Genomic DNA, 72089 nt, shown 5'->3' with positions numbered 1-72089 from the left:
CAGCAGAGTCCCAACACCTTACCACTGCTACACCTGGCTATCAGAGGAGACTTGTCTGGCAGTGAAACAGTTCATTCAGCCTCATTTAGTGCCTTTAAAAAAAACATAGCTGATATGGCTGACTTGCTTAAAAAATGTGGTTTCCACTGACAATTGAGATGTACAAACTATGCCATAAGGGGACGATGAGCAGATAAGAGGCAATTCGTAATTTCGATTAAGACATTAATGAGCGAGCTAGGACGGACGTAGTCAATATAACGATTTGTTCAGCACTTTTGAAATGTACAGGAAAAGAATTCCGAACATGGGCCGTTGTTACAGTATTCTCCCTGTACACCAAGTCAGAACCGTAGAATAAATAAAGGGGGCATATAAGCAGACAATGAAATCTCATATAATATTTGATGATGACATTTTTCTTAAACGGACTATAGGCTACATGTGCACCACCAAGTCAGAACAGTAGTCAAAATTAAGATGGGTAAATAGTTAACTAAGTTATGAGGGGGAAAGGGACCGAGTTGGATGACCGTTCAAAACGTATTATCCCAGTCGGAGCTCGTTTTTTCCCCTGAGTTCCCAGTTGTCTTGAACTCATTAAAGTCTGAGATTCCCAGTTCCGAGTTTCCAGTTGTTTTGAACGCAGCAGAAGTCATGCTGGTTTGACAGCATGGCCAATGTTGAATGTTTATCCTTTTAAGCTTGGAAAGGAAACCCTTAAACCCAGACTTTGATCACACACTCTCTCCACTGAATAGCACGCTAGTGATTGCTTTGCAATGCTGCAGTTAGCCCCTGATTCCTTCCAAACCACTTGTTGTTGAATTTGCGATTTCCAACTTGTTGTCTAATGTTTGTGTCCAATGGACGATGAGCACCGATGTTTAATCTATAATTTCTCTTCATAATTTCACTTCATATGACAAGGGTTGAAAAAGATTTGCCAGTAGATTGTCAACTTGATTCACGATGATGACTGCTAGCTAAGATTTTGAAGGTATGATGTTGACATGATTAGTCCAATCAAAGCTACGGATAGATATAACGTGATTTGACATCATTTGATCTGTGGCCAATGACCTTGAGTCTTCTTGGATGGGCACTTCTAATGGGATGACAACTAGAGGAGTTAATTAATCGAATTAATTCTAAGGGGCTTGAATTTTTGAGCTCTCCTCTGTAGATTTTGCGATGACATGGTGTCCCCATGAGTGACAGAACTCTGAGCCAATCACGGCGCAACTAGAGAAGATTACCAACCCCTACGCTCTGTATATTCCCCTGTCTGCCCCTCCACCACAGAAAGCACTGAGCTGAAACACCTGCATTTTGGAGCTGCCTTACTCAAGAAAACAACAAAGAGACCATGTTTGTATGCGGCTTTATTAACTCAATACCGTTTTAAAGTTTTTTTTATTTTTTACATTGTTTGCAAACTGACATGTGACATGTGTTAATGCCAAAATAATATGCAAAACAGGCAACAACAAAAAAGGTGGGGCTCATAACAGGCCCTGAATAACGGGTCGCCACTGACTGACGCTAATGCAGTCCGTTAACAGTGCTAGTTTGAATGTAAACATTCCCCCGAGGAGGTGAAACATTGCTCACCGGCCCCTAAAAGGAGAAAAGGGTTGAGCCCTTGGCTGTAGCTCAAACATCTGGGCCTGTATTCTTAAAGCGTCTCAGACTACTGCTGGTCTAGGATCAGGTCCCCCTGTCGTTGTAATCTCTTTCATTATGATTGTAAGGATTAGAACTGATCCTAGATCATAACACTGATTCAGAGACGCTTTATGATACGAGGAGGCAGAAAGTAGGGACATTTGTGGCATGTAACACAGCCCAGGCCAAGACTGGATAACTTTCAGTTTCATTTCCTGAGATCTTCATGGTGAGTCCTGCCCTCAGAGTAATTTATGACACACACACACACACACACACACACACACACACACACACACACACACACACACACACACACACACACACACACACACACACACACACACACACACACACACACACACACACACACACACACACACACACACACACACACACACACACAGACAGCAAAGCTTGCAGGTCATCCAATCATCTTCTCACACGGCCTCATACAGATCTACACGGACACCGAGCACCAGAAAATAGAGATTACATTTATTTTAAAACAACAGGTACAGTAAAAACATTTCATGATGTGCTTTTTTGTGATCTAGTCTGTCTTTACTAAACAAGTTAGGTCTAGTCTGTCCTTACTAAACAAGTTAGATCTAGTCTGTCTTTACTAAACCTGTTAGATCTAGTCTGTCTTTACTAAACCTGTTAGATCTAGTCTGTCCTTACTAAACAAGTTAGATCTAGTCTGTCCTTACTAAACAAGTTAGGTCTAGTCTGTCCTTACTAAACAAGTTTGGTCTAGTCTGTCCTTACTAAACAAGTTAGATCTAGTCTGTCCTTACTAAACAAGTTAGATCTAGTCTGTGATGTGTATTTTTTGTAGGTGTGCTCTCTAGGAAGGAATATGCACGAATCTAGCTCACAATGAACAACTTGATACTTTATTTGAGCAAACTGAAGAGGGAAGATCAGATAAAGGGTTGTTTGTCTAGAAATGAAAATGGGGAGAGACAACTAAAGGAGTTAACCCTCCACATCTACCAAGACAACTAAAGGAGTTAACCCTCCACATCTACCAAGACAACTAAAGGAGTTAACCCTCCACATCTACCAAGACAACTAAAGGAGTTAACCCTCCACATCTATCAAGACAACTAAAGGAGTTAACCCTCCACATCTACCAAGACAACTAGAGGAGATAACCCTCCACATCTACCAAGACAACTAAAGGAGTTAACCCTCCACATCTACCAAGACAACTAAAGGAGTTAACCCTCCACATCTACCAAGACAACTAAAGGAGTTAACCCTCCACATCTACCAAGACAACTAGAGGAGATAACCCTCCACATCTACCAAGACAACTAAAGGAGTTAACCCTCCACATCTACCAAGACAACTAGAGGAGATAACCCTCCACATCTACCAAGACAACTAAAGGAGTTAACCCTCCACATCTACATAGACAACTAAAGGAGTTAACCCTCCACATCTACCAAGACAACTAAAGGAGTTAACCCTCCACATCTACCAAGACAACTAAAGGAGTTAACCCTCCACATCTACCAAGACAACTAAAGGAGTTAACCCTCCACATCTACCAAGACAACTAAAGGAGTTAACCCTCCACATCTACCAAGACAACTAAAGGAGTTAACCCTCCACATCTACCAAGACAACTAGAGGAGATAACCCTCCACATCTACCAAGACAACTAAAGGAGTTAACCCTCCACATCTACCAAGACAACTAGAGGAGTTAACCCTCCACATCTACCAAGACAACTAGAGGAGATAACCCTCCACATCTACCAAGACAACTAAAGGAGTTAACCCTCCACATCTACATAGACAACTAAAGGAGTTAACCCTCCACATCTACCAAGACAACTAAAGGAGTTAACCCTCCACATCTACCAAGACAACTAAAGGAGTTAACCCTCCACATCTACCAAGACAACTAAAGGAGTTAACCCTCCACATCTACCAAGACAACTAGAGGAGATAACCCTCCACATCTACCAAGACAACTAAAGGAGTTAACCCTCCACATCTACCAAGACAACTAGAGGAGATAACCCTCCACATCTACCAAGACAACTAAAGGAGTTAACCCTCCACATCTACCAAGACAACTAAAGGAGTTAACCCTCCACATCTACCAAGACAACTAGAGGAGATAACCCTCCACATCTACCAAGACAACCAAAGGAGTTAACCCTCCACATCTACCAAGACATCTAAAGGAGTTAACCCTCCACATCTACCAAGACAACCAAAGGAGTTAACCCTCCACATCTACCAAGACAACTGCAGGTGTTAACCCTCCACATCTCTCAAGACAACTAAAGGTGTTAACCCTCCACATCTATCAAGACAACTAAAGGAGTTAACCCTCCACATCTACCAAGACAACTAAAGGAGTTAACCCTTCACATCTACATAGACAACTAAAGGAGTTAACCCTCCACATCTACCAAGACAACTAGAGGAGTTAACCCTCCACATCTACCAAGACAACTAAAGGAGTTAACCCTCCACATCTACCAAGACAACTAAAGGATTTAACCCTCCACATCTACCAAGACAACTAAAGGAGTTAACCCTCCACATCTACCAAGACAACTAGAGGAGATAACCCTCCACATCTACCAAGACAACTAAAGGAGTTAACCCTCCACATCTACCAAGACAACTAAAGGAGTTAACCCTCCACATCTACCAAGACAACTAGAGGAGATAACCCTCCACATCTACCAAGACAACCAAAGGAGTTAACCCTCCACATCTACCAAGACATCTAAAGGAGTTAACCCTCCACATCTACCAAGACAACCAAAGGAGTTAACCCTCCACATCTACCAAGACAACTGCAGGTGTTAACCCTCCACATCTCTCAAGACAACTAAAGGTGTTAACCCTCCACATCTATCAAGACAACTAAAGGAGTTAACCCTCCACATCTACCAAGACAACTAAAGGAGTTAACCCTTCACATCTACATAGACAACTAAAGGAGTTAACCCTCCACATCTACCAAGACAACTAGAGGAGTTAACCCTCCACATCTACCAAGACAACTAAAGGAGTTAACCCTCCACATCTACCAAGACAACTAAAGGATTTAACCCTCCACATCTACCAAGACAACTAAAGGAGTTAACCCTCCACATCTACCAAGACAACTAGAGGAGTTAACCCTTCACATCTACATAGACAACTAAAGGAGTTAACCCTCCACATCTATCAAGACAACTAAAGGAGTTAACCCTCCACATCTACCAAGACAACTAGAGGAGTTAACCCTCCACATCTACATAGACAACTAAAGGAGTTAACCCTCCACATCCACCAAGACAACTGAAGGTGTTAACCCTCCACATCTACTAAGACAACTAAAGGAGTTAACCCTCCACATCCACCAAGACAACTGAAGGTGTTAACCCTCCACATCTAGTAAGACAACTGGAGCGCTGGGCCAGCCACTCTTAAATATCACCTTCCAATTAATGAGACGAACAAGCCAGCACAGGTGTAACACATACTGACTAATGAAGTGACACCAATTGGAGTGCCCTACATGCTAACATCCAACCTTGAAATATAAATATATTTAAAAAACAGCCTGTAACACTTTTGCCGGTGTAGTGATGTAGGGAACAGCCACATTAGTGCACTCCAACGCCATAAAGGTCCAGACCTCTTAGCAGAGGCGTATACTGTATATGGAAGGTAACTTAACTGTATCATCGTGAACTGTATTGTTTAATGCTGTCTGTTTCCTTGTACTCTCTCCCCCTCTTTCTATATCCCTCTCTCTCTCTCTCTCTCTCTCTCTCTCCCTCCCCCAGGGGTACCATGGTTCGAACATTGAACACTATGGCGGAGCTGAGAGGTTCTAGGTTTGGTCGTCCCTGGCCGAGGCACGGACTCAAGCTCCTTTTCTGGTTCGCCAACGATTACATCGTCTTCGACGATGACAACCAGATGTTTGCAAATTACGACCTCAACAACGGACACTTTGGTTTCCATCACTTCCGGAACAGACTTGAGTGTGACAACAACGTCTGCAAGAGGCTGCTTCCTGATGAGGGCTACCCATTCTATGAGGTGGGCAACCTCCACCTTATAGCATCTGATTCCATGCCTGAGTATGTCAGGAAGTACAACACTGGTGACATAGATACCAGCAACATGGACCGCCTCATCATCAGTATGCGTCCAGACATGACAGTGGATAAGGTCTATGTGACCCAGCACGAGGACCTGAGGAGCTTCGACCCGGTCAACACCTATCGCATCAGCAGGGGGTTGCTCATGATCATATGCGGCCATCCATTCGCAGACATGTCACTGAGTAACTTCCTGGAACAGGCGGGCTATTCCACCCACGAGCCAACGAGATTTATCTATCAGAGTTCTAGTTCCGCCCAAATCGAATTCCCAAGCCCCGCCCCCAGGGAGTCTAGGGACACCAGAATGAATATGGAAGTTGGACCCAGAGCTCCGCCCAGAGCTGCACCAGGCTTCTGGGAAAACTGCTGTACCATACTGTTTATTTTAATTGTTTTTATTGTTTTATTTCACCTTTATTTAACCAGGTAGGCCAGTTGAGAACAAGTTCTCATTTACAACTGCGACCTGGCCAAGATATGCAAAGCAGTGCGACACAAACAACAACACAGAGTTACACATGGAATTTAACAAATGTACACAATAGAAAAAATATATATACAGTGTGTGCAAATGGCATAAGGAGGTAAGGCAATAAATAGGCCATAGTAGCAAAGTAATTACAAGTTAGCAAATTAACACTGGAGTGATAGATGTGCAGATGATGATGTGCAAGTAGAAATACTGGTGTGCAAAGAGCAAAAAGTAAATAAAAACAATATTGGGATGAGGTAGTTGGATGGGCTATTTACAGATGGGTTGTGTACAGCTGCAGCGATCGGTAAGCTGCTCAGATAGCTGATGTTTAAAGTTAGTGAGGGAGATTTAAGTCTCCAACTTCAGCAATTTTTGCAATTCGTTCCAGTCATTAGCAGCAGAGAACTGGAAGGAAAGGCGGCCAAATGAGATGTTGGCTTTGGGGATGACCAGTGAAATATACCTGCTGGAGCGCGTGCTATGGGTGGGTGTTGTTATGGTGACCAGTGAGCTGAGATAAGGCGGAGCTTTACCTAGCAAAGACTTATAGATGACCTGGAGCCAGTGGGTCTGGCGACGAATGTGTAGCGAGGGCCAGCCGACGAGAGCATACAGGTCGCAGTGGTGGGTAGTATATGGAGCTTAGGTGACAAAACGGATGGCACTGTGATAGACTACATCCAGTTTGCTGAGTAGAGTGTTGGAGGCAATTTGGTAAATGAAATCTCCGAAGTCAAGGATCGGTAGGGTGGCAGCTGTAGATGAGTGTCCTTTAGTCCTGGTCCTTGGGATCCTGAAGGGGTGCACTTTTTAGTTAATTATATTTTTATAATATTTTTGCATATTTGAGTTTTTTACCCTTTGCAGTTCATTTTGGTTTGTTCATTTTCACTAATACATTTAGTCATTTATCAGACACTCTTATCCAGAGTGACTTCAGTGCATTAAACTAAGGTAGTTAAACAACAACATACTGTATCACAGTCAGAGCAGGTCAACTGTTTCTGTCACCATTACTGAGAGGGTTGTTGCTGGCTACAATACAGATAAGAGAAATAGGCCAAAGGTCAAATGGGGTGGAGGATATGAGGGGTTAAATGATACTGCTTATAACCGCACCACCTATAGGCCAATTGGTTAAAAAATATTAGTAAAAAATATAATATTAATATTAGTATTTTTTTTTTTTTTTTTTTTGCATTTTCCAATTAAGAACATTCGAGACAAAAGTGAAAAGATATTAGACAACAATAGGACAAAGTGACAGTAACAGACGAGCGTAACAAAGAAAGAAAAAATACATCTAATTATATATACAAACATACAATAAAAAAATTAAAAATGAGACATTGGATCATATGGTCACCTGCCGTAGGCTACATATTATACATTACGTGTGAAACATTATATAAGGATAATATAGAGATTCAATCAATGTGATGTGGGGGGAGATTCTCCATATAGTCAATAAAAGGTTGCCAAATTCTGTAAAATGTCTTTAACTTATTCCTCAAGCAGTAAGTTATTTTCTCCAGTGAGATACAACTATTAACTTCCAATAGCCACATTGCAACTGGCAGGGAGGAATCCAATTTCCATTTCAAGGCAATACATTTCTTGGTAATCGCTAGCAATATTTCTGTTAGCTTTATAGTATGGCTTTGCCTAAGATTGGAGTTAGTAAAGTTGCCCAGTAGACAGACCTCCGGGTCTAAAGGGAATGCAACCCCGTGAATTGAGGATATGGTATCGCATACCCCCTGCCAGAAACCGTGTAGTTTTGAACACTGCCAAGTGGAATGGAGGAATGTTCCTTCATCTGAGCCACATTTAAAACATAGGGAGGAGAAATCAGGGTTGAACTTGTGCAGTCTAGATGGGGTGATATAGAGCTGATGGAGGAAATTAAACTGGATCAGTCTGTATCTGGAGTTCAATGTGGATGTAACACCATCCCTGCATAGGTCACTCCATAGACCCTCATCAAGATCAATACCCAGATCTGGTGTGGGGTGGCATTTCTTTGTGGGGCCGCACAGCCCTCCATGTGCTCGCCAGAGGTAGCCTGACTGCCATTAGGTACCGAGATGAGATCCTCAGACCCCTTGTGAGACCATATGCTGACACATGCACATTTGTGGCCTGCTGGAGGTCATTTTGCAGGGCTCTGGCAGTGCTCCTCCTTGCACAAAGGCGGAGGTAGCGGTCCTGCTGCTGGGTTGTTGCCCTCCTACGGCCTCCTCCACGTCTCCTGATGTACTGGCCTGTCTCCTGGTAGCACCTCCATGCTCTGGACACTACGCTGACAGACACAGCAAACCTTCTTGCCACAGCTCGCATTGATGTGCCATCCTGGATGAGCTGCACTACCTGAGCCACTTTTAGGTTGTAGACTCCGTCTCATGCTACCACTAGAGTGAGAGCACCGCCAGCATTCAAAAGTGACCAAAACATCAGCCAGGAAGCATAGGAACTGAGAAGTGGTCTGTGGTCACCACCTGCAGAACCACTCCTTTATTGGGGGTGTCTTGCTTATTGCCTATAATTTCCACCTTTTGTCTATTCCATTTGCACAACAGCATGTGAAATGTATTGTCAATCAGTGTTGCTTCCTAAGTGGACAGTTTGATTTCACAAAAGTGTGATTGACTTGGAGTTACATTGTGTTGTTTAAGTGTTCCCTTTATTTTTTTGAGCAGTGTATTATTAATTTCAGTAGGGTCGAAAGATATCTCATTAGTAAGAGTTTCTATAGCATTAATTGTCCTCTTACTTTCCTCTGCTTTCAGTTGCCATGCCAATACTTTGTGAGCTTTCTCTCCAAGCTCGTAGTAACGCTGTTTTGATTTAGTGATGGCCCTCTCAGCTTGATATGTGTTCAGAATATTATATTTCAGTTTTTTATTTACCAAAAGCCTGTATAGATCTTTAGTCGGGCCTCTTTGGTAGGTTTTCTCTAGCTCGGAGATTTCAGATTCAAGGGCACTCAGGGCCTAAACCCACTTATTTGCTTCGCCCAGTGGATATGGACTAAACCAAAATATACTCTCCTGTAAATGTAATAGAACTCACCCCGGAAAGATACGGTTAGTTGAAAATGTACAAATCAATTATAGCGACCGGAGGATATCAGCGGTTCAGTCCGGATAAGAGAAAACAAACAAACTGCATCCCAAGAGGTTTCAATTGTGTACCTGTGTCCTGTGTAAGGAGGGCTTCTTCTCAGGCAGGTTCTACCTAGAGGTGTTGGTGAAGGGGAAGACTTCTTGCAAGTTAGGAGTGGTCAGAGAGTCTGTGGGGAGGAAGGTACTGCTGATACTGAAGAGGTCGGAGTATGACTTTGGACTGTGGAGATGCAGCTTCATGCTAACGACTACCAGACCAAAATCACCTCAGCCTCTACCTGGCTCACCCCCAGGTGGAGCTGGTATTTGTAGATTATGAAGAAGGGCAGGTCTCCTTCTACGATGTGGAGTACAGGTCTGATATCTGTTCTTTTACTGGCTGCACCTTCACTGAGAAACCCCACCTTCAACACCGCTAGCCATCTTTTAAATCCAAGCCCAGAGCCATTGGTCACCTCTCCTGTCAGTCACCTGGCCTAGATTAGAGAGACGACAACTGAGAATGGACATCTTTATTTAACTAGGCAAGCCAGTTAAGAACAAAATCTTATGTACAATGACTGCCTACCCCGGCCAAACCTGGACGACGCTGCGCCAATTGTGCGCCGCCCTATGGGACTCCCAATCACAGCCGGATGTGATACTGCCTGGACTATATAGCCTGGAGTACATGTCTGTCAAATCCAAAATGGCACCCTATTCCCTATATAGTGCACTACTTTTGACCAGAACCCATACAAAGTAGTGTACTATATAGGGGATAGGGTGCCATTGGGACCTCCTCTTGTTCTGTGTTCTGATGCCTCATTTCAGTAGTAGCAGGTTGGAGCATGGCGCTGGCCACTGGCTTCACTAGAGGATATGAATCCCACATGGGCCACATCCACTGACTAGTCAACGTTTTTGTAAGACAAGCCTGACTCCATGTTGTGTAATGATAGAACCCCATGGAGGTGGGGGAAGTGCATGTTACGGTTGATCTGTCTTTTGTCATGTGAATATACTGATCAATGATGTTGCAAAGCTAATTAGACTTTACTGTTTATTTTCTGTGTATTTTAACTTTTGAAACTATGAGGAGAATCACAGAATAAACTTTTAATTTAAACTGAAAGATGTGTGTTGTTTAATGGCGCTGGTTGGTGTTCTATGTGTTTCTACATGATCTTCTCACTCCACCTTGTGGCCACAGATGGAACAGCACTCCAGACTGACGGAAGAGGAGAAAGAGATGGAGAGTGACGGAGAAAAAAACAAAGAGAGGAATGAAGACGCTGACACACATCAGTTCACGTTGATACAGCGTTGATACAGATACTCCCTGTGCTATGTGGTGTAATCCAGGCAGTATTATGTGGTGTAATCCAGGCAGTACTATGTGGTGTAATCCAGGCAGTATTATGTGGTGTAATCCAGGCAGTACTATGTGGTGTAATCCAGGCAGTATTATGTGGTGTAATCCAGGCAGTATTATGTGGTGTAATCCAGGCAGTATTATGTGGTGTAATCCAGGCAGTACTATGTGGTGTAATCCAGGCAGTATTATGTGGTGTAATCCAGGCAGTATTATGTGGTGTAATCCAGGCAGCATTATGTGGTGTAATCCAGACAGTATTATGTGGTGTAATCCAGACAGTATTATGTGGTGTAATCCAGGCAGTATTATGTGGTGTAATCCAGACAGTACTATGTGGTGTAATCCAGGCAGTATTATGTGGTGTAATCCAGGCAGTATTATGTGGTGTAATCCAGGCAGTATTATGTGGTGTAATCCAGGCAGTATTATGTGGTGTAATCCAGGCAGTATTATGTGGTGTAATCCAGGCAGTACTATGTGGTGTAATCCAGGCAGTATTATGTGTGAGGGGGACATGAGGGAACAACACCACTGCTTTGTTTCAGTGTTATTGACAGCCTTTATTTATATCTGTTAAGTAGAAACAGCAGTAACAGGATATTAATACAGTACTGCATTTTACCAACCTGTCCCCCTGTAACCCCTACAATATCTCTGGTCCAAGGCGTTATTTTGTGCGTCCTACTTGAATGTTCAGCATCCGCAAGCTTCGCGTAACGAACTGGACCAGAGCTACCTCAGAGATAGACCTTGACAGATAATATAAACAGGAGACAGTTCAAGTTTCAAGTCAGATGAGGTGCAGAATTGTTCTCAAAGGAAGAAATGGTTTAAATATAACATAAAAATATACACATTGCTATAATACAGTACCAAACTAATTCCTGGGGATGTTGACTCTTTATATGAGAAGAGAGACGATAATGAGAGAGTTGTTGAGGCTGCTGGCCTTACAGTTAGTATGTTGTGTTATACTACCAGTATTCAACTGTTGAGAGAGTTGTTGAGGCTGCTGGCCTTACAGTTAGTATGTTGTGTTATACTACCAGTATTCAACTGTTGAGAGAGTTGTTGAGGCTGCTGGCCTTACAGTTAGTATGTTGTGTTATACTACCAGTATTCAACTGTTGAGAGAGTTGTTGAGGCTGCTGGCCTTACAGTTAGTATGTTGTGTTATACTACCAGTATTCAACTGTTGAGAGAGTTGTTGAGGCTGCTGGCCTTATAGTTAGTATGTTGTGTTATACTACCAGTATTCAACTGTTGAGAGAGTTGTTGAGGCTGCTGGCCTTACAGTTAGTATGTTGTGTTATACTACCAGTATTCAATTGTTGAGAGAGTTGATGAGGCTGCTGGCCTTACAGTTAGTATGTTGTGTTATACTACCAGTATTCAATTGTTGAGAGAGTTGATGAGGCTGCTGGCCTTACAGTTAGTATGTTGTGTTATACTACCAGTATTCAACTGATGAGAGAGTTGTTGAGGCTGCTGGCCTTACAGTTAGTATGTTGTGTTACTCTACCAGTATTCAACTAGTATTTATAAAGTGTACATCCTGAATGGCACCCTATTCCCTATATGCCCTAGTCTAAAGTAGTGCACTAGAAAGGGAATAGTGTGTCATATGGAACTCAAAACTATAAAGGTTGGTTCAGTCAGCACTCACCTTGTATTGTTTACCTTCATTTAACTAGGCAAGCCAGTTAAGAACAAATTCTTATTTTCAATGACGGCCTAGGAACAGTGGGTTAACTGCCTGTTCAGGGGCAGAACGACAGATTTGTACCTTGTCAGCTCGGGGATTCAATCTAGCAACCTTTGGACTAGTCCACTAGGCTGTTTTACTGAGAACACATTCCCCTTAACAACAGGTGTTTTATTGAGAACACACATTCCCCTTAACAACAGGTATTTTATTGAGAACACACATTCCCCTTAACAACAGGTGTTTTATTGAGAACACACATTCCCCTTAACAACAGGTGTTTAACTGAGAACACACATTCCCCTTAACAACAGGTGTTTTTCTGAGAACACACATTCCCCTTAACAACAGGTGTTTTATTGAGAACACACATTCCCCTTAACAACAGGTGTTTTACTGAGAACACATTCCCCTTAACAACAGGTGTTTTATTGAGAACACACATTCCCCTTAACAACAGGTGTTTTATTGAGAACACACATTCCCCTTAACAACAGGTGTTTTACTGAGAACACATTCCCCTTAACAACAGGTGTTTTACTGAGAACACACATTCCCCTTAACAACAGGTGTTTTATTGAGAACACATTCCCCTTAACAACAGGTGTTTTATTGAGAACACATTCCCCTTAACAACAGGTGTTTTATTGAGAACACACATTCCCCTTAACAACAGGTGTTTTATTGAGAACACACATTCCCCTTAACAACAGGTGTTTTACTGAGAACACACATTCCCCTTAACAACAGGTGTTTTACTGGGAACACACATTCCCCTTAACAACAGGTGTTTTACTGAGAACACACATTCCCCTTAACAACAGGTGTTTTATTGAGAACACACATTCCCCTTAACAGGTGTTTTACTGAGAACACACATTCCCCTTAACAACAGGTTTTTTATTAAGAACACACATTCCCCTTAACAACAGGTGTTTTATTGAGAACACATTCCCCTTAACAACAGGTGTTTTATTGAGAACACATTCCCCTTAACAACAGGTGTTTTATTAAGAACACACATTCCCCTTAACAACAGGTGTTTTACTGAGAACACACATTCCCCTTAACAACAGGTGTTTTACTGAGAACACATTCCCCTTAACAACAGGTGTTTTACTGAGAACACATTCCCCTTAACAACAGGTGTTTTACTGAGAACACACATTCCCCTTAACAACAGGTGTTTTACTGAGAACACATTCCCCTTAACAACAGGTGTTTTACTGAGAACACACATTCCCCTTAACAACAGGTGTTTTACTGAGAACACATTCCCCTTAACAACAGGTGTTTTACTGAGAACACACATTCCCCTGAACAACAGGTGTTTTATTGAGAACACATTCCCCATAACAACAGGTGTTTTACTGAGAACACACATTCCCCTTAACAACAGGTGTTTTATTGAGAACACACATTCCCCTTAACAACAGGTGTTTTACTGAGAACACATTCCCCTTAACAACAGGTGTTTTACTGAGAACACATTCCCCATAACAACAGGTGTTTTACTGAGAACACACATTCCCCTTAACAACAGGTGTTTTACTGAGAACACATTCCCCATAACAACAGGTGTTTTACTGAGAACACATTCCCCTTAACAACAGGTGTTTTACTGAGAACACATTCCCCTTAACAACAGGTGTTTTACTGAGAACACATTCCCCATAACAACAGGTGTTTTACTGAGAACACACATTCCCCTTAACAACAGGTGTTTTATTGAGAACACACATTCCCCTTAACAACAGGTGTTTTATTGAGAACACACATTCCCCTTAACAACAGGTGTTTTATTGAGAACACACATTCCCCTTAACAACAGGTGTTTTACTGAGAACACACATTCCCCTTAACAACAGGTGTTTTACTGAGAACACACATTCCCCTTAACAACAGGTGTTTTATTGAGAACACACATTCCCCTTAACAACAGGTGTTTTATTGAGAACACACATTCCCCTTAACAACAGGTGTTTTACTGAGAACACATTCCCCTTAACAACAGGTGTTTTATTGAGAACACATTCCCCTTAACAACAGGTGTTTTACTGAGAACACATTCCCCTTAACAACAGGTGTTTTACTGAGAACACACATTCCCCTTAACAACAGGTGTTTTATTGAGAACACATTCCCCTTAACAACAGGTGTTTTACTGAGAACACATTCCCCTTAACAACAGGTGTTTTACTGAGAACACACATTCCCCTTAACAACAGGTGTTTTACTGAGAACACATTCCCCTTAACAACAGGTGTTTTACTGAGAACACACATTCCCCTTAACAACAGGTGTTTTACTGAGAACACATTCCCCTTAACAACAGGTGTTTTACTGAGAACACATTCCCCTTAACAACAGGTGTTTTACTGAGAACACATTCCCCTTAACAACAGGTGTTTTACTGAGAACACATTCCCCTTAACAACAGGTGTTTTACTGAGAACACACATTCCCCTTAACAACAGGTGTTTTACTGAGAACACATTCCCCTTAACAACAGGTGTTTTACTGAGAACACATTCCCCTTAACAACAGGTGTTTTACTGAGAACACACATTCCCCCTAACAACAGGTGTTTTACTGAGAACACACATTACCCTGAACAACAGGTGTTTTACTGAGAACACACATTCCCCTTAACAACAGGTGTTTTATTAAGAACACACATTCCCCATAACAACAGGTGTTTTACTGAGAACACACATTACCCTGAACAACAGGTGTTTTACTGAGAACACACATTCCCCTTAACAACAGGTGTTTTATTGAGAACACACATTCCCCTTAACAACAGGTGTTTTATTGAGAACACATTCCCCTTAACAACAGGTATTTTACTGAGAACACATATTCCCCTTAACAACCCTCAGAATCAGGTTAAAGGATCTTATTGAAGACATTTACTTAATGAAGGAATTCAGTAAACTATTTGGTTATTCCATACCTCTTTTTGTACTAATCTGTACACAATCTCTTTAGGTGTTACAAACATGTACAGTACATATTTTGGAGTTGGACCCAGTTCACACAACCTGTCTGCATTTTGAGATGATCATATATTTTGATCTTGTTTAAGTCTCTGGTTTAGTTTATTGTTGTGTCTGATTGGTGACCAGTCTAGTAACTCCTTTAACACCTCTAACAGGTCTGATTGGTGACCAGTCTAGTAACTCCTTTAACAACTCTAACAGGTCTGATTGGTGACCAGTCTAGTAACCCCTTTAACACCTCTAACAGGTCTGATTGGTGACCAGTCTAGTAACTCCTTTAACACCTCTAACAGGTCTGATTGGTGACCAGTCTAGTAACTCCTTTAACAACTCTAACAGGTCTGATTGGTGACCAGTCTAGTAACTCCTTTAACACCTCTAACAGGTCTGATTGGTGACCAGTCTAGTAACTCCTTTACCACCTCTAACAGGTCTGATTGGTGACCAGTCTAGTAACTCCTTTAACACCTCTAACAGGTCTGATTGGTGACCAGTCTAGTAACTCCTTTAACACTTCTAACAGGTCTGATTGGTGACCAGTCTAGTAACTCCTTTACCACCTCTAACAGGTCTGATTGGTGACCAGTCTAGTAACTCCTTTACCATCTCTAACAGGTCTGATTGTTGACCAGTCTAGTAACTCCTTTAACACCTCTAACAGGTCTGATTGGTGACCAGTCTAGTAACTCCTTTACCACCTCTAACAGGTCTGATTGGTGACCCGTCTAGTAACTCCTTTAACAGCTCTAACAGGTCTGATTGGTGACCAGTCTAGTTACTCCTTTAACACCTCTAACAGGTGCTAAAGGAGGAAATAAAGTTTGAATATAATTAGTCCCCCAAAGAGGAGAAACCATCGCTCATGGGTCCCTAAAAGGAGAAAAGGGTTGAGCCCTTGGCTGTAGCTCAAACATCTGGGTCTCAGACTACAGCTGGTCTAGGATCAGGTCCCCCGTCCATGGAATCTCTTTCATTATGATTATAAGGATTACAACTGATCCTAGATCATAACTCCAACTCGGAGACAGACAGACAGACAGACAGCAAAGCTTGCAGATCATCAAATCATCTTCTCACACGGATCTACAGGGACACCGAGCACCAGGAAAATAGAGATTACATTTATTGTAAAACAACAGGTACAGTAAAACCATTTTATGATGTGCTTTTTTATGATCTAGTCTGTCCTTACTAAACAAGTTAGATCTAGTGTCATGTTTTGTCATTGATTATCATGTCTTGTCCCTGTGCTTCCCTCTGCTGGTCTTATTAGGTTCTTTCTCTTTCTCTCTCTCTCTCCTCCTCCCTCTCTCCCTCTCCCGCTCTCTCTCTCTCTATCGTTCCGTTCCTGCTCCCAGCTGTTTCTCATTCTCCTAACGACCTCATTTGCTCTTTCACACCTGTCCCCTATTTTGCCCTCTGATTAGAGTCCCTATTTCTCCCTCTGTTTTCCGCTTCTGTCCTTGTCGGATTCTTGTTTGATGTTTGCTGTTCCTGTGTCCTTGTTCCGCCCTGTCGTGTTCTTTGCCTTCTTCAGATGCTGCGTGTGAGCAGGTGTCTATGTCAGCTACGGCCAGTGCCTTCCCGAAGCGACCTGCAGTCTGTGGTCGCGTCTCCAGTCGTTCCTCTCTATTGACGAGAGGATTTCAGTTTCCTGTTTTGGATTTACTATTGATTATGTCCAGGAGAATCATTATTTGTTTAATACTGGAATAAAGACTCTGTTACTATTACGTCGCTTTTGGGTCCTCATTCACCAGCATAACAGAAGAATCCGAACAAGATGGACCCAGCGACTACGGATTCCCTCAACACTGGGAATCCAGTTCCCTCAGCCGTCAGGTTCCAGGGAGCAATGCTCGGCAGACACGAGCAGGAATTGTCTGCTGCTCGTCATGCCGTTGAGACCCTGGCCACTCAGGTCTCCGACCTGTCAGGACAGTTTCAGAGTCTTCGTCTCGTGCCACCAGCTACTTCCTGGTCTTCCGAGTCTCCGGAACCTAGGGTTAATAACCCACCATGTTACTCTGGGCAGCCCACTGAGTGTCGCTCCTTTCTCACCCAGTGTGATATTGTGTTCTCTCTCCAGCCCAACACATACTCAAGAGAGAGAGCTCGGATCGCTTACGTCATATCACTCCTTACTGGTCGGGCTCGGGAGTGGGGCACAGCTATCTGGGAGGCAAGGGCTGAGTGTTCTAACGTTTATCAGAACTTTAAAGAGGAGATGATACGGGTTTTTGATCGTTCAGTTTTTGGGAAGGAGGCTTCCAGGGCCCTGGCTTCCCTATGTCAAGGTGATCGATCCATAACGGATTACTCTATAGAGTTTCGCACTCTGGCTGCATCCAGTGACTGGAACGAGCCGGCGTTGCTCGCTCGTTTTCTGGAGGGACTCCACGCAGAGGTTAAGGATGAGATTCTCTCCCGGGAGGTTCCTTCCAGCGTGGACTCTTTGATTGCACTCGCCATCCGCATAGAACGACGGGTAGATCTTCGTCACCGAGCTCGTGAAAGAGAGCTCGCGTTAACGGTGTTTCCCCTCTCCGCATCTCAACCATCTCCTCCCACCGGCTCAGAGACTGAGCCCATGCAGCTGGGAGGTATTCGCATCTCGACTAAGGAGAGGGAACGGAGAATCACCAACCGCCTTTGCCTCTATTGCGGTTCTGCTGGACATTTTGTCATGTCATGTCCCGTAAAGGGCCAGAGCTCATCAGTAAGCGGAGGGCTACTGGTGAGCGCTACTACTCAGGTCTCTCCATCAAGATCCTGTACTACCTTGTCGGTCCATCTACGCTGGACCGGTTCGGCTGCTTCCTGCAGTGCCTTGATAGACTCTGGGGCTGAGGGTTGTTTTATGGACGAAGCATGGGCTCGGAAACATGACATTCCTCTCAGACAGTTAGGGAAGCCCACGCCCATGTTCGCCTTAGATGGTAGTCTTCTCCCCAGTATCAGATGTGAGACACTACCTTTAACCCTCACAGTATCTGGTAACCACAGTGAGACCATTTCCTTTTTGATTTTTCGTTCACCTTTTACACCTGTTGTTTTGGGTCATCCCTGGCTAGTATGTCATAATCCTTCTATTAATTGGTCTAGTAATTCTATTCTATCCTGGAACGTTTCTTGTCATGTGAAGTGTTTAATGTCTGCTATCCCTCCTGTGTCTTCTGTCCCCTCTACTCAGGAGGAACCTGGTGATTTGACAGGAGTGCCGGAGGAATATCATGATCTGCGCACGGTCTTCAGTCGGTCCAGAGCCAGCTCCCTTCCTCCTCACCGGTCGTATGATTGTTGTATTGATCTCCTTCCGGGGACCACTCCCCCTCGGGGTAGACTATACTCTCTGTCGGCTCCCGAACGTAAGGCTCTCGAGGATTATCTGTCTGTTTCTCTCGACGCCGGTACCGTGGTGCCTTCTTCCTCTCCCGCCGGAGCGGGATTTTTCTTTGTTAAGAAGAAGGACGGTACTCTGCGCCCCTGCGTGGATTATCGAGGGCTGAATGACATAACGGTTAAGAATCGTTATCCGCTTCCCCTTATGTCGTCAGCCTTCGAGATTTTGCAGGGAGCCAGGTGCTTTACTAAGTTGGACCTTCGTAACGCTTACCATCTCGTACGCATCAGAGAGGGGGACGAGTGGAAAACGGCGTTTAACACTCCGTTAGGGCATTTTGAATACCGGGTTCTGCCGTTCGGTCTCGCTAATGCTCCAGCTGTCTTTCAGGCATTAGTTAATGATGTACTGAGAGACATGCTGAACATTTTTGTTTTCGTTTACCTTGACGATATCCTGATTTTTTCACCGTCACTCGAGATTCATGTTCAGCACGTTCGACGTGTACTCCAGCGCCTTTTAGAGAATTGTCTCTACGTGAAGGCTGAGAAGTGCGCCTTTCATGTCTCCTCTGTCACATTTCTCGGTTCTGTTATTTCCGCTGAAGGCATTCAGATGGATCCCGCTAAGGTCCAGGCTGTCAGCGATTGGCCCGTCCCTAAGTCACGTGTCGAGTTGCAGCGCTTTCTCGGTTTCGCTAATTTCTATCGGCGTTTCATTCGTAATTTCGGTCAAGTGGCTGCCCCTCTCACAGCTCTGACTTCTGTCAAGACTTGCTTTAAGTGGTCCGGTTCCGCCCAGGGAGCTTTTGATCTCCTCAAGAAGCGTTTTACATCCGCCCCTATCCTTGTTACTCCTGACGTCACTAGACAATTCATTGTCGAGGTTGACGCTTCAGAGGTGGGCGTGGGAGCCATTCTGTCTCAGCGCTTCCAGTCTGACGATAAGGTCCATCCTTGCGCTTACTTTTCTCATCGCCTGTTGCCATCGGAACGCAACTATGATGTGGGTAACCGCGAACTGCTCGCCATCCGCTTAGCCATAGGCGAATGGCGACAGTGGTTGGAGGGGGCGACCGTCCCTTTTGTCGTTTGGACTGACCATAAGAACCTTGAGTACATCCGTTCGGCCAAACGACTTAATGCACGTCAAGCTCGTTGGGCGTTGTTTTTCGCTCGTTTCGAGTTCGTGATTTCCTATCGTCCGGGAAATAAGAACACCAAGCCTGATGCCTTATCCCGTCTCTTTAGTTCTTCTGTGGCTTCTACCGACCCCGAGGGGATTCTCCCTGAAGGGCGTGTTGTCGGGTTGACTGTCTGGGGAATTGAGAGACAGGTAAAGCAAGCACTCACTCACACTGCGTCGCCGCGCGCTTGTCCTAGTAACCTTCTGTTCGTTCCTGTCTCTACTCGTCTGGCTGTTCTTCAGTGGGCTCACTCTGCCAAGTTAGCTGGCCACCCCGGCGTTCGGGGTACGCTTGCTTCTATTCGCCAGCGGTTTTGGTGGCCTACTCAGGAGCGGGACACGCGCCGTTTCGTGGCTGCTTGTTCGGACTGCGCGCAGACTAAGTCAGGTAACTCTCCTCCTGCCGGTCGTCTCAGACCGCTTCCCATTCCTTCTCGACCATGGTCTCACATCGCCTTAGACTTTATTACCGGTCTGCCTTCGTCTGCGGGGAAGACTGTGAGAGCCGCCAATAAACGTAGAATTAAGAGTCCTAGGTATTGTCGCGGTCAGAGAGTGTGGCTTTCCACTCGTAACCTTCCCCTTACGACAGCTTCTCGCAAGTTGACTCCGCGGTTCATTGGTCCGTTCCGTGTCTCTCAGGTCGTCAATCCTGTCGCTGTGCGACTGCTTCTTCCGCGACATCTTCGTCGCGTCCACCCTGTCTTCCATGTCTCTTGTGTCAAGCCTTTTCTTCGCGCCCCCGTTCGTCTTCCCTCCCCCCCCCCGTCCTTGTCGAGGGCGCTCCTATTTACAAGGTACGGAAGATCATGGACATGCGTCCTCGGGGACGTGGTCACCAGTACTTAGTGGATTGGGAGGGTTACGGTCCTGAGGAGAGGAGTTGGGTTCCATCTCGGGACGTGCTGGACCGTTCGTTGATTGATGATTTCCTTCGTTGCCGCCAGGGTTCCTCCTCGAGTGCGCCAGGAGGCGCTCGGTGAGTGGGGGGGTACTGTCATGTTTTGTCATTGATTATCATGTCTTGTCCCTGTGCTTCCCTCTGCTGGTCTTATTAGGTTCTTTCTCTTTCTCTCTCTCTCTCCTCCTCCCTCTCTCCCTCTCCCGCTCTCTCTCTCTCTATCGTTCCGTTCCTGCTCCCAGCTGTTTCTCATTCTCCTAACGACCTCATTTGCTCTTTCACACCTGTCCCCTATTTTGCCCTCTGATTAGAGTCCCTATTTCTCCCTCTGTTTTCCGCTTCTGTCCTTGTCGGATTCTTGTTTGATGTTTGCTGTTCCTGTGTCCTTGTTCCGCCCTGTCGTGTTCTTTGCCTTCTTCAGATGCTGCGTGTGAGCAGGTGTCTATGTCAGCTACGGCCAGTGCCTTCCCGAAGCGACCTGCAGTCTGTGGTCGCGTCTCCAGTCGTTCCTCTCTATTGACGAGAGGATTTCAGTTTCCTGTTTTGGATTTACTATTGATTATGTCCAGGAGAATCATTATTTGTTTAATACTGGAATAAAGACTCTGTTACTATTACGTCGCTTTTGGGTCCTCATTCACCAGCATAACATCTAGTCTGTCCTTACCAAACAAGTTAGATCTTGTCTGTCCTTACTAAACAAGTTAGGTCTAGTCTGTCCTTACTAAACAAGTTAGATCTAGTCTGTCCTTACTAAACAAGTTAGATCTAGTCTGTCCTTACTAAACAGGTTAGATCTTGTCTGTCCTTACTAAACAAGTTAGATCTAGTCTGTCCTTACTAAACAAGTTAGGTCTAGTCTGTCCTTACTAAACAAGTTAGATCTAGTCTGTCCTTACTAAACAAGTTAGGTCTAGTCTGTCCTTACTAAACAAGTTAGATCTAGTCTGTCCTTACTAAACAAGTTAGGTCTAGTCTGTTCTTACTAAACAAGTTAGATCTAGTCTGTCCTTACTAAACAAGTTATGTCTAGTCTGTCCTTACTAAACAAGTTAGATCTAGTCTGTCCTTACTAAACAAGTTAGATCTAGGCTGTCCTTACTAAACAAGTTAGATCTTGTCTGTCCAAACTAGACATGTTAGATCTAGTCTGTCCTTACTAAACAAGTTAGGTCTGGTTTGTGATGTATTTTTCGTAAATTTGCTCTCTAGGAAGGAATATGCCCGAATCTAGCTCACAATTAACAACTTTATACTTTATTTGATCTAATCTAAGTTCATCTAGGTCTGCTCTAATCTGAGTTCATCTAGGTCTGCTTTAATCTAAGTTCATCTAGGTCTGCTCTAATCTGAGTTCATCGAGGTCTGCTATAATCTGAGTTCATCTAGGTCTGCTCTAATCTGAGTTCATCTAGGTCTGATCTAGTTTGAGTTAATCTAAGTCTGATCTTATCTGAGATCATCTAGGTCTGATCTAGTTTGAGTTCATCTAGGTCTGCTCTAGTTTGAGATCATCTAGGTCTGATCTCGTTTGAGTTAATCTAAGTCTGATCTTATCTGAGATCATCTAGGTCTGATCTAGTTTGAGTTCATCTAGGTCTGATCTTATCTGAGTTCATCTAGGTCTGATCTAGTTTGAGTTCATCTAGGTCTGATCTAGTTTGAGTTCATCTAAGTCTGATCTTATCTGAGTTCATCGAGGTCTGCTCTCCAGTCTTGAGTTGTTTATGATCAGATACAACAACAGTTGTAATCTAGTATATATATTTATCCACTGAGTGTACAAACCATTAGGAACACCTTCCTAATATTGAGTTGCACCCCCTTTTGTCCCCAGAACAGCTCAATTCATCAGGGCATGGACTCTACAAGGTGTCAAAGCTGTTCCACACTACCCTACCCCGTTCAGAGGCACATAAATGTTTTATCTTCCCCATTCACCCTCTGAATGGTATACATACACAATCCATGTTTCAACTGTCTCAAGGCCTAAAAATCCTTCTTTAACCTGTCTCCTCCCCTTCATCTACACTGATTGAAGTGGATTTAACAAGTGACATCAATAAGGGATCATATCTTTCACATGGATTCACCTGGTCAGTCTATGTCATGTAAAGAACAGGTCTTCCTAATGTTTTATACACTCAGTGAATATTTATATCCTTTTTTTACATTAAGTTTTTCCAGAATAATAAAGCAGTACTATCAAAATGTATTAATTTTTAATAAGTTGACATTACCTGAAACCTGACAGATTGTGGTTGAAAATATATACAGTATCAACCCATTTTTTCTGCATTAAAACATGGTACGGTAAGAGCGACAGATTTTCCCTTCGGTTTATGACGGTTCACTTTTAACCTTAACAGGTATACTGTTTTGTAACTATTTAAACCTTGCATTTATTGTCATGTAGTTAAATATTTTTTCCCATTAAGTTTCATGTTCCTGGATCCTTCAGGAGATTACATTTCAAACTAACACTTGACTCATCCAGGCGTGGTCCCAAATGACACCCTATTCCCTATTGGGCCCTGTTCAAAAGAAGGGCACTATATAGGGAATAGGGTGGCATTTGGAACTCATTTACAGTGTATTGTCTCTTGATGGATGTGCTGCCAAACTCTTCTACAGTGGGGAAAAAAGTATTTAGTCAGCCACCAATTGTGCAAGTTCTCCCACTTAAAAAGATGAGAGAGGCCTGTAATTTTCATCATAGGTACACTTCAACTATGACAGACAAAATGAGAAAAAAAATCCAGAAAATCACATTGTAGGATTTTTAATTAATTAATTTGCAAATTATGGTGGAAAATAAGTATTTGGTCACCTACAAACAAACAAGATTTCTGGCTCTCACAGACCTGTAACTTCTTCTTTAAGAGGCTCCTCTGTCCTCCACTCGTTACCTGTATTAATGGCACGTGTTTGAACTTGTTATCAGTATAAAAGACACCTGTCCACAACCTCAAACAGTCACACTCCAAACTCCACTATGGCCAAGACCAAAGAGCTGTCAAAGGACACCAGAAACAAAATTGTAGACCTGCACCAGGCTGGGAAGACTGAATCTGCAATAGGTAAGCAGTTTGGTTTGAAGAAATCAACTGTGGGAGCAATTATTAGGAAATGGAAGACATACAAGACCACTGATAATCTCCCTCGATCTGGGGCTCCACGCAAGATCTCACCCCGTGGGGTCAAAATGATTACAAGAACGGTGAGCAAAAATCCCAGAACCACACGGGGGGACCTAGTGAATGACCTGCAGAGAGCTGGGACCAAAGTAACAAAGCCTACTATCAGTAACACACTACGCCGCCAGGGACTCAAATCCTGCAGTGCCAGACGTGTCCCCCTGCTTAAGCCAGTACATGTCCAGGCCCGTCTGAAGTTTGCTAGAGAGCATTTGGATGATCCAGAAGAAGATTGGGAGAATGTCATATGGTCAGATGAAACCAAAATATAACTTTTTGGTAAAAACTCAACTCGTCGTGTTTGGAGGACAAAGAATGCTGAGTTGCATCCAAAGAACACCATACCTATTGTGAAGCATGGGGGTGGAAACATCATGCTTTGGGGCTGTTTTTCTGCAAAGGGACCAGGACGACTGATCCGTGTAAAGGAAAGAATGAATGGGGCCATGTATCGTGAGATTTTGAGTGAAAACCCCCTTCCATCAGCAAGGGCATTGAAGATAAAACGTGGCTGGGTCTTTCAGCATGACAATGATCCCAAACACACCGCCCGGGCAACGAAGGAGTGGCTTCGTAAGAAGCATTTCAAGGTCCTGGAGTGGCCTAGCCAGTCTCCAGATCTCAACCCCATAGAACATCTTTGGAGGGAGTTGAAAGTCCGTGTTGCCCAGCAACAGCCCCAAAACATCACTGCTCTAGAGGAGATCTGTATGGAGGAATGGGCCAAAATACCAGCAACAGTGTGTGAAAACCTTGTGAAGACTTATAGAAAACGTTTGACCTCTGTCATTGCCAACAAAGGGTATATAACAAAGTATTGAGATAAACTTTTGTTATTGACCAAATACTTATTTTCCACCATAATTTGCAAATAAATTCATAAAAAATTCTACAATGTGATTTTCTGGAATTTTTTCTCTCTCATTGTGTCTGTCATAGTTGAAGTGTACCTATGATGAAAATTACAGGCCTCTCTCATCTTTTTAAGTGGGAGAACTTGCACAATTGGTGGCTGACTAAATACTTTTTTGCCCCACTGTAAGTGAAAATGTGCTCAAACCTGCTGGGCTGTTCATGTTGATGACGTTTCATGATAATCGTCAAGAGGGCTCACGTTACTAGGTTACCACAGTTGTTTTAGGCCAACGATAACAACTGTCCTACTGTCACTAGTAGAAAGAGGAGGAAGGGAAGCGCTACTAAGGTACACAATAGTACATTTTGGTAGACAAAAGGTGCTCTTTGGTAAAAGTGGGGAATTGGTCATAAAATAGAAAGGAGGACCAAGGCACTCTTCATATCATTAATTAAAATGCCTGATTTGTATGGCCTGTTCAATAGAAACAAAGTTTTAAAAATCCGACGTGTTTCGGCTGCATGGCCTTCGTCAGGGAGTATGGCCTTCGTCAGGGAGTATGGCCTTCGTCAGGGAGTATGGCCTTCGTCAGGGAGTATGGCCTTCGTCAGGGAGTATGGCCTTCGTCAGGGAGTATGGCCTTCGTCAGAGAGTATGGCCTTCGTCAGGGAGTATGGCCTTCGTCAGGGAGTATGGCCTTCGTCAGGGAGTATGGCCTTCGTCAGGGAGTATGGCCTTCGTCAGGGAGTATGGCCTTCGTCAGGGAGTATGGCCTCCGTCAGGGAGTATGGCCTCCGTCAGGGAGTATGGCCTTCGTCAGGGAGTATGGCCTTCGTCAGGGAGTATTGTCTTCGTCAGGGAGTATGACCTCCGTCAGGGAGTATGGCCTTCGTCAGGGAGTATGGCCTCCGTCAGGGAGTATGGCCTCCGTCAGGGAGTATGGCCTTCGTCAGGGAGTATGGCCTCCGTCAGGGAGTATGGCCTCCGTCAGGGAGTATGGCCTTCGTCAGGGAGTATGGCCTCCGTCAGGGATTTGATTTCGTCGGCTTTTTAAAACTTTGTTTCTATTGAACATGCTATACAAATTAAGGCATTTTAAATAATGATATGAAGAGTGCCTTGGTCCTCCTTTCTATTTGATGTCCTATTGTCACGTTCCACAGCAGGAAAACCAAAAATGTCACTGAAACAGAAGGAGGAACTAAGAGTCATTGACAGCAACCAAAACGACACCGCTGGGGTTTTAGGAGGGGTTCTGAGAGACACTCATGGTGTCCACTGAACGCTGACTAGCAACAACAACTGGAACCAAAAAGACTTCCACCATGAGACCCACTACATTCACCAAGAACAGGCAAACAAAATGAAAACACACACCAAAATTAAAGACATGAAGTTAACCACAACTAGAGGAGTTAACCCTCCACATCTCTCAAGACAACTAGAGGAGTTAACCCTCCACATCTATCAAGACAACTAGAGGAGTTAACCCTCCACATCTATCAAGACAACTGCAGGTGTTAACCCTCCACATCTATCAAGACAACTAGAGGATTTAACCCTCCACATCTACCAAGACAACTAGAGGAGTGAACCCTCCACATCTATCAAGACAACTAAAGGAGTTAAACCTCCACATCTACCATGACAACTGAAGGAGTTAACCCTCCACATCTATCAAGACAACTAAAGGAGTTAACCCTCCACATCTATCAAGACAACTGCAGGAGTTAACCCTCCACATCTATCAAGACAACTAAAGGAGTTAACCCTCCACATCTACCAAGACAACTAAAGGGGTTAACCCTCCACATCTATCAAGAAAACTAAAGGGGTTAACCCTCCACATCTATCAAGACAACTAAAGGAGTTAAACCTCCATATCTACCAAGACAACTAAAGGAGTTAAACCTCCAAATCTCTCCAGACAACTAGAGGAGTTAACCCTCCACATCTCTCAAGACAACTAGAGGAGTTAACCCTCCACATCTATCAAGACAACTAGAGGAGTTAACCCTCCACATCTATCAAGACAACTGCAGGTGTTAACCCTCCACATCTATCAAGACAACTAGAGGATTTAACCCTCCACATCTACCAAGACAACTAGAGGAGTTAACCCTCCACATCTACCATGACAACTAAAGGAGTTAACCCTCCACATCTATCAAGACAACTAAAGGAGTTAACCCTCCACATCTACCAAGACAACTAAAGGGGTTAACCCTCCACATCTATCAAGAAAACTAAAGGGGTTAACCCTCCACATCTATCAAGAAAACTAAAGGGGTTAACCCTCCACATCTATCAAGACAACTAAAGGAGTTAAACCTCCATATCTACCAAGACAACTAAAGGAGTTAAACCTCCAAATCTCTCCGGACAACTAGAGGAGTTAACCCTCCACATCTCTCAAGACAACTAGAGGAGTTAACCCTCCACATCTATCAAGACAACTAGAGGAGTTAACCCTCCACATCTATCAAGACAACTGCAGGTGTTAACCCTCCACATCTATCAAGACAACTAGAGGATTTAACCCTCCACATCTACCAAGACAACTAGAGGAGTTAACCCTCCACATCTACCATGACAACTAAAGGAGTTAACCCTCCACATCTATCAAGACAACTAAAGGTGTTAACCCTCCACATCTCTCAAGACAACTAGAGGAGTTAACCCTCCACATCTATCAAGACAACTGCAGGTGTTAACCCTCCACATCTATCAAGACAACTAGAGGAGTTAACCCTCCACATCTATCAAGACAACTAAAGGAGTTAAACCTCCACATCTACCATGACAACTGAAGGAGTTAACCCTCCACATCTATCAAGACAACTAAAGGAGTTAACCCTCCACATCTATCAAGACAACTGCAGGAGTTAACCCTCCACATCTATCAAGACAACTAAAGGAGTTAACCCTCCACATCTACCAAGAAAACTAAAGGGGTTAACCCTCCACATTTATCAAGACAACTAAAGGAGTTAAACCTCCATATCTACCAAGACAACTAAAGGAGTTAAACCTCCAAATCTCTCCGGACAACTAAAGGTAGTTAACCCTCCACATCTACCAAGACAACTAGAGGAGTTAACCCTCCACATCTATCAAGACAACTAGAGGAGTTAACCCTCCACATCTACCAAGACAACTAAAGGAGTTAACCCTCCACATCTCTCAAGACAACTAGAGGAGTTAACCCTTCACAACTATCAAGACAACTAAAGGAGTTAACCCTCCACATCTCTCAAGACAACTAGAGGAGTTAACCCTTCACATCTATCAAGACAACTAGAGGAGTTAACCCTCCACATCTACCAAGACAACTAGAGGAGTTAACCCTCCACATCTACCAAGACAACTAGAGGAGTTAACCCTCCACATCTACCAAGACAATTAGAGGAGTTAACCCTCCACATCTCTCAGGACAACTAGAGGAGTTAACCCTCCACATCTATCAAGGTTCAGTTCTAATTGACTCAACAAGGAAATCTTAACCAGGTTTAATTCTTCCCAAATGGTCAATACAGCTGCATTCAGACAAAACATGTTTCCACCACCACAAATATTTATACTCCAATGTATGCACTCCTCCTTCTCTCCAATCCTTACATCTTTTATGGTTCGACAGGAAGGCGAAGTGACAGAGTAATAAACCGTTCCATCTCCCAACTTCTTATGGCTGCAGGGCGTTGCCGGTACACTTATGACAACAGCCACTTCAAGTGCAGGGCGCGAAATTCAAATACAATACAGCTAATGAAAGATACACATCTTGTGAATCCAGCCAACATGTCCGATTTTTTAAATGTTTTACAGGGAAAACACCACGTATATTTATGTTAGCTCACCTCCAAATAGAAAAAAGCACAGACATTTTTCACAGCACAGGTAGCATGCACAAAACCAACATAACTAACCAAGATCTAACCAAGAAACAACTTCATCAGATGACAGTCCTATAACATGTTACACAATAAATCTATGTTTTGTTCGAAAAATCTGCATATTTGAGGTATAAATCAGTTTTACATTGCAGCTACCATCACAGCTACCGTCAGAAATAGCACCGAAGCAGCCAGAGTAATTACAGACACCAACGTCAAATACCTAAATACTCATCATAAAACATTTCTGAAAAATACATGGTGTACAGCAAATGAAAGACAGGCATCTTGTGATTCCAGCCAATATTTCCGATTCATTACAGTGAAAATACAATATAGCATTATCCATCCTCGCGCTTTCCAGAAAACAGGAAATGGGTGACACGTCATTCCAAGAGGATTTATTCCACCTCAGACCAAGATAAACACTCCATTTCTTCTCTCACTGCCTCTTGACATCTAGTGGAAGGTGTATGACGTGCATGTATACTAATACGTATCATGCCCATTTGTAGGCAGGCCCTAGAACAGAGCATCGTTTTCAGACTTTCCACTTCCGGGTCAGGAAGTTTGCTGCCAAATGAGTTCTGTTTTACTCACAGATATAATTCAAACGGTTTTAGAAACTAGAGAGTGTTTTCTATCCAATAGTAATAATAATATGCATATTGTACGAGCAAGAATTGAGTACGAGGCCGTTTGAAATGGGCACCTTTTATCAGAGCTACTCAATACTGCCCCTGCAGCCCAAACAGGTTATTAAGGTGACCTGACCTCAACCCCCTTGATGTCTAAACCAAAGCACTCCACCCATATAACCTATAGCACTCCTGTGACTTCCTCTCATCCACCCAACACATTCCTACAGATAACCATTAACTTTTGATGTAAAAACCAGTCTCTTTCCCCCCTCAGATACTATAGTATTACTGATGTAACAACCAGTCTCTTTCCCCCCTCAGATACTATAGTATTACTGATGTAACAACCCGTCTCTTTCCCCCCTCAGATACTATAGTATTACTGATGTAACAACCAGTCTCTTTCCCCCCTCAGATACTATAGTATTACTGATGTAACAACCAGTCTCTATCCCCCCTCAGATACTATAGTATTATTTCAACCAGTCTCTACCCCCCCTCAGATACTATAGTATTACTGATGTAACAACCAGTCTCTGTCCCCCCTCAGATACTATAGTATTACTGATGTAACAACCAGTCTCTATCCCCCCTCAGATACTATAGTATTACTGATGTAACAACCAGTCTCTATCCCCCCTCAGATACTATAGTATTACTGATGTGACAACCAGTCTCTTCCCCCCTCAGATACTATAGTATTACTGATGTAACAACCAGTCTCTATCCCCCCTCAGATACTATAGTATTACTGATGTAACAACCAGTCTCTATCCCCCCTCAGATACTATAGTATTACTGATGTAACAACCAGTCTCTATCCCCCCTCAGATACTATAGTATTACTGATTTAACAACCAGTCTCTATCCCCCCTCAGATACTATAGTATTACTGATGTAACAACCAGTCTCTTTCCCCCCTCAGATACTATAGTATTACTGATGTAACAACCAGTCTCTATCCCCCCTCAGATACTATAGTATGACTGATGTAACAACCAGTCTCTATCCCCCCTCAGATACTATAGTATTACTGATGTAACAACCAGTCTCTATCCCCCCTCAGATACTATAGTATTACTGATGTAACAACCAGTCTCTATCCCCCCTCAGATACTATAGTATTACTGATGTAACAACCAGTCTCTATCCCCCCCCCAGATACTATAGTATTACTGATGTAACAACCAGTCTCTATCCCCCCTCAGATACTATAGTATTACTGATGTAAAAACCAGTCTCTTTCCCCCCTCAGATACTATAGTATTACTGATGTAACAACCAGTCTCTTTCCCCCCTCAGATACTATAGTATTACTGATGTAACAACCAGTCTCTTCCCCCCTCAGATACTATAGTATTACTGATGTAACAACCAGTCTCTATCCCCCCTCAGATACTATAGTATTACTGATGTAACAACCAGTCTCTATCCCCCCTCAGATACTATAGTATTACTGATGTAACAACCAGTCTCTATCCCCCCTCAGATACTATAGTATTACTGATGTAACAACCAGTCTCTATCCCCCCTCAGATACTATAGTATTACTGATGTAACAACCAGTCTCTATCACCCCTCAGATACTATAGTATTACTGATGTAACAACCAGTCTCTATCCCCCCTCAGATACTATAGTATTACTGATGTAACAACCAGTCTCTTCCCCCCTCAGATACTATAGTATTACTGATGTAACAACCAGTCTCTATCCCCCCTCAGATACTATAGTATTACTGATGTAACAACCAGTCTCTATCCCCCCTCAGATACTATAGTATTACTGATGTAACAACCAGTCTCTATCCCCCCTCAGATACTATAGTATTACTGATGTAACAACCAGTCTCTATCCCCCCTCAGATACTATAGTATTACTGATGTAACAACCAGTCTCTATCCCCCCTCAGATACTATAGTTTTACTGATGTAACAACCAGTCTCTATCCCCCCTCAGGTACTATAGTATTACTGATGTAACAACCCGTCTCTATCCCCCCCCAGATACTATAGTATTACTGATGTAACAACCAGTCTCTTTCCCCCCTCAGAAACTATAATATTACTTCTGATCTATCATGTCTCTAATCCACGTTTAACCCAGAATCCAACAGTGCTAACCCTCCACATCTATCAAGACAACTGAAGCACTTGGCCAGCCACTCTTAAATAGCACCTGGGCCAGCCACTCTTAAATATCACCTGGGCCAGCCACTCTTAAATATCACCTGGGCCAGCCACTCTTAAATATCACCTGGGCCAGCCACTCTTAAATATCACCTGGGCCAGCCACTCTTAAATATCACCTGGGCCAGCCACTCTTAAATATCACCTGGGCCAGCCACTCTTAAATATCACCTGGGCCAGCCACTCTTAAATATCACCTGGGCCAGCCACTCTTAAATATCACCTGGGCCAGCCACTCTTAAATATAACCTGGGCCAGCACAGGTGAAGCACCTTCTAATTAACGAGATGGACAAGCCAGCACAGGTGTAACACAAACTGACTAACGAGGTGACACCAATTGGTGCGTTCTACATGCTAACATCCAACCTCGAAATATAAAAATAAAATTAAACAGCCTGTAACACTTTTGCCAGTGTAGTGATGTAGGGAACAGACACATTAGTGCACTCCAACGCCATAAAGGTCCAGACCTCTTAGCAGAGGCGTATACTGTATATGGAAGGTAACTTAACTTTATCACCATGAACTGTATTGTTTAATGCTGTCTGTTTTCTCTCTCTCTCCCTCTCTCTCCCTCTCTCTCCCCCTCCCTCTCCCTCTCTCTCCCCCTCCCTCTCCCTCTCTCTCTCCCTCCTCCAGTGGTACCATGGTTCAGGTTCAGGTTCAGGCATTGAACAATATGGAGGAGCTGAGAGCTTCAAGGTTTGGTCGTCCCTCACCCCGGCACGGACTCAAGCTCATTTTCTGGTTCGCCAACGATTACATCGCCATCAAAAATGACAACCAGATGGTTGCAAATTACGACCCCAAAGAAGAACGCTTTGGTTTCCATTACTTCATGAACAGTGAGAAGCTGCTTCCTTATGTTGGCAAACCGTTCTATGAGGTGGGCAACCTCCACCTCCCAGCATCTAAATCCTTGCCTAAATATGTCAGGAAGTACAACACTGGTGACAAAGATGACAGCAACATGGACCGCCTCATCATCAGTATGCGTCCAGACATGACAGTGGATAAGGTCTATGTGACCCAGCACGAGGACCTGAGTAACTTCGACCCGGTCAACACCAATCGCATCAGCAGGGGGTTGCTCATGACCATACGTGGCCAATCATTGGAGATCTTCCTGAAAGAGGCGGGCTATTCCACCCATGAGAAAAATGTAATTATGCATCAGGGCATCGCCCCCAGGGAGTCTGGGGATATCAAGATTGATATGGAAGGTGGATCCAGAGCTGCACCCAGAGCTGCACCCAGAGCTGCACCCAGAGCTGCACCAGGATTCTGGGATAGCTACTGTACCATACTGTAACCAGGCTACTGGGAAAGCAATTGTACCATACTGTAACCATACTGTAACCAGGCTTCTGGGAAAGCTACTGTACCATACTGTAACCAGGCTTCTGGGAAAGCAATTGTACCATACTGTAACCATACTGTAACCAGGCTTCTGGGAAAGCTACTGTACCATACTGTAACCAGGCTTCTGGGAAAGCTACTGTACCATACTGTAGATCCGTGTCCTTAGGTCCTGGTCCTGGGGACCCTGAAGGGGGGAACCTTTTAGTTTCTTGTTCTAGCACATTGCATTTCATTTTGGTATGTTCATTTTCACTAATAGATTTGGTCATTTATCAGACACTCTTATCCAGAGTGACTTCAGTGCATTAAAGGCAGATAAACAGCAACATACTGTATCACAGTCAGAGCAAGTCAACTGTTTCTGTTACCATTACTGAGAGGGTTGTTGCTGTTGGGGCCTGCTACTGGATAATGTACTTCTGTGTTTTAAAATACAAAATACATGCATTTTAATTAAATACACTTCAAAATACAAGTATTTGGTAGTTTATTTTTCAAAGATTGATCTTTATGTTATTTTTTGTTGTTGTATTTTGACATTTTTCACCTTCCCTGGTTGTAATCAATGTAGTTTCCTCTTCACTTCAACCCAAAACATAAATGTGATGACATTAAATCAATGTGGAAAGCTGATTGGATTTGCAAATCAACTACGTAAGAACATTTCATCTAGTGGCCGACAACGAATGCAACAATTAATCATTCTCAAATTCTTTAGAGGCTAATTCATTGAGTCTATCTACCAAGTCTATATACCAAATCTATATACCAGTCTACCAAGTCTATATACCAAATCTAGAGTCAATCTGATCTATGGTTCATGAGTAAATGTTTAAATTATGTTTTAGCATTAGCATGTGTGCTAACATGCGTCTATAGGTAGAGTGCGGCCATATTTGAATGTAGCAACTATTTTTTCTCAAAACTATTAAAGACAAAAATCAGAAGTGAATCTGATGTATTGTTCATAAAGTAGAAGATGATTCCAGATGGTTTTGAGCATTAGTGTTACGTATGTAAATAATGATTTGTTTCCTTGTTTTTAGAGATATCAGGACAACAACAACCTCTTTAGGGACTATTGTGATGAGTCCTCTTTAGGGACTATTGTGATGAGTCCTCTTTAGGGACTATTGTGATGAGTCCTCTTTAGGGACTATTGTGATGAGTCCTCTTTAGGGACTATTGTGATGAGTCCTCTTTAGGGACTATTGTGATGAGTCCTCTTTAGGGACTATTGTGATGAGTCCTCTTTAGGGACTATTGTGATGAGTCCTCTTTAGGGACTATTGTGATGAGTCCTCTTTAGGGACTATTGTGATGAGTCCTCTTTAGGCACCATTGTGATGAGTCCTCTTTAGGCACCATTGTGATGAGACCTCTTTAGGGACTATTGTGATGAGTCCTCTTTAGGCACCATTGTGATGAGTCCTCTTTAGGCACCATTGTGATGAGACCTCTTTAGGGACTATTGTGATGAGTCCTCTTTAGGGACTATTGTGATGAGTCCAAAGACCACTTTTGGAGTGAATCTGACTTTTAGTCCATGAGATGTCTATTTTAAATTATTATTTTAAGGATTAGCGTTACATAGTCAAAAAATAAATGTTTTACTTTTTAAGATATTAATGCCAAACTGAACATGGTTCATCATGGTAATGTCTTTGATGACCCTAAACAGTTTCAAGTTGATAGGCCATTGTGGAGTGGATTTACGAAGGATTTAAAATAGACACGTAAAATGGGTCCTAGAAGAGAGACGAGAACTGAGAATGTACATGACTGTAAGGTGTCTCTTTGTTTTTCTCCATCACTCTCCATCTCTTTCTCCTCTTCCGTCAGTCTGGAGTGCTGTTCCATCTGTGGCCACCAGGTGGAGTGAGAAGATCATGTAGAAACACATAGAACACCAACCAGCGCCATTAAACAACACACATCTTTCAGTTTAAATTAAATGTTTATTCTGTGATTCTCCTCATAGTTTCGACAATAACAATAAAAAGAAAATAAACAGAAATGTCTATTTAGCTTTGCAACATAAAGGTATAAAGACACTGACACACATCAGTTCACGTTGATACAGCCTCCCTATGCTATGTGGTGTAATCCAGGCAGTATTATGTGGTGTAATCCAGGCAGTATTATGTGGTGTAATCCAGGCAGTACTATGTGGTGTAATCCAGGCAGTATTATGTGGTGTAATCCAGGCAGTATTATGTGGTGTAATCCAGGCAGTATTATGTGGTATAATCCAGGCAGTATTATGTGGTGTAATCCAGGCAGTACTATGTGGTGTAATCCAGGCAGTATTATGTGGTGTAATCCAGGCAGTACTATGTGGTGTAATCCAGGCAGTACTATGTGGTGTAATCCAGGCAGTTCTATGTGGTGTAATCCAGGCAGTACTATGTGGTGTAATCCAGACAGTATTATGTGGTGTAATCCAGGCAGTATTATGTGGTGTAATCCAGGCAGTACTATGTGGTGTAATCCAGGCAGTACTATGTGGTGTAATCCAGGCAGTACTATGTGGTGTAATCCAGGCAGTATTATGTGGTGTAATCCAGGCAGTACTATGTGGTGTAATCCAGGCAGTACTATGTAGTGTAATCCACACAGTACTATGTAGTGTAATCCAGGCAGTTCTATGTGGTGTAATCCAGGCAGTTCTATGTGGTGTAATCCAGGCAGTATTATGTGGTGTAATCCAGGCAGTATTATGTGGTGTAATCCAGGCAGTACTATGTAGTGTAATCCAGGCAGTTCTTTGTGGTGTAATCCAGACAGTATTATGTGGTGTAATCCTGGCAGTACTATGTGGTGTAATCCAGGCAGTATTATGTGGTGTAATCCAGGCAGTTCTATGTGGTGTAATCCAGGCAGTACTATGTGGTGTAATCCAGGCAGTATTATGTGGTGTAATCCAGACAGTATTATGTGGTGTAATCCAGGCAGTACTATGTGGTGTAATCCAGGCAGTATTATGTGGTGTAATCCAGGCAGTATTATGTGGTGTAATCCAGACAGTATTATGTGGTGTAATCCAGCCAGTACTATGTGGTGTAATCCAGACAGTATTATGTGGTGTAATCCAGGCAGTATTATGTGTGAGGGGGACATGAGGGAACAACACCACTGCTTTGTTTCAGTGTTATTGACAGCCTTTATTTATATCTGTTAAGTAGAAACAGCAGTAACAGGATATTAATAAATAGACCTTGACAGATAATATAAACAGGAGACAGTTCAAGTTTCAAGTCAGAAGAGGTGTAGAAGTGTTCTCAAAGGAAGAAATGGTTTAAATATAACATAAAAATATACACATTGCTATAATACAGTACCAAACTAATTCCTGGGGATTTTGACTCTTTATATGAGAAGAGAGACGGTGATGAGAGAGTTGTTGAGGCTGCTGGCCTTACAAGTTAGTATGTTGTGTTATACTACCAGTATTCAACTGTTGAGAGAGTTGTTGAGGCTGCTGGCCTTACACTTAGTATGTTGTGTTATCCTACCAGTATTCAACTGATGAGAGAGTTGTTGAGGCTGCTGGCCTTACAGTTAGTATGTTGTGTTATACTACCAGTATTCAACTGATGAGAGAGTTGTTGAGGCTGCTGGCCTTACAGTTAGTATGTTGTGTTATACTACCAGTATTCAACTGATGAGAGAGTTGTTGAGGCTGCTGGCCTTACAGTTAGTATGTTGTGTTATACTACCAGTATTCAACTGTTGAGAGAGTTGTTGAGGCTGCTGGCCTTACAGTTAGTATGTTGTGTTATCCTACCAGTATTCAACTGATGAGAGAGTTGTTGAGGCTGCTGGCCTTACAGTTAGTATGTTGTGTTATACTACCAGTATTCAACTGATGAGAGAGTTGTTGAGGCTGCTGGCCTTACAGTTAGTATGTTGTGTTATACTACCAGTATTCAACTGATGAGAGAGTTGTTGAGGCTGCTGGCCTTACAGTTAGTATGTTGTGTTACCCAGTATTCAGCTGTGTATTTATAAAGGGTACATCCTGAATGGCACCCTATTCCCTATAGGCCTATAGGGTGCCATTTGGGACTCAAAATACTATAAAGGTGGGTTCAGTCAGCACTCACCTTGCATTGTATCAGATAGAACACATATTCCCCTTAACAACAGGTGTTTTACTGAGAACAGATATTCCCCTTAACAACAGGTGTTTTACTGAGAACAGATATTCCCCTTAACAACAGGTGTTTTACTGAGAAAGATATTCCCCTTAACAACCCTCAGAATCAGGTTATAGCAAGGATCTTATTGAAGACATTTACAGTTGAAGTCAGAAGTTTACATACACCTTAGCCAAATACATTTAAACCCAAGCTTTACCATCCTGACTAATGTCTTGAGATGTTGCTTCAATATATCCACATAATTTTCATTCCTCATGTTTCCATCTATTTTGTGAAGTGCACCAGTCCCTCCTGCAGCAAAGCACCCCCACAACATGATGCTGCCACCCCCGTGCTTCACAGGTGGGATGGTGTTCTTCGGCTTGCAAGCATCCCCCTTTTTCCTCCAAACATAACGATAGTCATTATTTTATTACACTTTGTCCCCATGTGCAGTTGCAAACCGTAGTCTGGCTTTTTTATGGCAGTTTTGGAGCAGTGGCTTCTTCCTTACTGAGCAGCCCTTCAGGTTATGTTGATATAGGACTCATTTTACTGTGGATATAGATACTTTTGTACCTGTTTCCTCCAGCATCATCACAAGGTCCTTTGCTGTTGTTCTATGATTGATTTGCACATTTCGCACCAAAGTACGTTCATCTCTAGGAGACAGAACGCGTCTCCTTCCTGAGCGGTATGACGGCTGCGTGGTCCCATGGTGTTTATACTTGTGTTCTATTTTTTGTACAGATGAATGTGGTACCTTCAGGTGTTTGGAAATTGCTCCCAAGGATGAACCAGACTTGTGGAGGTCTACAATCTTTTTCTAAGGTCTTGGCTGATTTCTTTAGATTTTCCCATGATGTCAAGCAAAGAGGCACTGAGTTTGAAGGTAGGCCTTGAAATACATCCATAGGTACACCTCCAATTGACTCAAGTTATGTCAATTAGCCTATCAGAAGCTTCAAATGTCATGACATCATTTTCTGGAATTTTCCAAGCTGTTTAAAGGCACAATCAACTTACTGTATGTAAACTTCTGACACACTGGAATTGTGATACAGTAATAAGTGAAATAATCTGTCTGTAAACAATTGTTGTAAAAATGACTTGTGTCATGCACAAAGTAGATGTCCTAACCGACTTGCCAAAACTATAGTTTGTTAACCAGAAATTTGTGGAGTGGTTGAACCTAAGTGAATGTAAACTTCTGACTTCAACTGTACATAATGAAGGAATTCAATAAACTCTTTGGTTATTCCATACCTCTTTTTGCACTAATCTGTACACAATCTCTTTAGGTGTTACAAACATGTACAGTTCATAGTTTGGAGTTGGAACCAGTTCACACAACCTGTCTGCATTTTGAGATGATCATATATTTGATCTTGTTTAAGTCTCTGTTTTACCTTAATGTTGTGTCTGATTGGTGACCAGTCTAGTAACTCCTCTACCACCTCTAACAGGTCTGATTGGTGACCAGTCTAGTAACTCCTTTAACACCTCTAACAGGTCTGATTGGTGACCAGTCTAGGAACTCATTTAACACCTCTAACAGGTCTGCTTGGTGACCAGTCTAGTAACTCCTTTAGCACCTCTAACAGGTCTGCTTGGTGACCAGTCTAGTAACTCATTTAACACCTCTAACAGGTCTGCTTGGTGACCAGTCTAGTAACTCCTTTAGCACCTCTAACAGGTCTGCTTGGTGACCAGTCTAGTAACTCCTTTAACACCTCTAACAGGTCTGATTGGTGACCAGTCTAGTAACCCCTTTACCACCTCTAACAGGTCTGCTTGGTGACCAGTCTAGTAACTCCTTTAGCACCTCTAACAGGTCTGATTGGTGACCAGTCTAGTAACTCCTTTAGTACCTCTAACAGGTCTGATTGGTGACCAGTCTAGTAACTCCTTTATCACCTTAAAACAGGTCTGATTGGTGACCAGTCTAGTAACTCCTTTATCACCTCTAACAGGTCTGATTGGTGACCAGTCTAGTAACTCCTTTATCACCTCTAACAGGTCTGATTGGTGACCAGTCTAGTAACCCCTTTAACACCTCTAACAGGTCTGATTGGTGACCAGTCTAGTAACTCCTTTAGTACCTCTAACAGGTCTGATTGGTGACCAGTTGTAACGCCTGTCGTCTTCCTCCTCCTCGGACGAGGAGAGGAGAGAAGGATCGGTGGACCAATACGCAGCGAGGTATGTTGACATAATGAATTTATTGAAAAGACGAAGACTGACACGAAACTATACTTGACTTATACAAAATGACAAACAAACAACGTAGACAGACCTGATCATGGAACTTACATAAAACACGCAGAACTCACGAACAGGAACAGACTACAATAAACGAAACGAACGGCCAAACAGTCCCGTGTGGTGCGCAGACACAGACACGGAAGACAATCACCCACAAACAAACAGTGTGAACAGCCAACCTATATATGGTTCTCAATCAGAGGAAAACGTAAAACACCTGTCTCTGATTGAGAACCATATAAGGCTGATTACCAGACCTAAACATAGAAACACAAAACATAGAAATGCCCACCCACACTCACGCCCTGACCGACTAACACATACAAAACAACAGAAAATAGGTCAGGAACGTGACACCAGTCTAGTAACTCCTTTACCACCTCTAACAGGTCTGATTGGTGACCAGTCTAGTAACCCCTTTAACATCTCTAACAGGTTTGATTGGTGACCAGTCTAGTAACTCCTTTAACACCTCTAACAGGTCTGATTGGTGACCAGTCTAGTAACTCATTTAACAGCTCTAACAGGTCTGATTGGTGACCAGTCTAGTAACTCATTTAACAGCTCTAACAGGTCTGATTGGTGACCAGTCTAGTAACTCCTTTATCACCTCTAACAGGTCTGATTGGTGACCAGTCTAGTAACTCCTTTAACACCTCTAACAGGTCTGATTGGTGACCAGTCTAGTAACTCCTTTATCACCTCTAACAGGTCTGATTGGTGACCAGTCTAGTAACTCCTTTAACACCTCTAACAGGTCTGATTGGTGACCAGTCTAGTAACTCCTTTAACACCTCTAACAGGTCTGATTGGTGACCAGTCTAGTAACTCATTTAACACCTCTAACAGGTCTGATTGGTGACCAATCTAGTAACTCATTTATCAGCTCTAACAGGTCTGATTGGTGACCAGTCTAGTAACTCATTTAACACCTCTAACAGGTCTGATTGGTGACCAGTCTAGTAACTCCTTTACCACCTCTAACAGGTCTGATTGGTGACCAGTCTAGTAACTCCTTTACCACCTCTAACAGGTCTGATTGGTGACCAGTCTAGTAACTCCTTTAACACCTCTAACAGGTATGATTGGTGACCAGTCTAGTAACTCCTTTAACACCTCTAACAGGTCTGATTGGTGACCAGTCTAGTAACTCATTTAACACCTCTAACAGGTCTGATTGGTGACCAGTCTAGTAACTCCTTTAACACCTCTAACAGGTCTGATTGGTGACCAGTCTAGTAACTCATTTAACACCTCTAACAGGTCTGATTGGTGACCAGTCTAGTAACTCCTTTAACAGCTCTAACAGGTCTGATTGGTGACCAGTCTAGTAACTCCTTTAACAGCTCTAACAGGTCTGATTGGTGACCAGTCTAGTAACTCCTTTAACAGCTCTAACAGGTCTGATTGGTGACCAGTCTAGTAACTCATTTAACAACTCTAACAAGTCTGATTGGTGACCAGTCTAGTAACTCCTTTAACAGCTCTAACAGGTCTGATTGGTGACCAGTCTAGTAACTCCTTTAACACCTCTAACAGGTCTGATTGGTGACCAGTCTAGTAACTCCTTTAGTACCTCTAACAGGTCTGATTGGTGACCAGTCTAGTAACTCCTTTAACATCTCTAACAGGTCTGATTGGTGACCAGTCTAGTAACTCATTTAACACCTCTAACAGGTCTGATTGGTGACCAGTCTAGTAACTCCTTTAACAGCTCTAACAGGTCTGATTGGTGACCAGTCTAGTAACTCCTTTAACAGCTCTAACAGGTCTGATTGGTGACCAGTCTAGTAACTCCTTTAACAGCTCTAACAGGTCTGATTGGTGACCAGTCTAGTAACTCATTTAACAGCTCTAACAGGTCTGATTGGTGACCAGTCTAGTAACTCCTTTAACAGCTCTAACAGGTCTGATTGGTGACCAGTCTAGTAACTCCTTTATCAGCTCTAACAGGTCTGATTGGTGACCAGTCTAGTAACTCCTTTAACAGCTCTAACAGGTCTGATTGGTGACCAGTCTAGTAACTCCTTTAACACCTCTAACAGGTCTGATTGGTGACCAGTCTAGTAACTCCTTTAACAGCTCTAACAGGTCTGATTGGTGACCAGTCTAGTAACTCCTTTAACACCTCTAACAGGTCTGATTGGTGACCAGTCTAGTAACTCCTTTAGTACCTCTAACAGGTCTGATTGGTGACCAGTCTAGTAACTCCTTTAACAGCTCTAACAGGTCTGATTGGTGACCAGTCTAGTAACTCCTTTACCACCTCTAACAGGTCTGATTGGTGACCAGTCTAGTAACTCCTTTAACACCTCTAACAGGTCTGATTGGTGACCAGTCTAGTAACTCCTTTACCAGCTCTAACAGGTCTGATTGGTGACCAGTCTAGTAACTCCTTTACCACCTCTAACAGGTCTGATTGGTGACCAGTCTAGTAACTCCTTTATCAGCTCTAACAGGTCTGATTGGTGACCAGTCTAGTAACTCCTTTAACACCTCTAACAGGTCTGATTGGTGACCAGTCTAGTAACTCCTTTAGTACCTCTAACAGGTCTGATTGGTGACCAGTCTAGTAACTCCTTTAACACCTCTAACAGGTCTGATTGGTGACCAGTCTAGTAACTCATTTAACACCTCTAACAGGTCTGATTGGTGACCAGTCTAGTAACTCCTTTAACAGCTCTAACAGGTCTGATTGGTGACCAGTCTAGTAACTCCTTTAACAGCTCTAACAGGTCTGATTGGTGACCAGTCTAGTAACTCCTTTAACAGCTCTAACAGGTCTGATTGGTGACCAGTCTAGTAACTCATTTAACAGCTCTAACAGGTCTGATTGGTGACCAGTCTAGTAACTCCTTTAACAGCTCTAACAGGTCTGATTGGTGACCAGTCTAGTAACTCCTTTAACAGCTCTAACAGGTCTGATTGGTGACCAGTCTAGTAACTCCTTTAACACCTCTAACAGGTCTGATTGGTGACCAGTCTAGTAACTCCTTTAACACCTCTAACAGGTCTGATTGGTGACCAGTCTAGGAACTCCTTTAGTACCTCTAACAGGTCTGATTGGTGACCAGTCTAGTAACTCCTTTAACAGCTCTAACAGGTCTGATTGGTGACCAGTCTAGTAACTCCTTTAACACCTCTAACAGGTCTGATTGGTGACCAGTCTAGTAACTCATTTAACACCTCTAACAGGTCTGATTGGTGACCAGTCTAGTAACTCCTTTAACAGCTCTAACAGGTCTGATTGGTGACCAGTCTAGTAACTCCTTTAACAGCTCTAACAGGTCTGATTGGTGACCAGTCTAGTAACTCCTTTAACAGCTCTAACAGGTCTGATTGGTGACCAGTCTAGTAACTCATTTAACAGCTCTAACAGGTCTGATTGGTGACCAGTCTAGTAACTCCTTTAACAGCTCTAACAGGTCTGATTGGTGACCAGTCTAGTAACTCCTTTAACAGCTCTAACAGGTCTGATTGGTGACCAGTCTAGTAACTCCTTTAACACCTCTAACAGGTCTGATTGGTGACCAGTCTAGTAACTCCTTTAGTACCTCTAACAGGTCTGATTGGTGACCAGTCTAGTAACTCCTTTAACAGCTCTAACAGGTCTGATTGGTGACCAGTCTAGTAACTCCTTTACCACCTCTAACAGGTCTGATTGGTGACCAGTCTAGTAACTCCTTTAACACCTCTAACAGGTCTGATTGGTGACCAGTCTAGTAACTCCTTTATCAGCTCTAACAGGTCTGATTGGTGACCAGTCTAGTAACTCCTTTAACACCTCTAACAGGTCTGATTGGTGACCAGTCTAGTAACTCCTTTATCAGCTCTAACAGGTCTGATTGGTGACCAGTCTAGTAACTCCTTTAACACCTCTAACAGGTCTGATTGGTGACCAGTCTAGTAACTCCTTTAACAGCTCTAACAGGTCTGATTGGTGACCAGTCTAGTAACTCCTTTAACACCTCTAACAGGTCTGATTGGTGACCAGTCTAGTAACTCCTTTAGTACCTCTAACAGGTCTGATTGGTGACCAGTCTAGTAACTCCTTTAACAGCTCTAACAGGTCTGATTGGTGACCAGTCTAGTAACTCCTTTACCACCTCTAACAGGTCTGATTGGTGACCATTCTAGTAACTCCTTTAACACCTCTAACAGGTCTGATTGGTGACCAGTCTAGTAACTCCTTTATCAGCTCTAACAGGTCTGATTGGTGACCAGTCTAGTAACTCCTTTACCACCTCTAACAGGTCTGATTGGTGACCAGTCTAGTAACTCCTTTATCAGCTCTAACAGGTCTGATTGGTGACCAGTCTAGTAACTCCTTTATCACCTCTAACAGGTCTGATTGGTGACCAGTCTAGTAACTCCTTTAACACCTCTAACAGGTCTGATTGGTGACCAGTCTAGTAACTCCTTTATCAGCTCTAACAGGTCTGATTGGTGACCAGTCTAGTAACTCCTTTACCACCTCTAACAGGTCTGATTGGTGACCAGTCTAGTAACTCCTTTATCAGCTCTAACAGGTCTGATTGGTGACCAGTCTAGTAACTCCTTTATCACCTCTAACAGGTCTGATTGGTGACCAGTCTAGTAACTCCTTTATCACCTCTAACAGGTCTGATTGGTGACCAGTCTAGTAACTCCTTTATCAGCTCTAACAGGTGCTAAAGGAGGAACAAAAGTTACATGCAAAAATAACATGCAAGAAAAAAAGAGGAGGGGCTTATAACAGAACCTGAATGACGGGTTGCTACTACACACACACACACACACACACACACACACACACACACACACACACACACACACACACACACACACACACACACACACACACACACACACACACACACACACACACACACACACACACACACACACACACACACACACACACACACACACACAGGCAGCAAAGCTTGCAGATCATCCAATCATCTTCTCACACGGCCTCATACAGATCTACACGGACATCGAGCACCAGAAAATAGAGATTACATTTATTTTAAAACACCAGGTACAGTAAAAACATTTTATGTGCTTTTTTGTGATCTGGTCTGTCTTTACTAAACACGTTAGATCTAGTCTGTCCTTACTAAACAAGTTAGGTCTAGTCTGTCCTTACTAAACAAGTTAGATCTAGTCTGTCCTTACTAAACAAGTTAGGTCTTGTCTGTCCTTACTAAACAAGTTAGATCTTGTCTGTCCTTACTAAACAAGTTAGATCTAGCCTGTCCTTACTAAACAAGTTAGATCTAGTCTGTCCTTACTAAACACGCTAGATCTAGTTTGTGATGTATTTTTCGTAATTTTCTCTCTAGGAAGGAATATGCCCGAATCTAGCTCACAATTAACAACTTGATACTTTATTTGATCTAATCTGAGTTCATCTAGGTCTGCTCTAATCTGAGTTCAATCTAGGTCTGCTCTAATCTGAGTTAATCTAGGTCTGCTCTAATCTGAGTTAATCTATGTCTGCTCTAATCTGAGTTCAATCTAGGTCTGCTCTAATCTGAGTATATCTAGGTCTGATCTAATCTGAGTTCATCTAGGTCTGCTCTAATCTGAGTTCAATCTAGGTCTGCTCTAATCTGAGTTCATTTAGGTCTGCTCTAATCTGAGTTCATCTAGGTCTGATCTAATTGAGTTCATCTAGGTCTGCTCTAATCTGAGTTCATCTAGGTCTGATCTAATCTGAGTTCATCTAGGTCTGATCTAATCTGAGTTCAATCTAGGTCTGCTCTAATCTGAGTTCATTGAGGTCTGCTCTAATCTGAGGTCATCTAAATCTGATCTAATCTGAGTTCATCGAGGTCTGTTCTCCAGTCTTGAGTTGTTTATGATCAGATACAACAACAGTTGTAATCAATTATATATATATATATACACTGAGTGTACAAACCATTAGGAACACCTTCCTAATATTGAGTTGCACCCCCTTTGTCCTCAGAACAGCTCAAGTCACCGGGGCATGGACTCTACAAGGTGTCAAAAGTGTTCCACACTACCCGACCCCGTTCAGAGGCACATAAATATTTTATCTTCCCCATTCACCCTCTGAATGGCAACACATACACAATCCATGTTTCAATTGTCTCAAGGCTTAAACATCCTTCTTTAACCTGTCTCCTCCCCTTCATCATCACACTGATTGAAGTGGATTTAACAAGTGGCATTAATAAGGGATCATATCTTTCACCTGGATTCAACTGGTCAGTCTATGTAATGGATACAACAGGTGTTCTTAATGTTTTGTCCACTCAGTGAATATTTATATCCTTTTTTTACATTAAGTTTTTCCAGAATAATAAAGCAGTACTATCAAAATGTATTAACATTTAATAAATTGACATTACCTGAAACCTGACAGATTGTGGTTGAAAATATATAGAGTATCAACCCATTTTTTCTGCATTAAAACATGGTACGGTAAAGGTGACAGATTTCCCCTTCTGTTTATGACGTTCACTTTTAACTTTAACAGGTATACTGTTTTGTAACTATTTAAACCTCGCATTCATTGTCATGTAGTTAAATATTTTCTTCCCCTTCAGTTTCATGTTCCTGGATCCTTCAGGAGATTACATTTCAAACTAACACTTGACTCATCCAGGAGTGGTCCCAAATGACACCCTATTCTCTATTGGGCCCTGTTCAAAAGAAGGGCACTATATAGGGAATAGGGTGGCATTTGGAACTCATGTACAGTATATTGTCTCTTGATGGATGTGCTGCCAAATGACAATGTGCTCAAACCTGCTGGGCTGTTCATGTTGATGACGTTTCATGATAATCGTCAAGAGGGCTCACGTTACTAGGTTACCACAGTTGTTTTAGTCCAACGATAACAACTGTCCTACTGTCACTAGTAGAAAGAGGAGGAAGGGAAGCGCTACTAAGGTACACTATAGTACATTTTGGTAGATAGAAGGTGCTCTTTGGTAAAAGGGGTGAATTGGTCATAAAATAGAAAGGAGGACCAAGGCACTCTTCATATAATTCATTAAAATGCCTTTATTTGTATAGCATGTTCAATAGAAACAAAGTTTTAAAAATCGACATGTTTCGGCTGCATGGCCTTCGTCAGGGAGTATGGCCTTCGTCAGGGAGTATGGCCTCCGTCAGGGAGTATGGCCTCCGTCAGGGAGTATGGCCTCCGTCAGGGAGTATGGCCTCCGTCAGGGAGTATGGCCTCCGTCAGGGAGTATGGCCTCCGTCAGGGAGTATGGCCTCCGTCAGGGAGTATGGCCTCCGTCAGTGTGTATGGCCTCCGTCAGGGAGTATGGCCTCCGTCAGGGAGTATGGCCTTCGTCAGGGAGTATGGCCTCCGTCAGGGAGTATGGCCTCCGTCAGGGAGTATGGCCTCCGTCAGTGTGTATGGCCTCCGTCAGGGAGTATGGCCTCCGTCAGGGAGTATGGCCTTCGTCAGGGAGTATGGCCTCCGTCAGGGAGTATGGCCTCCGTCAGGGATTTGATTTTGTCCGATTTTTTAAACTTTGTTTCTATTGAACATACCATACAAATAAAGGTAATTTAATGAATGATATGAAGAGTGCCTTGGTCCTCCTTTCTATTTGATGTCCTATTGTCACGTTCCACAGCAAGAAAACCAAATATGTCACTGAAACAGAAGGGGGAACTAAAAGTCAATGACAACAACCAAAACGACACGGCTGGGGTTTTAGGAGGGGTTCTGAGAGACACTCATGGTGTCCACTGAACGTTGACTAGCAACAACAACTGGATCCTAAAAGACTTCCACCATGAGACCCACTAAATTCACCAAGAACAGGCAAACAAAATGAAAACACACACCAAACTTAAAGACATGAAGTAAACCACAACTAAAGGAGTTAACCCTCCACATCTATCAAGACAACTAAAGGAGTTAACCCTCCACATCTATCAAGACAACTAGAGGAGTTAACCCTCCACATCTATCAAGACAACTAGAGGAGTTAACCCTCCACATCTATCAAGACAACTAGAGGAGTTAACCCTCCACATCTATCAAGACAACTAGAGGAGTTAACCCTCCACATCTATCAAGACAACTAAAGGAGTTAACCCTCCACATATCTCAAGACAACTAGAGTAGTTAACCCTCCACATCTATCAAGACAACTAGAGTAGTTAACCCTCCACATCTATCAAGACAACTAGAGGAGTTAACCCTCCACATCTATCAAGACAACTAGAGGAGTTAACCCTCCACATCTACCAAGACAACTAGAGGAGTTAACCCTCCACATCTACCAAGACAACTAAAGGAGTTAACCCTCCACATCTATTAAGACAACTAGAGGAGTTAACCCTCCACATCTACCAAGACAACTAGAGGAGTTAACCCTCCACATCTATCAAGACAACTAAAGGAGTTAACCCTCCACATCTATCAAGACAACTAAAGGAGTTAACCCTCCATATCTACCAAGACAACTAGAGGAGTTAACACTCCACATCTATCAAGACAACTAGAGGAGTTAACCCTCCACATCTACCAAGACAACTAGAGGAGTTAACCCTCCACATCTACCAAGACAACTAAAGGAGTTAACCCTCCACATCTACCAAGACAACTAAATGAGTTAACCCTCCACATCTCTCAAGACAACTAGAGGAGTTAACCCTCCACATCTATCAAGACAACTAGAGGAGTTAACCCTCCACATCTATCAAGACAACTTGAGGAGTTAACCCTCCACATCTACCAAGACAACTAGAGGAGTTAACCCTCCACATCTACCAAGACAACTAAAGGAGTTAACCCTCCACATCTACCAAGACAACTAAAGGAGTTAACCCTCCACATCTCTCAAGACAACTAAAGGAGTTAACCCTCCACATCTATCAAGACAACTAGAGGAGTTAACCCTCCACATCTATCAAGACAACTTGAGGAGTTAACCCTCCACATCTACCAAGACAACTAGAGGAGTTAACCCTCCACATCTACCAAGACAACTAAAGGAGTTAACCCTCCACATCTACCAAGACAACTAAAGGAGTTAACCCTCCACATCTCTCAAGACAACTAAAGGAGTTAACCCTCCACATCTACCAAGACAACTAGAGGAGTTAACCCTCCACATCTACCAAGACAACTAAAGGTTCAGTTCTAATTGACTCAACGGACAAAAAAATCTTAACCAGATGTAATTCTTCCCAAATGGTCAATACAGCTCCTTTCAGACATAACATCTTTCCACCACAAATATATATATACTCCAATGTAGGCACTCCTCCTTCTCTCCAATCCTTTCAACTTTTATGGTTTAACAGGAAGACGAAGTGACAGAGTAATAAACCGTTCCGTCTCCCTTAACCCTTAAGGTGACCTGACCTCAACCCACTTGATGTCTAAACCAAAGGTCTCCACCCATAGTTAGTTACTCACCTATAGTTCTCCCGTGACTTCCCCCCGTCCACCCAGCACATTCCTACAGATAACCATTAACTTCTGATGTAAAACCAGTCTCTATCCCCCCCCAGATACTATAGTATTACTGATGTAACAACCAGTCTCTATCCCCCCTCAGATACTATAGTATTACTGATGTAACCAGTCTCTATCCCCCCTCAGATACTATAGTATTACTGATGTAACAACCAGTCTCTATCCCCCCTCAGATACTATAGTATTACTGATGTAACAACCAGTCTCTATCCCCCCTCAGATACTATAGTATTACTGATGTAACAACCAGTCTCTATCCCCCCTCAGATACTATAGTATTACTGATGTAACAACCAGTCTCTATCCCCCCTCAGATACTATAGTATTACTGATGTAACAACCAGTCTCTATCACTCCTCAGATACTATAGTATTACTGATGTAACAACCAGTCTCTCTTCCCCCTCAGATACTATAGTATTACTGATGTAACAACCAGTCTCTATCCCCCCTCGGGTACTATAGTATTACTGATGTAACAACCAGTCTCTATCCCCCCTGAGATACTATAGTATTACTGATGTAACAACCAGTCTCTATCCCCCCTCAGATACTATAGTATTACTGATGTAACCAGTCTCTATCCCCCCTCAGATACTATAGTATTACTGATGTAACAACCAGTCTCTATCCCCCTCAGATACTATAGTATTACTGATGTAACAACCAGTCTCTATCCCCCCTCAGATACTATAGTATTACTGATGTAACAACCAGTCTCTATCCCCCCTCAGATACTATAGTATTACTGATGTAACAACCAGTCTCTATCCCCCCTCAGATACTATAGTATTACTGATGTAACAACCAGTCTCGATCCCCCTCAGATACTATAGTATTACTGATGTAACAACCAGTCTCTATCCCCCCTCAGGTACTATAGTATTACTGATGTAACAACCAGTCTCTATCCCCCTCAGATACTATAGTATTACTTCAACCAGTCTCTATCCCCCCTCAGATACTATAGTATTACTGATGTAACAACCAGTCTCTATCCCCCCTCAGATACTATAGTATTACTGATGGAACAACCAGTCTCTATCCCCCCCCAGATACTATAGTATTACTGATGTAACAACAAGTCTCTATCCCCCCTCAGATACTATAGTATTACTGATGTAACAACCAGTCTCTATCCCCACTCAGATACTATAGTATTACTGATGTAACAACCAGTCTTTATCCCCCCTCAGATACTATAGTAATACTGATGTAACAACCAGTCTCTATTCCCCCTCAGATACTATAGTTTTACTGATGTAACAACCAGTCTCTATCCCCCCTCAGGTACTATAGTATTACTGATGTAACAACCAGTCTCTATCCCCCCTCAGATACTATAGTATTACTGATGTAACAACCAGTCTCTATCCCCCCTCAGGTACTATAGTATTACTGATGTAACAACCAGTCTCTATCCCCCCTCAGGTACTATAGTATTACTGATGTAACAACCAGTCTCTATCCCCCCTCAGATACTATAGTATTACTGATGTAACAACCAGTCTCTATCCCCCCTCAGGTACTATAGTATTACTGATGTAACAACCAGTCTCTATCCCCCCTCAGATACTATAGTATTACTGATGTAACAACCATTCTCTATCCCCCCTCAGGTACTATAGTATTACTGATGTAACAACCAGTCTCTTTCCCCCCTCAGATACTATAGTATTACTGATGTAACAACCAGTCTCTATCCCCCCTCAGGTACTATAGTATTACTGATGTAACAACCAGTCTCTTTCCCCCCTCAGATACTATAGTATTACTGATGTAACAACCAGTCTCTATCACCCCTCAGATACTATAGTATTACTGATGTAACAACCAGTCTCTATCCCCCCTCAGATTCTATAGTTTTACTGATGTAACAACCAGTCTCTATCCCCCTCAGATACTATAGTATTACTGATGTAAAAACCAGTCTCTATCCCCCCTCAGATACTATAGTATTACTGATGTAACAACCAGTCTCTATCCCCCCTCAGATACTATAGTATTACTGATGTAACAACCAGTCTCTATCCCCCCCCCCCCCCCCCCAGATACTATAGTATTACTGATGTAACAACCAGTCTCTATTCCCCCTCAGATACTATAGTTTTACTGATGTAACAACCAGTCTCTCTCCCCCCTCAGGTACTATAGTATTACTGATGTAACAACCAGTCTCTCTCCCCCCTCAGGTACTATAGTATTACTGATGTAACAACCAGTCTCTATCACCCCTCAGATACTGTAGTATTATTGATGTAACAACCAGTCTCTATCACCCCTCAGATACTATAGTATTACTGATGTAACAACCAGTCTCTCTCCCCCCTCAGGTACTATAGTATTACTGATGTAACAACCAGTCTCTATCCCCCCTCAGGTACTATAGTATTACTGATGTAACAACCAGTCTCTATCCCCCCTCAGATACTATAGTATTACTGATGTAACAACCAGTCTCTAACCCCCCTCAGATACTATAGTATTACTGATGTAACAACCAGTCTCTTTCCCCCCTCAGATACTATAGTATTACTGATGTAACAACCAGTCTCTATCCCCCCTCAGGTACTATAGTATTACTGATGTAACAACCAGTCTCTATCCCCCCTCAGATACTATAGTATTACTGATGTAACAACCAGTCTCTATCCCCCCTCAGATACTATAGTATTACTGATGTAACAACCAGTCTCTATCCCCCCTCAGAAACTATAGTATTACTGATGTATCAGCCAGTCTCTATCCCCCCTCAGATACTATAGTATTACTGATGTAACAACCAGTCTCTATCCCCCCTCAGATACTATAGTATTACTGATGTAACAACCAGTCTCTATCCCCCCTCAGATACTATAGTATTACTGATGTAACAACCAGTCTCTTTCCCCCCTCAGAAACTATAATATTACTGATCTAACAACCAGTCTCTATCCCCCATCAGATACTATAGTATTACTGATGTAACAACCAGTCTCTATCCCCCCTCAGATACTATAGTATTACTGATGTAACAACCAGTCTCTATCCCCCCTCAGATACTACAGTAATACTCATGTAACAACCAGTCTCTATCCCCCCTCAGATACTATAGTAATACTGATGTAACAACCAGTCTCTATCCCCCCTCAGATACTATAGTAATACTGATGTAACAACCAGTCTCTATCCCCCCTCAGATACTATAGTAATACTGATGTAACAACCAGTCTCTTTCCCCCCTCAGATTCTATAGTTTTACTGATGTAACAACCAGTCTCTATCCCCCCTCAGATACTATAGTATTACTGATGTAACAACCAGTCTCTATCCCCCCTCAGATACTATAGTATTACTGATGTAACAACCAGTCTCTATCCCCCCTCAGATACTATAGTAATACTGATGTAACAACCAGTCTCTTTCCCCCCTCAGATTCTATAGTTTTACTGATGTAACGACCAGTCTCTATCCCCCCTCAGATACTATAGTATTACTGATGTAACAACCAGTCTCTATCCCCCCTCAGATACTATAGTATTACTGATGTAACAACCAGTCTCTATCCCCCCTCAGATACTATAGTATTACTGATGTAACAACCAGTCTCTATCCCCCCTCAGATACTACAGTAATACTCATGTAACAACCAGTCTCTTTCCCCACTCAGATACTATAGTATTACTGATGTAACAACCAGTCTCTATCCCCCCTCAGATACTATAGTATTACTGATGTAACAACCAGTCTCTATCCCCCCTCAGATACTATAGTAATACTGATGTAACAACCAGTCTCTTTCCCCCCTCAGAAAATATAATATTACTTCTGATCTATCATGTCTCTAATCCACGTATAACCCAGAATCCAACAGTGCCAACCCTCCACATCTATCAAGACAACTGAAGCACTTGGCCAGCCATTCTTAAATAGTACCTGGGCCAGCCACTCTTAAATATCACCTGGGCCAGCCACTCTTAAATAGCACCTGGGCCAGCCACTCTTAAATAGCACCTGGGCCAGCCACTCTTAAATATCACCTGGGCAAGCCACTCTTAAATATCACCTGGGCAGCCGCTCTTAAATATCACCTGGGCCAGACGCTCTTAAATATAACCTGGGCCAGCCACTCTTAAATATCACCTGGGCCAGCCGCTCTTAAATATCACCTGGGCCAGCCGCTCTTAAATATCACCTGGGCCAGCCGCTCTTAAATATCACTTTCCAATTAACGAGACGGACAAGCCAGCACAGGTGTAACACATACTGACTAACGAGGTGACACCAATTGGTGCTCCCTACATGCTAACATCCAACCTCGAAATATAAAAATAAAATAAAACACCCTGTAACACTTTTGCCAATGTAGTGATGTAGGGAACAGCCACATTAGTGCACTCCTGTGCCATAAAGGTCCAGACCTCTTAGCAGAGGCTTATACTGTATATGGAAGGTAACTTAACTGTATCATCATGAACTGTATTGTTTAATGCTGTCTGTTTTCTCTCTCTCTCTCTCTCTCTCTCTCTCTCTCTCTCTCTCTCTCTCTCTCTCTCTCTCTCTCTTCTCTCTCTCTCTCTCTCTCTCTCTCTCTCTCTCTCTCTCTCTCTCTCTCTCTCTCTCTCTCTCTCTCTCTCTCTCTCTCTCTCTCTCTCGCTCTCTCTCTCTCTCGCTCTCTCTCTCTCTCTCTCTCTCTCTCTCTCTCTCTCTCCCCCAGTGGTACCATGGTTCAGGTTCAGACATTGAACAATATGGAGGAGCTGAGAGGTTCTAGGTTTGGTCGTCCCTCACCGAGGCACGGACTCAAGCTCCTTTTCTGGTTCGCCAAAGATTACATCGTCATCAAAAATGACAACCAGATAGTTGCAAATTACAACCCCAACAAGGGAGACTTTGGTTTCCATCACTTCCAGAACAGACTTCAGTGTGACAACAACATCTGCAAGAAGCTGCTTCCTGATGGTGGCTACCCATTCTATGAGGTGGGCAACCTCCACCTCCCAGCATCTGATTCCATGCCTGAGTACGTCAGGAAGGGTTACACTCATCACATAGATACCAGCAACATGGACCGCCTCATCATCAGTATGCGTCCAGACATGACAGTGGATAAGGTCTATGTGACCCAGCACGAGGACCTGAGGAGCTTCGACCCGGTCAACACATATTGCATCAGCAGGGAGTTGCTCATGACCATACGTGGCCAATCATTGGAGATCTTCCTGAAAGAGGCGGGCTATTCCACCCATGAGAAAAATGTAATTATGCATCAGGGCATCGCCCCCAGGGAGTCTGGGGATACCAGAAATGATATGGAAGGTGGATCCAGAGCTGCACCCAGAGCTGCACCCAGAGCTCCACCCAGAGCTGCACCAGGATTCTGGGATAGCTACTGTACCATACTGTAACCAGGCTACTGGGAAAGCTACTGTACCATACTGTAACCAGGCTTCTGGGAAAGCTACTGTACCATACTGTAACCAGGCTTCTGGGAAAGCTACTGTACCATTCTGTAGATCAGTGTCCTTAAGTCCTGGTCCTGGGGACCCTGAAGGGGGGAACTTTTTAGTTTCTTGCCCTAGCACATTGCATTTCATTTTGGTTTGTTCATTTTCACTAATACACTTGGTCATTTATCAGACGCTCTTATCCAGAGTGACTTCAGTGCATTAAAGGCAGATAAACAGCAACATACTGTATCACAGTCAGAGCAAGTCAACTGTTTCTGTTACCATTACTGGGAGGGTTGTTGCTGTTGGGGCCTGCTACTGGCTAATGTACTTCTGTATTTTAAAATACAAAATACATGCATTTTAATTAAATACACTTCAAAATACAAGTATTTGGTAGTTTATTTTTCAAACATTGATCTTTGTTATTTTTTGTTGTTGTATTTTGACATTTTTCACCTTCCCTGGTTGTAATCAATGTAGTTTCCTCTTCACTTTAACCCAAAACATAAATGTGATGACATTAAATCAATGTGGAAAGCTGATTGGATTTGCAAATCAACTACATAAGAACATTTCATCTCGTGGCCGGCAATGAATGCAACAAGTAATCATTCTCAAATTCTTTAGAGGCTAATTCATTGAGTCTATCTACCAAATCTATATACCAGTCTACCAAATCTATACACCAAATCTATATACCAGTCTACCAAGTCTATATACCAAATCTAGAGTCAATCTGATCTATGGTTCATGAGTAGATGTTTAAAGTATGTTGTAGCATTAGCATGTGTGCTAACATGTGTCTATAGGTAGAGTGCGGCCATATTTGAATGTAGCAACTATTTTGTCTCAAAACTATTAAAGACTAAAATCTGAAGTGAATCTGATGTATTGTTCATAAAGGAGAAGATGATTACAGATGGTTTTGAACATTAGTTGTAAATAATGATTTGTTAATAGTTTCCATGTTTTTCTTTTAGAGATCTCAGTACAACATTCAGTGTGGTTCATCTTAGAGATGTCCATGATAGTGCTGACAAGTTTCAAGTTGATATGCCACTGTGGAGTGGATTTACAGGGATTTAAACGGCCACGTAAAATCAGCTATCTGTTGATCATGTGTTTCTACATGATCTTCTCACTCCACCGTGTGGCCACAGATGGAACAGCACTCCAGACTGACGGAAGAGGAGAAAGAGATGGAGAGTGATGGAGAAAAACAAAGAGAGGTATGAAGACGCCGACACACATCAGTTCACGTTGATACAGCCTCCCTGTGCTATGTGGTGTAATCCAGGCAGTACTATGTGGTGTAAACCAGGCAGTATTATGTGATGTAATCCAGGCAGTACTATGTGGTGTAATCCAGGCAGTACTATGTGGTGTAATCCAGGCAGTACTAAGTGGTGTAATCCAGGCAGTACTATGTGGTGTAATCCAGGCAGTACTATGTGGTGTAATCCAGGCAGTACTATGTGGTGTAATCCAGGCAGTATTATGTGGTGTAATCCAGGCAGTATTATGTGGTGTAATCCAGGCAGTACAATGTGGTGTAATCCAGGCAGTATTATGTGGTGTAATCCAGGCAGTATTATGTGGTGTAATCCAGGCAGTACTATGTGGTGTAATCCAGGCAGTATTATGTGGTGTAATCCAGGCAGTACAATGTGGTGTAATCCAGGCAGTATTATGTGGTGTAATCCAGGCAGTATTATGTGGTGTAATCCAGGCAGTACTATGTGGTGTAATCCAGGCAGTATTATGTGGTGTAATCCAGGCAGCATTATGTGGTGTAATCCAGGCAGTATTATGTGGTGTAATCCAGGCAGTATTATGTGGTGTAATCCACGCAGTACTATGTGGTGTAATCCAGGCAGTACTATGTGGTGTAATCCAGACAGTATTATGTGGTGTAATCCAGGCAGTACTATGTGGTGTAATCCAGGCAGTATTATGTGGTGTAATACAGACAGTATTATGTGGTGTAATCCAGACAGTATTATGTGGTGTAATCCAGGCAGTACTATGTGGTGTAATCCAGGCAGTACTATGTGGTGTAATCCAGGCAGTATTATGTGGTGTAATCCAGGCAGTACTATGTGGTGTAATCCAGACAGTATTATGTGGTGTAATCCAGGCAGTACTATGTGGTGTAATCCAGACAGTATTATGTGGTGTAATCCAGACAGTATTATGTGGTGTAATCCAGGCAGTATTATGTGGTGTAATCCAGGCAGTACTATGTGGTGTAATCCAGACAGTATTATGTGGTGTAATCCAGGCAGTACTATGTGGTGTAATCCAGGCAGTATTATGTGGTGTAATCCAGGCAGTACTATGTGGTGTAATCCAGGCAGTACTATGTGGTGTAATCCAGGCAGTATTATGTGGTGTAATCCAGGCAGTACTATGTGGTGTAATCCAGGCAGTAATATGTGGTGTAATCCAGGCAGTATTATGTGGTGTAATCCAGGCAGTACTATGTGGTGTAATCCATGCAGTACTATGTGGTGTAATCCAGGCAGTACTATGTGGTGTAATCCAGGCAGTATTATGTGGTGTAATCCAGGCAGTACTATGTGGTGTAATCCAGGCAGTACTATGTGGTGTAATCCAGGCAGTATTATGTGGTGTATTCCAGGCAGTACTATGTGGTGTAATCCAGGCAGTATTATGTGGTGTAATCCAGGCAGTACTATGTGGTGTAATCCAGGCAGTATTATGTGGTGTAATCCAGGCAGTATTATGTGGTGTAATCCAGGCAGTACTATGTGGTGTAATCCAGGCAGTATTATGTGGTGTAATCCAGGCAGTACTATGTGGTGTAATCCAGGCAGTACTATGTGGTGTAATCCAGGCAGTATTATGTGGTGTAATCCAGGTAGTATTATGTGGTGTAATCCAGGCAATACTATGTGGTGTAATCCAGGCAGTATTATGTGGTGTAATCCAGGCAGTATTATGTGGTGTAATCCAGGCAGTACTATGTGGTGTAATCCAGGCAGTATTATGTGTGAGGGGGACATGAGGGGACCACACCACTGCTTTGATTCAGTGTTATTGACAGCCTTTATTTATTTATGTTAATTATAAACAGCTATATTTAAAGAGGATATTAACACAGTACTACATTTTACCAACCTGTCCCCCTGTAACCCCTACAATATCTCTGGTCCAAGTCCTTATTATGTGCGTCCTGCTTGAACGCTCTGCATCCGCAAGCTTCGCGTAACGAACTGGACCAGAGCTACCTCAGAAATAGACCTTGACAGATAATATAAACAGGAGACAGTTCAAGTTTCAAGTCAGATGAGGTGTAAAATTGTTCTCAAAGGAAGAAATGGTTTATATATAACAATAAAAATATACACATTGTTATAATACAGTACCAAACTAATTCCTGGGGATGTTGACTCTTTATATGAGAAGAGAGACGATGTTGAGAGAGTTGTTGAGGCTGCTGGCCTTACAGTTAGTATGTTGTGTTATACTACCAGTATTCCACTGATGAGAGAGTTGTTGAGGCTGCTGGCCTTACAGTTAGTATGTTGTGTTATACTACCAGTATTCAACTGTGTATTTATAAAGAGTACATCCTGAATGGCACCCTATTCCCTATAGGCCCTAGTCTAAAGTAGTGCACTAGAAAGGGAATGGTGTGTCATATGGAACTCAAAACTATAAAGGTTGGTTCAGTCAGCACTCACCTTGTATTGTTTACCTTTATTTAACTAGGCAAGCCAGTTAAGAACAAATTCTTATTTTCAATGACGGCCAGTGGGTTAACTGTTCAGGGGCAGAACGACAGATTTGTACCTTGTCGGCTCGGGGATTCAATCTAGCAACCTTTGGACTAGTCCACTAGGCTAGTGGATAGAACACACATTCCCCTTAACAACAGGTGTTTTACTGAGAACACATTCCCCTTAACAACAGGTGTTTTACTGAGAACACACATTCCCCTTAACAACAGGTGTTTTATTGAGAACACACATTCCCCTTAACAACAGGTATTTTATTGAGAACACACATTCCCCTTAACAACAGGTGTTTTACTGAGAACACATTCCCCTTAACAACAGGTGTTTTATTGAGAACACACATTACCCTTAACAACAGGTGTTTTACTGAGAACACACATTACCCTTAACAACAGGTGTTTTACTGAGAACACATTCCCCTTAACAACAGGTATTTTATTGAGAACACATTCCCCTTAACAACAGGTGTTTTATTGAGAACACACATTCCCCATAACAACAGGTGTTTTATTGAGAACACATTCCCCTTAACAACAGGTGTTTTACTGAGAACACACATTCCCCTTAACAACAGGTGTTTTATTGAGAACACATTCCCCTTAACAACAGGTATTTTATTGAGAACACATTCCCCTTAACAACAGGTGTTTTATTGAGAACACACATTCCCCATAACAACAGGTGTTTTATTGAGAACACATTCCCCTTAACAACAGGTGTTTTATTGAGAACACACATTCCCCATAACAACAGGTGTTTTATTGAGAACACACATTCCCATTAACAACAGGTGTTTTACTGAGAACACATTCCCCTTAACAACAGGTGTTTTACTGAGAACACACATTCCCCTTAACAACAGGTGTTTTATTGAGAACACATTCCCCTTAACAACAGGTGTTTTATTGAGAACACACATTCCCCATAACAACAGGTGTTTTATTGAGAACACACATTCCCCATAACAACAGGTGTTTTATTGAGAACACACATTCCCATTAACAACAGGTGTTTTACTGAGAACACACATTCCCCATAACAACAGGTGTTTTACTGAGAACACACATTCCCCTTAACAACAGGTTTTACTGAGAACACACATTACCCATAACAACAGGTGTTTTACTGAGAACACATTCCCATTAACAACAGGTGTTTTACTGAGAACACACATTCCACTTAACAACAGGTGTTTTACTGAGAACACATTCCCCTTACCAACAGGTGTTTTACTGAGAACACATTCCCCTTAACAACAGGTGTTTTACTGAGAACACATTCCCCTTAACAACAGGTGTTTTACTGAGAACACACATTCCCCCTAACAACAGGTGTTTTACTGAGAACACATTCCCCTTAACAACAGGTATTTTATTGAGAACACATTCCCCTTAACAACAGGTATTTTATTGAGAACACATTCCCCTTAACAACAGGTATTTTATTGAGAACACATTCCCCTTAACAACAGGTGTTTTATTGAGAACACACATTACCCTTAACAACAGGTATTTTATTGAGAACACACATTACCCTTAACAACTGGTGTTTTACTTAGAACACACATTCCCCTTAACAACAGGTGTTTTACTGAGAACACACATTCCCCTTAACAACTGGTGTTTTACTGAGAACACACATTCCCCTTAACAACAGGTGTTTTATTGAGAACACACATTCCCCTTAACAACAGGTGTTTTATTGAGAACACATTCCCCTTAACAACAGGTGTTTTATTGAGAACACATTCCCCTTAACAACAGGTGTTTTACTGAGAACACACATTCCCCTTAACAACATGTGTTTTATTGAGAACACACATTCCCCTTAACAACAGGTATTTTATTGAGAACACATTCCCCTTAACAACAGGTGTTTTATTGAGAACACACATTACCCTTAACAGGTGTTTTACTGAGAACACACATTACCCTTAACAACAGGTGTTTTATTGAGAACACACATTACCCTTAACAGGTGTTTTACTGAGAACACACATTACCCTTAACAGGTGTTTTATTGAGAACACATTCCCCTTAACAACAGGTATTTTTTTGAGAACACACATTACCCTTAACAACAGGTGTTTTATTGAGAACACACATTCCCCTTAACAACAGGTGTTTAACTGAGAACACATTCCCCTTAACAACAGGTGTTTTACTGAGAACACACATTCCCCTTAACAACAGGTGTTTTACTGAGAACACACATTCCCCCTAACAACAGGTGTTTTATTGAGAACACACATTCCCCTTAACAACAGGTGTTTAACTGAGAACACATTCCCCTTAACAACAGGTGTTTTACTGAGAACACACATTCCCCCTAACAACAGGTGTTTTATTGAGAACACACATTCCCCTTAACAACAGGTGTTTTACTGAGAACACACATTCCCCTTAACAACAGGTGTTTTATTGAGAACACACATTCCCCTTAACAACAGGTGTTTTACTGAGAACACATTCCCCTTAACAACAGGTGTTTTACTGAGAACACACATTCCCCTTAACAACAGGTGTTTTATTGAGAACACACATTCCCCTTAACAACAGGTGTTTTATTGAGAACACACATTCCCATTAACAACAGGTGTTTTACTGAGAACACACATTCCCCTTAACAACAGGTGTTTTATTGAGAACACACATTCCCCTTAACAACAGGTGTTTTATTGAGAACACACATTCCCCTTAACAACAGGTGTTTTATTGAGAACACACATTCCCCTTAACAACAGGTGTTTTATTGAGAACACACATTCCCCTTAACAACAGGTGTTTTATTGAGAACACACATTCCCCTTAACAACAGGTGTTTTATTGAGAACACACATTCCCTTTAACAACAGGTGTTTTATTGAGAACACACATTCCCCTTAACAACAGGTGTTTTACTGAGAACACATTCCCCTTAACAACAGGTGTTTTACTGAGAACACATTCCCCTTAACAACAGGTGTTTTATTGAGAACACATTCCCCTTAACAACAGGTGTTTTACTGAGAACACACATTCCCCTTAACAACAGGTGTTTTACTGAGAACACATTCCCCTTAACAACAGGTGTTTTATTGAGAACACACATTCCCCTTAACAACAGGTGTTTTACTGAGAACACATTCCCCTTAACAACAGGTGTTTAACTGAGAACACATTCCCCTTAACAACAGGTGTTTTATTGAGAACACACATTACCCCTAACAACAGGTGTTTTACTGAGAACACACATTCCCCTTAACAACAGGTGTTTTACTGGGAACACACATTCCCCTTAACAACAGGTGTTTTATTGAGAACACATTCCCCATAACAACAGGTGTTTTACTGAGAACACATTCCCCTTAACAACAGGTGTTTTACTGAGAACACACATTCCCCTTAACAACAGGTGTTTTACTGAGAACACGTTCCCCTTAACAACAGGTGTTTTATTGAGAACACACATTCCCCATAACAACAGGTGTTTTATTGAGAACACATTCCCCTTAACAACAGGTGTTTTTCTGAGAACACACATTCCCCTTAACAACAGGTGTTTTATTGAGAACACACATTCCCCTTAACAACAGGTGTTTTATTGCGAACACACATTCCCCTTAACAACAGGTGTTTTATTGAGAACACACATTCCCCTTAACAACAGGTGTTTTACTGAGAACACATTCCCCAGAACAACAGGTGTTTTACTGAGAACACATTCCCCTTAACAACAGGTGTTTTACTGAGAACACATTCCCCATAACAACAGGTGTTTTACTGAGAACACATTCCCCTTAACAACAGGTGTTTTACTGAGAACACACATTCCCCTTAACAACAGGTGTTTTACTGAGAACACGTTCCCCTTAACAACAGGTGTTTTATTGAGAACACACATTCCCCATAACAACAGGTGTTTTATTGAGAACACATTCCCCTTAACAACAGGTGTTTTTCTGAGAACACACATTCCCCTTAACAACAGGTGTTTTATTGAGAACACACATTCCCCTTAACAACAGGTGTTTTATTAAGAACACACATTCCCCTTAACAACAGGTGTTTTATTAAGAACACACATTCCCCTTAACAACAGGTGTTTTACTGAGAACACATTCCCCTTAACAACAGGTGTTTTATTAAGAACACACATTCCCCTTAACAACAGGTGTTTTACTGAGAACACATTCCCCTTAACAACAGGTGTTTTATTAAGAACACACATTCCCCTTAACAACAGGTATTTTATTGAGAACACATTCCCCTTAACAACAGGTGTTTTATTGAGAACACATTCCCCTTAACAACAGGTGTTTTACTGAGAACACACATTCCCCTTAACAACAGGTGTTTTATTAAGAACACACATTCCCCTTAACAACAGGTGTTTTACTGAGAACACATTCCCCTTAACAACAGGTGTTTTATTAAGAACACACATTCCCCTTAACAACAGGTGTTTTACTGAGAACACATTCCCCTTAACAACAGGTGTTTTATTGAGAACACACATTCCCCTTAACAACAGGTGTTTTATTGAGAACACATTCCCCATAACAACAGGTGTTTTACTGAGAACACACATTCCCCTTAACAACAGGTGTTTTATTGAGAACACATTCCCCTTAACAACAGGTGTTTTATTGAGAACACACATTCCCCTTAACAACAGGTGTTTTATTGAGAACACACATTCCCCTTAACAACAGGTGTTTTACTGAGAACACACATTCCCCTTAACAACAGGTGTTTTATTGAGAACACACATTCCCCTTAACAACAGGTGTTTTACTGAGAACACATTCCCCTTAACAACAGGTGTTTTATTGAGAACACACATTCCCCTTAACAACAGGTGTTTTATTGAGAACACATTCCCCATAACAACAGGTGTTTTACTGAGAACACATTCCCCTTAACAACAGGTGTTTTACTGAGAACACATTCCCCTTAACAACAGGTGTTTAACTGAGAACACATTCCCCTTAACAACAGGTGTTTTATTGAGAACACACATTACCCCTAACAACAGGTGTTTTACTGAGAACACACATTCCCCTTAACAACAGGTGTTTTACTGGGAACACACATTCCCCTTAACAACAGGTGTTTTATTGAGAACACATTCCCCTTAACAACAGGTGTTTTATTGAGAACACACATTCCCCTTAACAACAGGTGTTTTATTGAGAACACACATTCCCCTTAACAACAGGTGTTTTACTGAGAACACGTTCCCCTTAACAACAGGTGTTTTACTGAGAACACACATTCCCCTTAACAACAGGTGTTTTATTGAGAACACACATTACCCTTAACAACAGGTGTTTTATTGAGAACACACATTCCCCTTAACAACAGGTGTTTTACTGAGAACACACATTCCCCTTAACAACAGGTGTTTTACTGAGAACACATTCCCCTTAACAACAGGTGTTTTATTGAGAACACACATTCCCCTTAACAACAGGTGTTTTACTGAGAACACACATTCCCCTTAACAACAGGTGTTTTATTGAGAACACACATTCCCCTTAACAACAGGTGTTTTACTGAGAACACATTCCCCATAACAACAGGTGTTTTACTGAGAACACATTCCCCTTAACAACAGGTGTTTTACTGAGAACACATTCCCCATAACAACAGGTGTTTTACTGAGAACACATTCCCCTTAACAACAGGTGTTTTACTGAGAACACACATTCCCCTTAACAACAGGTGTTTTACTGAGAACACGTTCCCCTTAACAACAGGTGTTTTATTGAGAACACACATTCCCCATAACAACAGGTGTTTTATTGAGAACACATTCCCCTTAACAACAGGTGTTTTTCTGAGAACACACATTCCCCTTAACAACAGGTGTTTTATTGAGAACACACATTCCCCTTAACAACAGGTGTTTTATTGCGAACACACATTCCCCTTAACAACAGGTGTTTTATTGAGAACACACATTCCCCTTAACAACAGGTGTTTTACTGAGAACACATTCCCCATAACAACAGGTGTTTTACTGAGAACACATTCCCCTTAACAACAGGTGTTTTACTGAGAACACATTCCCCATAACAACAGGTGTTTTACTGAGAACACATTCCCCTTAACAACAGGTGTTTTACTGAGAACACACATTCCCCTTAACAACAGGTGTTTTACTGAGAACACGTTCCCCTTAACAACAGGTGTTTTATTGAGAACACACATTCCCCATAACAACAGGTGTTTTATTGAGAACACATTCCCCTTAACAACAGGTGTTTTTCTGAGAACACACATTCCCCTTAACAACAGGTGTTTTATTGAGAACACACATTCCCCTTAACAACAGGTGTTTTATTAAGAACACACATTCCCCTTAACAACAGGTGTTTTATTAAGAACACACATTCCCCTTAACAACAGGTGTTTTACTGAGAACACATTCCCCTTAACAACAGGTGTTTTATTAAGAACACACATTCCCCTTAACAACAGGTGTTTTACTGAGAACACATTCCCCTTAACAACAGGTGTTTTATTAAGAACACACATTCCCCTTAACAACAGGTATTTTATTGAGAACACATTCCCCTTAACAACAGGTGTTTTATTGAGAACACATTCCCCTTAACAACAGGTGTTTTACTGAGAACACACATTCCCCTTAACAACAGGTGTTTTATTAAGAACACACATTCCCCTTAACAACAGGTGTTTTACTGAGGAGACATTCCCCTTAACAACAGGTGTTTTATTAAGAACACACATTCCCCTTAACAACAGGTGTTTTACTGAGAACACATTCCCCTTAACAACAGGTGTTTTATTGAGAACACACATTCCCCTTAACAACAGGTGTTTTATTGAGAACACATTCCCCATAACAACAGGTGTTTTACTGAGAACACACATTCCCCTTAACAACAGGTGTTTTATTGAGAACACATTCCCCTTAACAACAGGTGTTTTATTGAGAACACACATTCCCCTTAACAACAGGTGTTTTATTGAGAACACACATTCCCCTTAACAACAGGTGTTTTACTGAGAACACACATTCCCCTTAACAACAGGTGTTTTATTGAGAACACACATTCCCCTTAACAACAGGTGTTTTACTGAGAACACATTCCCCTTAACAACAGGTGTTTTATTGAGAACACACATTCCCCTTAACAACAGGTGTTTTATTGAGAACACATTCCCCATAACAACAGGTGTTTTACTGAGAACACATTCCCCTTAACAACAGGTATTTTATTGAGAACACACATTCCCCTTAACAACAGGTGTTTTAGTAACTCCTTTACCACCTCTAGCAGGTCTGATTGGTGACCAGTCTAGAAGCCCCTTCAGGACCATTTAAGGTGTGTGTGTGTGTTGCGTGTTGTGTTTTGTGTGTGTGTTGCGTGTTGCGTTTTGTGTGTGTGTTGCGTGTTGCTTTGTGTGTGTGTGTTGCATATTGCTTTTTGTGTGTCTGTTGTGTGTTGTGTGTTGAGTTTTGTGTGTGTGTTGCGTTTTGTGTGTGTGTTGTGTTTTGTGTGTGTGTTGCGTTTTGTGTTTTGTGTGTGTGTTGCGTTTTGTGTTTTGTGTGTGTGTTGCGTTTTGTGTGTGTGTTGCGTTTTGTGTGTGTGTGTGTTTGTGTTGCGTTTTGTGTGTGTGTTGCATTTTGTGTGTGTGTTGCATGCTGTATATGTGCACATGTGTGTTGCTGATAATTTACTTCCTGGCTGAGCATCTGTTTATCAAGCGCCCCTCTCATTCATTCATCCCTCCATCCTCTCCTCCTCTTCTCCTCGTGCATCCGTCACATAATACTGCCTCATCACAAGGCCATGAGAGGTCAGTAGCATCCTATGATGTCATATCCTGTCCCAGTAGTTCAAAGTCAAAAAGCTTAATGTCCAACGAAGGGTTACACAAAGTAAATGTCCCAAATGGCACCCTATTCCCTATACAGTGCACTACTTTATACCAGGGCCCAATGGCACCCTATTCCCTACACAGTGCACTACTTTTGACCAGGGCCCATAATTCGGCTGGCATTTGGGATGCAAACAGACAGCCTCAAACACAATCCGATCCCCACATCAGCCCTACGTCATTCTCATCCCTCTTCTGTCTTCAAGCTTCACTCCTCACAATCCGATCCCCACATCAGCCCTACGTCATTCTCATCCCTCTTCTGTCTTCAAGCTTCACTCCTCACAATCCGATCCCCACATCAGCCCTACGTCATCCTCATCCCTCTTCTGTCTTCAAGCTTCACTCCTCACAATCCGATCCCCACATCAGCCCTACGTCATTCTCATCCCTCTTCTGTCTTCAAGCTTCACTCCTCACAATCCGATCCCCACATCAGCCCTACGTCATTCTCATCCCTCTTCTGTCTTCAAGCTTCACTCCTCACAATCCGATCCCCACATCAGCCCTACGTCATTCTCATCCCTCTTCTGTCTTCAAGCTTCACTCCTCACAATCCGATCCCCACATCAGCCCTACGTCATTCTCATCCCTCTTCTGTCTTCAAGCTTCACTCCTCACAATCCGATCCCCACATCAGCCCTACGTCATTCTCATCCCTCTTCTGTCTTCAAGCTTCACTCCTCACAATCCGATCCCCACATCAGCCCTACGTCATTCTCATCCCTCTTCTGTCTTCAAGCTTCACTCCTCACAATCCGATCCCCACATCAGCCCTACGTCATTCTCATCCCTCTTCTGTCTTCAAGCTTCACTCCTCACAATCCGATCCCCACATCAGCCCTACGTCATTCTCATCCCTCTTCTGTCTTCAAGCTTCACTCCTCACAATCCGATCCCCACATCAGCCCTACGTCATTCTCATCCCTCTTCTGTCTTCAAGCTTCACTCCTCACAATCCGATCCCCACATCAGCCCTACGTCATTCTCATCCCTCTTCTGTCTTCAAGCTATCCTTTCACAAAATATATTTTTTTAAATGAAAGGAGTTTTATTTCTGTAGCTCTTTGTCTTTAGTAGAGTATTTACTCCCCTGGTGTCTCTGGCCGTTTGATCACTTCTGGCCCCTCCAGCCCTGGTGGTGGGGAAGGGGTGACGTGGCTGGGTTTACCCGATTCAGGAGCCTCCTGGCTGGGGAGGGCTCAGACCAGGCCAGCCTCCCTACACATCAGGTAGAACTGACCTCTCTCTGAGATGAGGTTGGAGGGAGAGTCCATCTCTGTGATCAGACCTCGGTCCATCACTATCACCCTGCAGAGAGGGAGAGGGAGGGAGAGAGAGAGAGGTTGATGTAGAGAGAGAAGTAGAGGGAGAGAGAGGGAGGAAGGGAGAGAGAGGGAGAGAGAGAGAGTGAAGTGAGGGAAAGAGAGGGAGAGAGAGAGGGGAGAGAGGGAGAGAGGGAAGAAGAGAGGGAGGGAGGGAGAGGGAGAGAGAAGTAGAGAGAGATACCAGTCACTCTGATGTGTGTATGTATATATATATATATATATATACACTGAGTGTACAAAACATTATGAACACCTGTTCTTTCCATGACATAGACTGACCAGGTGAATCCAGGTGAAAGCTATGATATCTTATTGATGTTACCTGTTAAATCCACTTCAATCAGTGTAGAGGAAGGGGAGGAGACAGGTTAAAGAAGGATTTTTTGCCTTGAGACAAATGAGACATGGATTGTGTATGTGTGCCATTCAGAGGGTGAATGGGCAAGACAAAATATCTAAGTGCCTTGAAACGGGGTATGGTAGTAGGTGCCAGGCGCACCGGTTTGTGTCAAGAACTGCAACGCTGCTGGGTTTTTCCACGCTCAACAGTTTCCCGTGTGTATCAAGAATGGTCCACCACCCAAAGGACATCCAGACAACTGGACACCACTGTGAGAAGTATTGGGCCAATATGGGCCAGGATCCCTGTGGAACGCTTTCAACACCTTGTAGAGTCCATGACCTGACGAATTGAGACTGTTCTGAGGGCAAACGGGGTGCAACTCAATATTAGGAAGGTGTTCCTAATGTTTTGTACACGCAGTGTATAGAAGTGTATATTACCTGGTTTAGTCCATGATAGTATTGAGTCTGTGTGTATATTACCTGGTGTAGTCCATGATAGTATTGAGTCTGTGTATATATTACCTGGTGTAGTCCATGATAGTATTGAGTCTGTGTATATATTACCTGGTGTAGTCCATGATAGTATTGAGTCTGTGTGTATATTACCTGGTGTAGTCCATGATAGTATTGAGTCTGTGTATATATTAACAGGTGTAGTCCATGATAGTATTGAGTCTGTGTATATATTACCTGGTGTAGTCCATGATAGTATTGAGTCTGTGTATATATTACCTGGTGTAGTCCATGATAGTATTGAGTCTGTGTATATATTACCTGGTGTAGTCCATGATAGTATTGAGTCTGTGTATATATTAACAGGTGTAGTCCATGATAGTATTGAGTCTGTGTATATATTACCTGGTGTAGTCCATGATAGTACTGAGTCTGTGTATATATTACCTGTTGTAGTCCATGATAGTACTGAGTCTATGTATATATTACCTGGTGTAGTCCATGATAGTATTGAGTCTGTGTATATATTACCTGGTGTAGTCCATGATAGTATTGAGTCTGTGTGTATATTACCTGGTGTAGTCCATGATAGTATTGAGTCTGTGTGCGATGGTCAGGACAGTGCAGTCATCAAACTGGGTTCTGATGGTGGACTGGATCAGGTTGTCTGTCTCCAGGTCCACAGCAGCCGTGGCCTCATCCAGAACCAGGATCTTCGTCTTCCTCAGGAGGGCTCGGGCCAGACACACCAGCTGGCGCTGACCCAGACTGGAGAGAGGAGAGATGTTTATAAAAGAGGAGAGAGATTATGTTAATGAGAGAGAGGGAGGATGTTAATGAGAGAGAGAGAGGGATGATGTTAATGAGAGAGAGGGAGAGAGAGAAGAGAGAGATATTATGTTAATGAGAGAGAGAGAGAGAGAGAGAGAGAGAGAGAGAGAGAGAGAGAGAGAGAGAGAGAGAGAGAGGTGGAAGGAGGTACAAAGAGAGGAGAAAGGGAAGAGAAGAGAGGTAAGAAATGAGGAGAGAGGGAAGAGCGGAGGATGAGAGAGGAGAGAAGGAAGGAGGGAAGAAGCGAGGGAAGAGAGAGATGAGAGAGAGAGGAGAAAGTTAAGATGAGAAGGAGAGAGGGATGAGAGAGAGAGAGGACCAGATGACATCACAAGGAGGAATCAGGGGGGGTGAGGAGAAAGAGAGTAACATATATAGGAAAGTTAAATAGAGGGATACAGAGGTTTGTGTACCTGAGGTTCTCTCCCCCCTCTGAACACTCGTGGTTGAGTGTGTCCGGCAGGCCCGACACAAAGCTCTTGAGATGGGAGAGCTCCAGGGCTCTCCACACCTCCTCATCAGAGTAGCCATCGAAGGGGTCCAGATTCATCCTCAGAGACCCAGAGAACAGCACTGGGTCCTGAAGGGGGGAGGGAGAGAGAGAGGGGGGGGGGGAGAAGAGAGAGAGAGAGAGAACATTGCCAAGCATACCATAATTACCTCAATGTTAAGGGACATCACAGAAGGCTTGTAGTAAGTGTTTTTACCTGGGGTGTGTGTGATTATTATATGTGTGTGTTTATTATATGTGTGTGTGTGTTACCTGTGGTATGATGGTGATCCTGGAGCGTAGCTCGTGCAGTCCGATCTGAGCGATGTTTATCCCGTCTATATAGATCTCTCCCTTCGCTGCTTCCAGAATCCGGAATATTCCCAATGCCAGGGACGACTTCCCTGCTCCAGTCCTGCCCACTATCCCAACCTGGAGAGAGGAGGGAGAGGGGGAGGGAGAGGCAGAGAGAGGAGGGAGAGAGAGAGGAAGGGAGAGAGGAGGAGAGAGTGGGAGGGAGAGAGAGGAGGGAGAGAGAGAAGGAGAGAGTGGGAGGGAGAGAGAGAAGGAGAGAGTGGGAGGGAGAGAGAGGAGGGAGAGAGAGAAGGAGAGAGTGGGAGGGAGAGAGAAGGAGAGAGTGGGAGGGAGAGAGAGGAGGGAGAGAGAGAAGGAGAGAGTGGGAGGGAGAGAGAGGAGGGAGAGAGAGAAGGAGAGAGTGGGAGGGAGAGAGAGGAGGGAGAGAGAGAAGGAGAGAGTGGGGGGGAGAGGCAGAGAGAGGAGGGAGAGAGGAGGAGAGAGTGGGAGGGAGAGAGTGGGAGGGAGAGAGAGTGGGAGGGAGGGGAGGAGAGAGAGAGAGAGGGAGAGAGTGGGAGGGAGAGAGAGGAGGGAGAGAGAGAGGGAGAGAGTGGGAGGGAGAGAGAGGAGGGAGAGAGAGAGAGAGAAGGAGAGAGTGGGAGGGAGGGGAGGAGAGAGAGAGAGAAGGAGAGAGAGAGAGGAGGGAGAGAGGGAGGGAGAGAGTGGGAGGGAGAGAGAGAAGGAGAGAGTGGGAGGGAGAGAGTGGGAGGGAGAGAGAGTGGGAGGGAGGGGAGGAGAGAGAGTTTAGAAAGAATGAAACCTAACATTATCTCACCATAACACCATAAAACTGAGGATGCTTCCCAAAGGACCTGGTCAAAAGTAGTGCACTATTTAGGGAATAGGGTGCTCTGGTAAACCAGTATCTCTAACCCCTACCTTATCTCTCTCCTGTCCAGTCCTATATCCTCCATTATCTCCCTATAACACAGTATCTCTAACCCCTACCTTATCTCTCTCCTGCCCAGTCCTATACCCTCCATTATCTCCCTATAACACAGTATCTCTAACCCCTACCTTATCTCTCTCCTGTCCAGTCCTATACTCTCCATTATCTCCCTATAACACAGTATCTCTAACCCCTACCTTATCTCTCTCCTGTCCAGTCCTATACACATATCATCCTAACAACCTCATTACTCCATTATCTCCCTAAAACACAGTATATCTATCTCCTACCTTATCTCTCTCCTGTCCAGTCCTTTATCCATATCATCCTAACAACCTCATTACTCCATTATCTCCCTATAACACAGTATCTCTAACCCCTACCTTATCTCTCTCCTGTCCAGTCCTATACCCTCCATTATCTCCCTATAACACAGTATCTCTAACCCCTACCTTATCTCTCTCCTGCCCAGTCCTATACCCTCCATTATCTCCCTATAACACAGTATCTCTATCTCCTACCTTATCTCTCTCCTGTCCAGTCCTATACCCATATCATCCTAACAACCTCATTACTCCATTATCTCCCTAAAACACAGTATCTCTACCCCCGACCTTCTCTTTCTCCTGAATGCTGAGGGAAATTCCTTTCAGGGCCCAGTCCAGTCCTTTACGGTACTGCAGTCCGTATTCCTCCAGTTCTATGGTACCGTGGGTGGGCCAGGCCAGGGGGAGCATGCTGCCTTCTATGGTCCATGGAGCCTGGGCAGGGGAGGAGGGAGAGGAGGGGGACAGGTGATGGCATCCATAGAATGACATATTAAAACACATTCATTTAATGGGATCTCTGTGATGGCATCTATAGAATTACATTTTAAAACACTGGATCTCTGTGATGTCATCTATAGAATTACATATTAGAACACTGGATCTCTGTGATGTCATCTATAGAATTACATATTAGAACACTGGATCTCTGTGATGTCATCTCCCATCAAGACCTCAGCAACAAGTGTTGGACTGCAACACAAGGTACTGTTATTCATTTAAAGACATTTACTACATCAGAAACACAGACAGTTAATGAGAGCACAGAACAGTGAGATTGTGGCTAGAAATAAACACACATTTTCATTCATTAAAACCTTTTTAAAACTACGACTAAGTCACGACTTCCGCCGAAGTCGGCTCCTCTCCTTGTTTGGGCGACGTTCGGCAGTCGACGTCACCGGCTTCCTAGCCATCGCCGCTCCATTTTTCATTGTTCCATTTGTTTTGTCTTGTTCCCTGCACACCTGGTTTACATTCCCTAATCACACTGCATGTATTTATTCCTCTGTTCCCCCCCCCATGTCTTTGTGTGAAATTGTTTTGTTACATGTTTAGTTATGCGCCAGACTGGTTTTTCCCCCGG

General features: G+C 42.8%; 4 protein-coding genes across 4 annotated transcripts in view; 3 read left to right on the top strand and 1 right to left on the bottom strand.

The window, feature by feature from the left end:
- The first annotated feature begins 2054 nt into the window (after positions 1 to 2054).
- LOC139570199 (uncharacterized) lies at positions 2055 to 10508 on the top strand. Its single transcript, XM_071391839.1, has 2 exons — positions 2055 to 2183; positions 5477 to 10508. Exon 2 carries the CDS (start codon positions 5484 to 5486, stop codon positions 6228 to 6230), a length of 747 nt encoding a protein of 248 aa, XP_071247940.1. The 5' UTR covers positions 2055 to 2183; positions 5477 to 5483; the 3' UTR covers positions 6231 to 10508.
- A 21805-nt stretch (positions 10509 to 32313) lies between these two features.
- Positions 32314 to 33026, top strand: LOC139570204 (uncharacterized). Its single transcript, XM_071391870.1, has one exon. It carries the CDS (start codon positions 32317 to 32319, stop codon positions 32980 to 32982), a length of 666 nt encoding a protein of 221 aa, XP_071247971.1. The 5' UTR covers positions 32314 to 32316; the 3' UTR covers positions 32983 to 33026.
- An 11298-nt stretch (positions 33027 to 44324) lies between these two features.
- On the top strand, positions 44325 to 54719 carry LOC139570203 (uncharacterized). The gene is made up of 2 exons (XM_071391854.1): positions 44325 to 44462; positions 53598 to 54719. The coding sequence occupies exon 2, from the start codon at positions 53605 to 53607 to the stop codon at positions 54286 to 54288; it is 684 nt and encodes a 227-aa protein (XP_071247955.1). The 5' UTR covers positions 44325 to 44462; positions 53598 to 53604; the 3' UTR covers positions 54289 to 54719.
- A 12284-nt stretch (positions 54720 to 67003) lies between these two features.
- LOC139570208 (multidrug resistance-associated protein 1-like) overlaps positions 67004 to 72089 on the bottom strand; it is a 52216-nt gene continuing 47130 nt past the window's right edge. The window contains exons 26-30 of the mRNA XM_071391882.1: positions 71291 to 71437; positions 69707 to 69865; positions 69357 to 69523; positions 68686 to 68880; positions 67004 to 67297 (exon numbers count right to left, since the gene is read on the bottom strand). Coding sequence (XP_071247983.1) covers positions 67189 to 67297; positions 68686 to 68880; positions 69357 to 69523; positions 69707 to 69865; positions 71291 to 71437 — 777 coding nt within the window. The 3' untranslated portion in view covers positions 67004 to 67188. The remainder of the gene's footprint in view (positions 67298 to 68685; positions 68881 to 69356; positions 69524 to 69706; positions 69866 to 71290; positions 71438 to 72089) is intronic.

Source organism: Salvelinus alpinus, chromosome 1, assembly GCF_045679555.1.
Source record: "Salvelinus alpinus chromosome 1, SLU_Salpinus.1, whole genome shotgun sequence".
Taxonomy (NCBI): domain Eukaryota; kingdom Metazoa; phylum Chordata; class Actinopteri; order Salmoniformes; family Salmonidae; genus Salvelinus; species Salvelinus alpinus.
Note: the sequence above shows the minus strand (reverse complement) of the source record. Positions and strands in the feature narration are given on the sequence as shown.

Excerpts from the sequence above, each read along its gene's own strand:
- LOC139570204 (XM_071391870.1), top strand. The coding sequence starts at position 32,317 with ATGGTTCAGGTTCAGGTTCAGGCATTGAACAATATGGAGGAGCTGAGA.
- LOC139570203 (XM_071391854.1), top strand. The coding sequence starts at position 53,605 with ATGGTTCAGGTTCAGACATTGAACAATATGGAGGAGCTGAGAGGTTCT.
- LOC139570199 (XM_071391839.1), top strand. The coding sequence starts at position 5,484 with ATGGTTCGAACATTGAACACTATGGCGGAGCTGAGAGGTTCTAGGTTT.